Source organism: Ambystoma mexicanum, chromosome 10 (genome assembly GCF_040938575.1).
Source record: "Ambystoma mexicanum isolate Mex_15411 chromosome 10, UKY_AmexF1_1, whole genome shotgun sequence".
NCBI lineage: Eukaryota > Metazoa > Chordata > Amphibia > Caudata > Ambystomatidae > Ambystoma > Ambystoma mexicanum.
This window is the reverse complement of record NC_090932.1, coordinates 1,393,927,279-1,393,999,367: the sequence shown is the minus strand read 5'-3', so window position 1 is coordinate 1,393,999,367 and position 72,089 is coordinate 1,393,927,279.

The following is a 72,089-nucleotide window of genomic DNA, read 5'->3' as shown; positions in this document are numbered from 1 at the left end:
CAAGACTCGCACGCTGCCGCTGAGCTATCCTCCTGGGGCAATGTTGATATCCATGTCTAATACCTGAATGACCACATCAGCAAATCAAGTCACTCAAGGCGAAGGGGGAGAGACCTGGGCACGTTTAGTGGCATGGTTTAGATCTAGCACAGCGGTGGGGGTCATGAACATCAACAGAGCCTCCTAGGCTAGCCAAGGGAGGGTTTGGAAATAGATCAACGTTTAAAAGAAGCAGGTAACATAACCTAAGAAATAAATAAAAGAGATTGGTTGCAAAAGAAACATGGGCATCAGACATTGTAAGACACAATATGAGACACGAAACAGTTTCATGGAACACTGTCCTCGAAAAGAAGGAAGATGTGGTGGAAGTGGCAAATGTCCACCACAATCAAAGGTGTCGACGAAGTGTCCACACCACACACCTAAACACACACACACACGTTGCACTTAATCCAAAGAAGACATCACAGACGGGGACATCATAAAGCATTTAACGCCAGCGCCAGGCCACTGTATGTGTTTTAAACGCATTTTATTGATAGATCGAGGGTGACGAGTTTTCAAATAAAGCCTCTGACCACAGGAATCAACTCTATCAAAAACGTTAACACAATTACTTTGAAAATAGTCAATAATCAGAAGCTACGTATCAGAGGTAGCGTGAGAAGCTGCCAAGAAAGGTTGGCATAGTCAGCAATATAAGGGTAGCAATCGCTACCCATAGGGGTCTAGTATGTTGCTCCTGCTGCGTGATAGAGCGATCAAACATGCTTGTCCTTGATCAACAGAAGCCAGTGAGGTCCCCAAGGTAGTTTATACCGCATTAATGTCAGTCATCCGACATGTATTTGGAGATTACATACTACTAAACTTTTATTTGTTTAAGGCTAAAGAAATAAAGTGGGATCTTGTATCGGGATAACGCGTGCCACAACCTAAACCCTTGTTTGAAATCTCAGAATGTTCAAAGACCTACTGAAATGGTAAATAAAAGACATCTCTTCACACATTGCTTCTTTAAATTCCTCTGGGAGTCGGGCCTCTGATAGCAAACATCTCCAGTCACTCCGCCCATCACCAAAAGAACATTAAAACAACCTTAGAATGAACACTCTCAAAGAGAAGAAAAACAAAAATAAACAGCGTGGGGCGCCGGCTCGTTTGAACGTGACAACAGGACGATACGATCCTCCAGATTCTAGAAGCATTCTCCCTCCTTCGAAATGGCATTGACTGATCACAGAGTAACAAGAGAGTGCCCTTTAAAACCTTGAGCGACTGGGTACTGGCGACCTTTGTCTCCTTACTTGCCAAGTGCCATCTCATCGTCTCCCGTTCCCCTTCTATATTTCTTATTAAATGAGCCGCGCCGTTTCCCAGCCTGTCTCCCAGCGCTGCACTGAAAAGGCTAAATGATATGCTGACACCTTAATTATACCCCATTGTCACCGTGCAGGCTGGAAATTGTGTGAGTGATATCAGAAGAATGGGACGTTGCGCGCTCGTCAGCTCCTTTGATTCACAGTGGCAGATTGGAAGTGACACAAATGGTGGCTTGCTCGCGCAGCACCCCCGTGCGCGTGACATCTGCATTCCAAATGTCCTGACACAAAAAGGATGCGGGCACTGTAAACTGACATCCAGTTGTTTGTGAAAGAAAGAGTCGAGAGGCAATTGGTTGAGTTGCTGGAGCTTCAAGGGGCAGGCCTTAGCATGGCGGCCAGACCAGAGGATGACATTTCAACCTCTGACCTTTGACCAACGATACTAGATTTCTGAGTTAAATGTATGGGCACCTGGTTCACTGAAGAAAGTTGATGGGGTTCCGACCTTTCCTTGGTCGTGAAAGTAGCAGTGCTGTCAGGCGCTTTTATTGTACTCATTTCACTGTGTTTTCAGAAGGCAGTTTCATAGTACAGATTATATGCATAGTCTGTGAACATGTTTTAATTAAGTGACAGTTAAGGAGAATAATTTCAGTGCAACAAAACCCTTGAAATTCAGTAAAAACATCCTTAGTTGAAGTGCCTTTAAGGTGCCAACTTAATGCAACAAAACCCCTGAAATTCGGCAATTATTCAAAGCTATGGCACGTTCACTATCAGAACCCCATCACACAGCCCCTGAGTACACTGAAGACATCACAAATGACACAACTGGTGACATCACAGCTGACATCACTTTGAACATGTCAGATGACATCCGTGCTGACATCATATCAGAAATCACTTAGGACACTGCCTATGGACACCTCAATAGCCACAGGGAAACTTTTGTATGTGTATTTGAAGATACTGTATTTGAACTAAGAGGAATGTGAGTGTAATGATAGTGATAGCTAATGGGGTACTGTGATGAGGAAGAGTGAGGTGTGTGAAGTGGGAGACTGTGACGAGGAAGAGTGAGGTGGGGTAGTGGGGGACTGTAACAGGGAAGAGGCAGATAGAAATAGTGGCAGACTGTGATGAGGAACAGTACGGTGGGGTAGTGGCGCTGTGATGAGAGATTGAGGTGAGGCTAGTGGGCCTTTTACAAAGAAGAGAGAGGTGGGGTGGTGGGGGACTGTGATGAGAGAGTGAGCTGGGGCAATGTAGAAATTGACGAGTAAGAGTGAGGTGTGGTAGAGGGGCACTGTGATGAGGAAAAGTGATGTGAGGGAAATGGGGGACTGTGACAAGGAAGATTGAAGTGGGGGACTGTGATGAGGAAGATGGAAGTGGGGGTGATTGTGGACCCTGATGAGGAAGAGTAGTTAGGGTTAATAGGGGACTGTGGGAGGAAGAGGGAGGCGGAGGTAATGGAGGACTGTAACGAAGAAGAGTGAGGTGGGGTAGTTGAGGTCTGTGATGAGGAAATTGAGATGGAGTAGTTGGGGACGCTGACAAGAAAGTGTGAGCTGGGATAGTGGAAGACTGTGATGGTAAGACTGTTATGCTGCACATATATTCTAATGCACTGATTTACTTTTAAGCAATATAAATAAAGGAAGCCACCTACCTAAAGCGGAGTTCGAAGGGATAGAAGCTAGAAGAATCCCCCTGGTCACCCTCTGTCTACCTGCCGAATGCCTAGCAAGTTGGAAGAGGGGTTCCAGGGAAAGGCTCTGGGGAATAAAACCATGTTGGTCGGACGTCACTGCGTGATGTTTCTTCTACAGGACGTTTAGAGAGCGTGGCTTTCCTTACTTTGTAGTGAAGTCTGGAGCTGAGATGCAAGAAGAGTGCTTAGATCAAGTATTAACAGCAGGACAGAAAGAACAGTGAGAGCAGAAAGAATCCTGCTTACCCAAGTAGTAACTCGAGGTGGAGTGGGAAATGAAGAATGCAGCCGTTCCGTTTAGTGAAGCAGTCCTGAGGAAACCAGGCAGCGCTTTCAAGGAGAGGGATAAGAACGTGTAAACGATAATACAGGCAATCTCCTAAAGTCTTATTATACTGAAAGGCCACTTGTACTTTCCTTCCGGCATCAGGTTCGGCAGCTGGCTGTCCTGATATTGGGTTCGTAGTTGCGCGATCGCAGACTTCCGGGTCTGCAGAACGCCAGGCTGGTTGTCGGGGCAACATAATGGCGTTGACTGCGGTAACTGAAGGATACTGTGAAACAAGCTGGAATAAGTGTGTGTGGTATGCAATTTCTGTTTCTATAAAGGATCGCTGTCCTACATCTATCTACTTGTGTTAACTGGATAGATGATACGTCAGTAAGAAGGCTTAGGTGATCGTGGGAGCCGGGATCGTGATTGTTCATTTTGGTGGCTAATCAGAATGGTAGACATGACAGGGTTAGAGTAAAGAACAGGAACAGAAAGGAAAGTATCAGATAGTAGATCATTTTGGACAGACTCACAGGATGTAGCTTTGGGGAGCGTAGCAATACACTGCAGCTCCGACTCAGCAGTCAGATAAGCAGTCTGTGACTAAAGGGGCAGAGTCAGGCAGGAAGAAGCAAGGCAGGAAGATGGAACGAGACATTGCTTCCACAACGCCATCTTAGGGGAACCCACAGAAATCAGCCCAATTTGCTTCAAACGGTGCCACACAGATCATCTGCGTCCTCGGCCCAAACAGTATGCCCCCTCACAAGGGCGGATCTGCCGGGTTTGCCAGGGTGTAAGCAGTGGAAGAGATGGACTGAACAGGGTGCATGGACAGCTGAAGCATGTTCCCAAGAATGGTCAGCAGCAGAATACCCCTTGCAATCCCCCAAATTCTGCAAGGTGCCCCTGCAATACCGAGAATAACATATTCCGCAGACTTCAAATTCAGCGCCGGAGGGAGTAGGCACCGGGAGAGGTCAGGCCGGAAACCCAGAGATTAGCGGTCGGTGACCTCCAACTGAAGCTGGAATACATGGAAGACAGGATGGATCCGTGCCCAAGAAGGAGGGATCTGCAAACGGAAGGTCGTCTTGCACCACAAAGCCAGCACGCGAAAGGGCCCAAAATAGCGTGCTTTGAAGGAACTAGGTGGCGAGGCAGATACCGGGAAGAAAGCCAAACCATATCACCAACCCTGATCCTGGGGGTCCGAGATCAAAGGCAATCAGCAAAGTGCTTGGAGCGGTCCTGGGCGGCCTCGGTCCGCGGTTCCAGGGAAACCCTCTGGGGAAGAAAACCCTGTTGGTCGGACCTCACCCCCTGACGTTTCTTCTACAGGATGTCAGATGTTTAGAGAGAGTGGCTCTCCTTACTTTGTAGTGAAGTCTCGAGCTGAGATGCAAGAAGATTGCTTAGATCAAGTATTAACAGCAGGACAGAAAGAGCAGTGAGAGTGGAAAGAATCCTGCTTACCCAAGTAGTAACTCGAGGTGGAGCGGAAAATGAAGAATGCAGCTGTTCCGTTTATTGAAGATGTCCCGGGGGAAAGAGGCAGCGCTTTCAAGGAGAGGGATAAGAACATGTAAAAGATAATACAGGCAATCTCCTAAAGTCTTAATATACTGAAAGGTCACTTGTACTTTCCTACCGGCATCAGCTACGGCAGCTGGCCGTACTGATGTTGGGTTCGTAGTTGCGCGATCGCAGACTTCCGGGTCTGCAGAACGCCAAGCTGGTTGTCGGGGCAACATAATGGCGTCAGCTGCGGTAACCAAAGGATCCTGCGGAACAAGCTGGAATAAGTGTATGTCGTATGCAATTTCTGTTTCTATAAAGGAACGCTGTCCTACGGCTACCTACCTGTATTTGTATTTGTCTTTGTATTTTTTTTATTTGTATAGCGCCCCTGACCCAAAGGCATCTGGGCGCATATCTTAAGTTACAGAGACAGGCAATTTACAAACAAAGAATAATTACAGAGACGGGTAATTTACACACATAGAATAGAAAAAGTACAGTAAGGTATGTACAGGTATGATGAATATTACACAGGTACAACGACATGTGTGTGATCTAAATACAATGAAGTAACACATTACATACAAGTAAAATACAGAGTGCAGTTGCGATAAAGGTCAGGCATGGTGAGCATCAGGATGTAACAACAAGGTGTCTCAAATGTCTTGAGCTGAGAGTCACAATTTGGTTTTAATCTTGAAAGATTGTAAGGAGGGCTCAGCTCTGATCAAGTTGGGCAGGGTATTCCATAATTTAGTCGCTAGGACTGGGAAGCTCACCCCGCCAACTTTCTGGAGCTTGAATCTAGGAAGGGAGAAGCTATGGGCTTGGGTAGCTCTCAAAGGCCGAGTAGCAGTGTGAGGGGTAAGTCGGTTAGCCAAGTAAGGAGGGGCCTGGTTCGTCAAGCACTTGTGTTTGAGGGCAAGCATTTCCAGGGAGATTCTTTGTGCAACAGGCAGCAAACATAGATTATGTCTGTGGTTGTAGATGTGCTGATTTCTGGGAATATTTAAGGCAGCTCTAATGGCCTTATTCTGTTTAACTTGCAGTTTATTTAATTTGCATTGGCTGGTCCCTAGATACAGGGCACTCCAGTAGTCAATCTTAGACACGATAAGGGTTCTGGCCAGAGTGGTTCAATTAGCAGTAGTCAAGAAGGGTCTGCAGGCTGTAATGAGTTTGCAGGTGTAAGCAGATCTGAACTGACAATGATAGAGTAGAATCGAGGTAAAGTCTTAAAGTTTTAGTATCCTTGAGACCTTGATGGCGTTGCTGTCAATGGTGAACGACTTGAAAGATGGGTCAAGTTTTTTAAGACGTTGATGGGATCCTAAGATAAGGAGTTCCATCTTATCATCGTTGAGGCAAACTTTGTGTTGAGCCATCGATGCTTGAATAACAGTACAGACATTGTTCAGGGATTTGGAGTCCACTGCACGGTCACCCGAGTTAGGGATGAGTATCAGGGTGTTGCCAGCATAATTAGTGTACGTGACACCCAGATAGTCAAGGATATCAAAAAGTGGTTTGATGAACACGTTATAGAGTGTCATTGACACACATGATCTTTGAGGGACACCACAGTGAATGGGAGAAGGCTCGGCAGATGCTGACTGGGAGAATACCCGCATAGATCTGATATCTTAGAAGGATCTGATCCAGGAGGTGGCAGAGTCAGAGAAGTGGGAAGCTGATTTGAGGTGATGGCAGAGAATTTGGTGGTTTACCAAATTAAAGGCTGCTGAGAGATCTAGTAGGAGTAGGAGGGCCAGTTTCCCATTATCTTTAAGCACCTCAATCTGAGTTTTTAGGTCAATGAGGGCAGTTTCAGTCCCATGCCTCAGTCGGAAAAAAGGATTGCCTAGGGCCAAGGAGTTTGTTAACTTCAGGTAGTCCCGAATCTGCAAATAAGCAGCTCGGTCCAGTATTTTGAGCATATAAGGGACCATGGTGATAGGCCTGTAATTAGTTGGTATGCTAGGATCGAGTGACGTTTTTTTGAGCGAAGGGATGACCCAAGCATCTTTTACGTTGTCCAGGACTATGCCAGATGTAAAGGACGACTTTAGAAAGGCAGTAATGAATGGGCTTAGATCGTGAGCGGCCTCCTTAATAATAGGGGCTGCACAGGTGTCACCTTGGCAGTTGGATGGTTTGAGCTTGTTGATGATGCTTTCGACTTCAGCAATGGTAAGTGGAGAGAAGCTGAATGGTTTGGGTTTGGGAATGGCCAGGGAGTTTGCACTAGTGGGGGGAATTTGGTTGCTGGTCGATCTGCAGGCAGTTTTGCCTAACTTTGATTTTACTTTGAAGGGTGTCAATTTTGTCTAAAAGTGCTTTTTGTATGTTCGAGCACCATGTGCTATCTTTAATGCAAGAGTTGGATGGGGTTGCAGGGGATTCAAGTTCTTTCAAGTTCTTAAACAATTCATTGGTGTTAGAGTCCGCCTGCATAATACGCATGTTGTAGGTATCTTTTTGTGCTTGGAAGATAGCCTCTTTGTAGTTGAGAGATGCTATGAAAAGGCTATCCTTGTGGACATCAGAAGGATGACTTTTCCATCAGGCTTCAGCATTACGTTTTTCTTTATGTAGCCCTCTCAAGTGTGGTGTAAACCAGGAGTTGAGATGTGCAGGTGGTTTAGATTTCCTAAGTTTAATAGGGGCAATGGAGTCTAATGCTGTGAGTATTGTATGGTTGTAGGTATCAATTAGAGCAGTGGGGTCAGAGCAAGATACAGAGGCTTTGTTGAGGATGGGACGGATAAGTGCAAGTAATTTATCACTTGTAATGTCCCTTTTGTTTCTAGTGTGTAGGGCAGGGAGGTAGTCTGTTTGGGGCGTTGGTTAGCTTTTATGGTGAAGGTAATAATGTGGTGGTCTGACCAGGCGCAAGGTGAATTGGACTGTAGGCTAATGTTGTAATTAGAGTCATCTAACCAGTCAAGTGTTCTCCCCTTAGTGTGGGTTGGTTCATGAATGTGGTGAGTGAAACCCAAGTCTGTTAAAGTGTTGGCAATGTCAGCTGCAGTGGGGTCGTTAGGGTCTTGGAAACCCAAGTTGTGATCCCCAAGTAAGATAAATTTGCGATTTAGTTTTGGATGTAACCACTAATAGGGATGTAATGTCATCCGGGAAGGTGGCGATAGGGTCGGGTGGTCTTGTGGGATGTTTTTACCCATGCATACAAGCCCTACCATAAAACTGTGCAGTACTGGTATGGAAAACATGATGATGGCCAGAACTCCCCAGAGAGTGCACAGGGAAAACATGAAGAATAGGCTGCCACCCATTTTTGCCTATGTTGTGAGCACATGAGGGCACTGCCTTAAACCACCATTGGGCTACACACACAGTAGCCTGAAACCATTAGGAATGGCAATGCTGATTGCCAAAAAAGCAACTCAGAACTGTGGGGAATTCATTTTCTTAATCCCAAAAATGGTTGCATTACCAGTACTCACCAGTATCAGAAAGCCGGCGTTTTAAAACCACCAGACATTTGTGTAAAACTGCACAAATGAAACAAAACCAGACCAAGGAAAGACTTGCTAAGAGTTGGAAGAATGTAAAACCATATTCTGAAATGACTTGAAGGAAGTAATTATTTAATGTATAGGTACAAATTGTCAGTTTGATTTGAATGTAGAAAACTGGGAACAAAAAGTGACATTTAGCTGAAACCTGGCTTAGTGAAACTGGATTCTGCCTGACAACTATCTCCGACAGGAGAAACCTGTTCAGCCACTCTTCACAGGCCTAGCTGCATCCTGCTGCCCCTTGCCAAAAGGAGTTGTCACCTCTCTGATTAGATTAGGGGTGGAGCACCTGGGAACTGGAAGGAACAGAACAATGCAACTCCCTTGACTCAGGCAAATGTTATATTGGGGGCGTCGTAAAGTGGCTTCCTCTTAGGGGAAATTGGGAGGGGCAGTGCCTCTGCTAGCAGCTGAGCTTGGGGGAAGTGGATAAACCAGTTATTCCACCCTGTGATGTGGGAAGCCACACCCCTTTTTGACCAGGGCATGATTTTAAAAAGATGGATAACTCATAGTGTGGACTTGTCAGAATTATATAAGTAATATCATTATTTTTGTGATTTTTCTGTGAACATTTTGAGAGCCGTTAGGACCCTGTGGTATATTCTGGGGGGTTGCGAGCAGAAAATAGGGTCTCACTCCAAATGTCTGCATGTTAAAGATCTGACACTTCATCAATTAATGTCCATACTCCTTGCGCACATGTGTGTAATTTTGGGTAAATGTCCGATATTGCAAAAACAGTTAAAAAGCGCAAAATGTTGTCATTTTTGAATGCAAGCCCCCAGGAAGATCAGAGGCGGACAAGCATGGACCATAAGGAATATATAATGTGCACATGTAATTTCAACAAATTGTATATCTGGGAAAGATGTATTTGAATCAAATATAGATTTGTGGGCAAACTGACCAGGGGAGTATCCCCTGACCCATAAACAGACCTCATCATGATGACAATCTATTTCCTTCCCCCAATCATGGGAGAGGGGAGAATTGGGCCAATGACAAGTAGAGAGGGGCGGCTTAGCTAGGCCCAGGCACACACCCATTTTCAAAACACATAAAAAGAGACTGCTGGGAAAGGTAGAGACAGTCAATTCCATTTGCTGCGGAGCATGCTGACTGGTGACTTCACATCCAGAGATCCAACACTTAGACTTCCAAGCTAAACAGAGACTATAGAACTTTGAACCAAGAAGGCCCACTGCAAGCAAAAGTATTTGTCAGCAGGCCTCAAAATCATTTGCAAACTATTCCACAGCCGGGCGAGCTGTCTGAATTCTTTTGCCAAGAACTCTTGCCAGTACCCAGAAAGCAGTGTTACATCCAGAATCCACTTGATCCGGACCGGAAAGCAGAGCAGTATCCAGAACCAGAGGCCGCTGAATCCAGAGAGGCTAGACCAGCAGAGCAGAGCTGACCCAGATCGCTGTGAGCAGAACCGGTGCCTGAATGACCCGCCGAGCAGACAGAACCGCAGCCGGACGTGTTGACCAGATCCGTGACGAGGCCTAGTTCAAATTTATATTGTGAGTAACTAGCAGAACTGTGCAGAACCAATCTCTTAGTTAAAATAATCTAATCCAAACTATTTTAACCTAAGTAGAACTGCCTTCTAGAAATCGTGTCATCTGTCATTTTTAAAGCTGCACAACTGTCACCTGTCAATTCTGCAGCTGCAAGCTGTCACCTGTCATTTTGAGTTTACTTTAAATCCGAAAATCTACCTTTATTTAATCGTCCGTATCTCTGGAACCGTGATTTAGAATCTAAGCTTTCCAACAAGCCCAGAACCAACTTACTACTCCTTATACTTTTTCCGCAATCACGATTTACGCACTTGCGAAATTTACTGCGATTTGCGATTGTGGCTCAATTTCTCCGCTTGTCAAAATAGCAGCTCCATTCTTTCTTTTGTTAAAATCCGTTTGCAACTTGGTAATAACTCATAGAGCATCGCTAAAGTTAGCCTGAACCAATACCAACACCCATCTCCCACTCATCCTGAATCTCTAGAGGGAATTAAAATCAGTTGCCACATTTTCCCATCCATTGCCAACACATTTAAAAAGCATTTTGGGCCTGTGTTTCAAACTCCTACCTGTTTCCTCTAAGCTTGCTGGGGGGGAACTGAATTTCGTATTGTATTTGATTGCATTCCTGAGAACTGTGTGCTCCTCTTTCCATCTCCTTCCATTTCTTACATTGCATAGGGGAGGGGGTTGAATTGCCAGAGAAAAAGTGATTATCTTATCTTTTGCTAAAATCATATCAAACATTTCTGTACTGCATTTATTCCTCATTGCTTTTCCCTTGAAATCATAAAAGTATTTTTGCTACTTTATCCATCCTATACTAACTCCTCATTGATTGTAAAGAAGTGTGCTAGTGCCAGATTACCCATTGTTGATCAACATCATATGTCTAAGTGTACTATCAGATATTAATTTATTATAAAGTGTGATATATATATATTGTTTAAATTCTCAAATAACCCTTTTAATTTGCAAAACAAACCTACTTCTTGGCTCAGTGGGGCCAGGGGGATTCTAAGTGGGGGGTGTTATACAAGGGTGGTCATCCAGAGTACTGAACTAGACATACAAATACATTAATAAGGGTTTTCCTCAGCATCCCAGACTAGGCATTGACTTGGCTGTAGTGTTGATTGAATATCGCTTACAAAAGTGGGGGCTATTCTGGGATATTCCGGGATATTCTGGGTTAGAATTACCATTTGTGCAGATTAATACAGTGTGCCTACTGACCAGATACAAATATCTGGTTAGATCACCACGCTGTTTTACACTATGAAAGCATCCCTCAAAGGAACGCTCTAAGGAAATGGTCTGTTTTGCAAAATAAAATACAAACTTCTGTAAGTCAGGAAGGAACTCAGATTCCAGAATGACGACCTTGGTAGATATGAAAATAGCCAGAGAGCACTTCTTACATAAGCTATTTGTGAGAGGTGAGTGGACTCATCAGGACCAAACGGTCTGGTTGCAGGCAATCGCGCAACAGGTCACTGAAACAGGGTCAGATATATGGGGAGATCAGGGTCCCCTACATGTGGCCCTGAGTGAACTATATATGGCCCCTAAAGCCAAAGATGAACATAATAAGATTGCCAGGATAGCGGCATATTTGTATCTATATATGGGAGCCATGCAGGACAAATGTGCTGAAGGCCAAGATCTGGAAAAAAGGCAACAGATGGCGTTAGAAAAGGCCCAATCTGACCTGGTCTCTTCTGAGCAGAGGCTGCAGAGGAGCCAGGAGTCAGAAAATGATAGTAGGCAGTATATCATTAAAATAAAAGAGGACATGGATATACTGCAACAGGAAAAGACAGACCAGGATACCAGAATTCTGGCTTTGCAGAAGGAGCACCAAGACAGTTTGGACTCCTTACTGCAGAGCCAGAAGAAGCTGGAGCAACAGATCAATTTCAACAGGGCACGCACAGAGCAGGTAGCCACCCTGCAAATCCAACCAGACAGAGAGAAAGAGGAAAGCTATACATTCATTTGGAAAGACCTGGATACCCAGGCAGAGTTTGATGAAGAACACCAGAAAGCTGGTGCCTTCCGAAGGCAAAGGGACGACCTGGCGGCACAGATGCAGGCTCTTAGTCAGGAAAGGGATGCCTTAGGCCAGGAAGTCTGCCACTTAAAAAGGAAAATGGAAGAAAATCACCTGGCCCTCCAGGGACTGGGTGACCTCCAAAAAGAACACCAGAACTTGTTAGAGCACACCAGGAGGGTGGAGGATGCTCTGGCAAGAAAGGAGCAGGCCAATAGGGACACAGCTCAGGAGGTAACCCTCCTGCAGCAGAGACTGGCCAGTACTCCAGGACCAATCAGGAGGCACAGAGAGAAAATGAGGCTCTCTGTCAGCACAATGATAGGCTCCAGCAACAGGTAGCGATGCAGGAGAGACTGATAGAGTCTAGTAAGGCCTTAACTGAGGAACTGAAAGCGCAGGCTCTTGCTTTGCAACAGGAAGCAGGGGCGGATAGAGATGAGGTTCGCTGGGAAAGAGAAACTCCTGAGCATAACCTCAGGAGCCCTAGTACCAGAGGCCTTCATCTCTCCCAGTCCCTGGACTCTGCCACCCCCATGTCCCCTCACGCACATGAGCCCAGGGCCACAGGGATGGCAGATTACTATCCAGCTAGAAGTATGGGGCTCATAGGCCAGTACCTCACAGGAATGGATGGGCGGGCATCCGGGTATGGGCACCCAAGCACAGTGCAATTTAGTGGGGAACCCCAGGAGAGTAGGCCCACTAAGGGCATTCTGAAAACCTCTGCCCAGTTAGGTCAGTGGGGGGGATACCCAGCAAATCCTAGTAGCAAGGAGGGATCTGGAGACTCCTCTGAGCGTCACAGGACACAGGAGACCAGGTCCCCACATTCTGCCAGCCATTCCCAGGCTCGCAGAATCCGGGAAAACCTGGAAGATCAGACGGGCCCCTCTGGGAGTAGCGCTTCTGAGTCAGAGGATGAATGGACCAGGGTTACCCGAACCAAAAAGGCCAATAAGGCAAAAAGGGCCTTGCTTAAGGACCCATTGAAACAAATAAAGGCAACAAGGAGTGTCATCACGCCTTATCATAAGAACGCCAAGTATTATGTTTGGGAACACTTGGAGCTCTATGAGCAAGTGATGGAGACTTTCCATTTGAAGGACAGCCAAAGCTGTATTCAATATGTAAAGTGGACCTTCTCACCAGAATACTCCAGTTTCTTTGCGGGGCTGGAGGATCAAAACCATTCAAGGTGGTCCACATACAGGGCGGCCATCTTGAAACATTCTTCTGTGCACAGAAATCCTCAAGAGGCTAGCAAGGCAGCCTACAATTTGCAATGTGGGGAGGATCAGGCCCCACAAGAGTTTGTGCAAGAATTAAAGCGTGCTTTTGCGCAGACCACCAGAAGGGTGCGTACGGATAGCAGAGAATTTATCAATACGTTTTTCCATGCCTCACCCAAATACAAAATGACCCAGCTCGTGAGAGATTTTCATGAGAAAAGATCTTTAGACTGGGTCATTGAACAGGCTACCCGGATCTATGAGGTGCAGAAGCCCATCGAAAATAAAAATAACGCGCCGAAAACCCCCAAAACCAACAGCACCCCTGCTGTTGCCAAGGTGGCAGAGATAAAGGTTGCCCCCGTTTTAGATTTGGAGATGGGGGGGCCTAAAAACCTGCTTGCACCAAATAATTCACAGCCCAGAAGGCCCTCGGGCCAGTCACAGACAGGGAGTCGAGGAGGTAGTCCCTCAAATGGGGTCCCCCGCCCCCCTGACTATGTAAGTCCCCGCTACAAGGGAAACCGACCAATCCTGGGTTATGTGTGGACTCCTCCAGCCCAAGGGGGGATCCAGCCAAGCACCTGACCCAGGGAACTTCCCTCCTAACTTCCCCCAGGAGGGCAGAAATTCACCAAATCCTGCGCAGAACTTTTTCCCCAGGTATCCACCCAATTTCCAGCCCCAAAATCATCTATCCTTCTTTCCCCAATTCCCTGTCCAGACAACATAATCCGGGAGAGGGGAGGCCAAGGGTGGAGGGGTACCAAATTCTTCCCAACCAGGGGTACTACGAGAGAAGGGATAGCTACCCTTCCCGGGATCAGCCCAGGGGAGAAAATAGAGCCCCGTATCAGCCTGAGCGGGTTTCACAACTTGAGCGCCAGGTCCAAAATATGGCACGAGATCTGGGTCACATACTGAGGGCTCAAAAGAACCCTCAGATGAGCATGCCACAGCAGAATGCCCCAAACTCTGGACCTAGTGCTCCAGAACAATGACGGGGGCAGCACCCTGATAACCCACCGGTTCCCAGGGAGGAGGCGCAAGGGGAAGGGGGGTGTAAAGCCTTGGAGGAAGCTTCCTTCCCAACTTGTAAGCAGCCCCTGGAAAACCCAGAACCGGAAACAAAATCTCCTGCCCCTGAAAGCCTGCCTCCCAAGGAGCAGAGGGGGGGTAGGAGAAACAAAGGACCCAAACAGACCCACTTTGTGGAGGAGGTACAGGTCTTCCAATTTGAGGGAGAGGGATCCTCAGAAGATCCTGGGATAAGGATCTTCTCCTTCAGAGATGGGGGAACTCCTCCCAAGGAAAAATGGGTCCCAAGGGATTCCAATTCAGACAGGGGAGATGTGGAGACTGAGCTACCGCCGCCCATCATCTCATCCCAGAACCGACAATACCAAAATCCCAAGGTTCAAACCCATCCTGATGACTGCCTCCAAAAAGGGCGGGGCGGCCCAGAACCGGAACCAGGGGAACCCACAATGGCTCTGATCTCCAGTTGCCAACTTTTTCTTTCAGATTCCCAAGGCTCTCCTCAGAATTCTGCCCAAATCTCTTCGCTAGCAATGTCCAAAACCAGAAAGTTAGCCCACCATTTGTCCAAAAATGTGCATTATCTGTGCCCCCTTGAGGAGAAGGAGGGAAGATACTATGCCCCGGTACAAGTACAGGGGCAGGGTACAATTTTGGCACTGGTGGACACTGGATCCCAAGCTACCCTTCTGTCCAAAAGGGCCTTTGAGGAACTAAATGCAGGAAGGGGGGAGAATTACCGAATTCCTCTCACCTCTCTTCCTGGACAACTGCAGAACTTTGACGGGAAGGAAATTCCCGTTGAGGGGACTGCAGACTTGGACATTAAAATTGGGCGACACAAGGTGAAACACCCGGTCATAGTAGTGACTCCAGAGGGCACCCCTTGTTTACTAGGGAATGACCTCCTGAGAAGGTTGTCATCCCCAATAGATTGTGTAAACAAGGTCCTCTGGACCTAGACTAGCCGACCAATAAAATTAAAACAGAGTGTCAACCATGTTAGTTTAAATGGCACCTGCCACATGGTTGATCTGACCAAGTAGAATTTCACTTCCAGAACAACCAAATTCCAGACGTGACAGTAATAGCAGTAGGACAACAGACTGGTGATGGGGGGTCCTCTCTATTTCTGAAAATCAACCTTCCTTCCAGTTTAAGGTGGTATTCCACACTGGAAGGAAACACCCTGAAATTCTTTACTAACCCACAATCAGAAACTCCCACTCCTATAGTCCAGAAAGATGTGAAATCAGCTCAGAGCCTGGCTGATATTCAGCAAATTGGAGAGCAGTTGTTCATCCCTGTTCAGTTAAATGATGGGAAGGACTCTGTTCTCGCTCGAGTGTTTGTGAACAACGGTAAGAGCTTCATCAGCGAAGCCATGTTCCGCCAAATCCCAAAAGATCCAGTCATTCACACATTCAAACTGATAGACAAATGGGAAATGGACCGGGAAGCACCCAGTTCCAAACATCTCCTGCCAAGCAGGTGTATGCTCAAAATCTCCATTGGCAAAAAGAGCATAGTCCATAATTGTTGGGTCGTGCGAGACTTCCCTGCCGCCTTTTACTTAGGCAGTGACATTCTCAATCGCTTTGCCATTAGTTTGGACCTAATAAACTTCAAAACTTGGTCCCGATTAGCGGATAATCCCATGGGCTTTGATGATTCCGACAAAGCATTTAGGTCAGCTCAATTGCTACCTTATGCAGTTAAAATTCAGATTAAAGAGGAAGTCACCATCCCAGAAAGGACCCGACAATTCTCCCTGGGAGTGAAAGTTAAAAGAGGACAAAAATTGAAAAACCCTGAAGCTTATATCCATCTAAATGCTTCTCTCCAACAGCAAGGGTTAGGGGTAAACCCAACACCATTAGTCAACATAGAACATGACACCATTCCAATAGAGGTGGATAACAGCGACTTAAAGAGTATTACTCTAGCCGCAGGCACCGTTATTGGAATGGCGATTGATGACCGACATTTCTCCATTGATTTAGGAAATGAACTGTTAGGACCAATCCCCAAGGACTGTTTTGACAGTGACAGTGAGGACAATACAACACCAGACAGGATTTTCACCCGGCATGGGGGGAACTTCCTGGTGTACACTTCTTGCCCTTATGGTAAGGAAGATGTGACTTGTGACTTCAGGAGGGATGAGGTGATTTTCCAGGTCCATGAGGGCTGCCTTTCCCACCTGAAGCCTCCAGTCCAAATCAGCACTCTGACCAGGGACTTCTCCACCCAGCTGGAGGAGGCCGCTGAGATAGCCAAACCAGAAGTCTTTCCAGGCTTCAGGCAGATGGTGGAAGAGAGAGTCAACCTAGCTGATGCCTGTGTGACTCTGGAACAGAAGCAAAAGTTGAAAAAAGTTTGCTTGGATTTCCAAGATCTCTTTGCGGTAGACTCATATGACTGTGGTCGCACTGACATCCACACCACAACAATTCCCACGGACCCTGGAATGACTCCAGTGTTTGTGAAGCAATATCGCTTGCCTCTCGCATCCATGGAGTCCCTTACTGAAATAATTAAGAACCTTGAGTCCCGGGGAATAATCCGTCCAGTCCACAGCACTTTCAATAATCCGGTGCTGGGAATATTGAAGCCAAACGGCCAGTGGAGACTCTGCACCGACCTTAGGGAGCTCAACAAACGGGTCCATAACTCCCGATGGCCTCTGCCCTACATTGACCAAGGACTGGCCCAGATTCAGGGGTCACAGGTATTCACAGCAATAGACCTGACCAATGGATACTGGACCGTGCCTGTCAGTAGGGAGGACCAATACAAACTGTCTTTTACCTTTGGGGGCCAGCAGTACACATGGACCCGGACTCCCTTCGGATACCTCAACTCCGGCAATGAATTCAACATTTTCCTACATAAGGCCATGCCCGACCTGGGTGCGAGGGGTAACCTGGCTTATGTAGATGATGTCCTCATCAAAAGTTCATCTGTGGAGGAACACATAGCAGAGATCCGTTATGTTCTGACACAGTTGAGGGCCGCCGGAGCAAAACCTTCCTTTCAGAAAGCACAGTGGTGTAGAACCCGTGTTAATTTCTTGGGGCATGAGATTACTCCTCAGCGTCTCTGTCCCCAGGAAAAGAAAGTGGAAGCACTTCAGAAATTGAAAGACCCCACAACTCTGTGGGAACTAAGGAGCCTCCTTGGACTGACTAATTACAGCAGAAAGTTCATTGAAGGCTACGCAGAGATCACTAGACCCCTGATTCATCTCTTGAAGGGGGGGGTCAAGTGGGAATGGGGTCAGAACAATCTGAGGCAGTAGGACAACTCAAGAGAAGCCTCTCACAAGCGCCTTGTCTAGCTTACCCTGTCAGAAACAAGGGGTTCTTCCTGGAGACAGGGTTCTCTAATACGTGCTTGACGGCAGTATTATACCAAAAGCATGACAAGGTCAATAAAGTAATCTCCTATGCGAGCAAAACTTTATCCTCTTTGGAGGAAAAACTCAACGATTGTGAGAAGGCACTCCTGGCAACGGTGTGGGCATTGAAGAATTATTGCCCGTTTATCCAGGGGGAACACATCATAGTGGAGACCCCACACCAGCCTCTGCAATATCTCCAAAGTGACAGAATACGGGCCGGAAATGTGAGTAATTCCCGAATTACTTCCTGGATTCTGTCAATGCAAGGCTTTCCTGTGGAGGTCAGATATGGCCAAAACAAGAAGAGTCCCCTCGCGCAAGGTCTGGCTGACTTGCATGATTGTGCCAGAGAAAACTGTCTCGAGGACGAAAGTCTAAAAATCAAGGACAACATGGAGGCATACCTTAATTCCCCACACACAGTCTTTGAAGAAGACAAGTGTGAGGGAATGCCCACTGTCTATGTGGATGGATGCTCTTACCATGTTGACAACGACGGGGAGAAAGAACTGGTGGCTGGCGTAGGGAATGCATGGGTGAAGGAGTTCCCAGAACCCTCCGCTGGATACAAAATTGGTCCCCGAAGTAGTCAGGTGGCAGAATTGATGGCTGTGCATCAGGCCATCCTCACTGCTGTCCAGCATCAACTCCACAAACTGGTCATAATCACAGAGTCGGATTATGTACGGAACGGGTTCGTGGAGCACCTGGTCAACTGGAAAACCAGAGGCATGTTATGCGCTAATAACAAACCCCTGAAACATGGGAAGTTAATCCAAAATATTGATGATCTGGTCACATCGAATGGGATGACCATCTACTGGAAAAAGATCAAGGGTCATTCCAAAGTAGAGGGACCAGACAAAACTGGAAATGACTTAGCTGATCAGCTGGCCAAAACCGGGGCCATCCAAGGGGATCTCATAGAAATAGAGTCCCTGTTGGGGGAAATCCAGGTCACTGCCATCACTAGGTCCCAGACAAATGCTCACAATGATCTTTCAACTGCACAATGGAGTAAGGAGACCCCTGATGCTGATTTAATTACAGCTCAGAAGGGGGATCCAATTATTGGTAAGTTTTACCAACACCTTGAGGACCCTGAGAACTTTCCCCTGACGGATACCGATTACATTGGGAAAGAGGACCTAAGAGTGTTGATGAAATGTCCAAAAATGTTCCGAATCCAAGACGGTTTGTTGGTAAGGAAATCCCAAGCTGGCCATGATCAGTGGGTGGTTCCTACCTCATTTCGAAGCCTGATGTTAAGTCACGCCCATGAGGTGGCCACCGCCGGTCATAGGGGGTTTCACACAACACTGGAAATCTTAAGAGAGGTTGCATACCGGCCACACATAGGGCAGGACCTCGACCAATACTTGAAGGGGTGTCTTGTGTGTGCACAATTTCAGCCATCATCCCTCACACACCGTGCGCCTCTCCAAAAGAGGGGGATGACACTGCCATGGTCAGATTTGCAAATCGACTTTGTAGGCCCTGTGATTCGCTCATCTAGAGGAAACAAAACATGTTGACCGTTACATGCTTGTTTACCAAGTGGGTGGAATGTCTCCCAGCCCCAAACTGCAAGGCAGAAACAGCAGCTGCCCTGATGATGAACCACATCTTTTCCCGTTTTGGTCTACTTCAAAGGATTGAGTCAGACAGAGGTAGCCACTTCACCAGTGAAGTAATGACAAAGATGTGGGAGATACTAGGGGTTAAGAGGAAGCTACACATTGCTTACAGGCCAGCTTCTTCTGGAGCAGTGGAGAGATATAACCGGACAATTGTGAGCATATTAAAAAAGTTTGTGGCAGATTCTGGGGCAAGTTGGGATATCCGACTACCTCTGGACCTAATGGCCATCAGATCTACCCCTTCATCTGCAACCAAAATGTCACCATTTGAGTTGATGACCGGACGCAAGATGGTGCTTCCCCAGCATTTGCTCTACAGAACCCAAGAGCAAACGTTGATAAATGCCTCCACAACTCATGAGTACGTGGAGAATTTAAGGAAACACCTTCAGCATGCTTTTGCCTATGATCAGCGGAATCTAGAACGATCAGCCGAGAGCATGAAGACCCACTACGACCTGAAGACCACCCGGAAGGAATATAAGGTGGGTGATCGGGTCTATCTATACAATTTCCAAAGGAACCAGGCCAAACAGTGAAAATTCTTGCCTACATGGAAGGGACCGTTTGAAATTATAGACAAAATCTCCCCTGTGGCCTACAAGATCTGCATCCCCAAAGGGGTTTGGCAGAGGGGGAAGACAAGTGGGTCCATATAAATCAGCTAAAGTGTTGCCATCCCAGGCACACTCTGCAACAACTGGAGGAGTCCTCTGCAATACCAGAGGGGGCCGCTCCAGAGTAAGTCAGTTCAAACTCTAAAATATTCCACATACCAAAAATATAGTAACGTAATGCAAATGTGCCCTGTTATATATTGTTTTTAAAATCAGACTGCAAAATGCATTTGGATGTATAAAATGTACATGTTCGCCACACCATTAATAGTGGTGGAAAAAGGTCTAGGAATGTGTATTGCCGCTTTGCTTTATCATCCTAGGAGAGATGAAACCATGGAGACTGACAAAGGAGGACGACCGGGGACCGGGAGCAGAGACCCGAAGGGCCCAGGGTACCGCCCAATCCTCCCATCAGGACCAGCAAGGAGAACTGATTGATCGACTGGAGGGAGGAAAAGATGCTGAACTGTGCCATCCATGGAATTGGAAGAAGAGGAGGCGAACATCCCAGATCTTGCGAGTTCCATCAGCGAAAGGACAGAATGGCCATCGCAAGAGTGGGATGTTTTTACCCATGCATACAAGCCCTACCTTAAAACTGTGCAGTACTGGCATGGAAAACATGATGATGGCCAGAACTCCCCAGAGAGTGCATAGGGAAAACATGAAGAATAGGCTGCCACCCATTTTTGCCTATGTTGTGAGCACAGGAGGGCACTGCGTAAAACCACCATTGGGCTACACACACAGTAGCCTGAACCCATTGGGAATGGCAATGCTGATTGCCAAAAAAGCAACTCAGAATTGTGGGGAATTCATTTTCTTAATCCCCAAAATGGTTGCATTACCAGTACTCACCACTATCAGAAAGCCGGCGTTTTAAAAACACCAGACTTTTGTGTAAAACTGCACAAATGAAACAAAACCAGACCAAGGAAAGACTTGCTAAGAGGTGGAAGAATGTAAAACCATATTCTGAAATGACTTGAAGGAAGTAATTATTTAATGTATAGGTACAAATTGTCAGTTTGATTTGAATGTAGAAAACTGGGAACACAAAGTGACATTTAGCTGAAACCTGGCTTAGTGAAACTGGATTCTGCCTGACAACTACCCCCGACAGGAGAAACCTGTTCAGCCACTCTTCCCAGGTCTAGCTGCATCCTGCTGCCCCTTGCCAAAAGGAGTTGTCACCTCTCTGATTAGATTAGGGGTGGAGCACCTGGGAACTGGAAGGAACAGAACAATGCAACTCCCTTGACTCAGGCAAATGTTATATTGGGGGCGTCGTAAAGTGGCTTCCTCTTAGGGGAAACTGGGAAGAGCAGTGCCTCTGCTAGCAGCTGAGCTTGGGGGAAGTGGATAAACCAGTTATTCCACCCTGTGATGTGGGAAGCCACACCCCTTTTTGACCAGGGCATAATTTTAAAAAGATGGATAACTCATAGTGCGGACTTGTCAGAATTATATAAGTAATATCATTATTTTTGTGATTTTTCTGTGAACATTTTGAGAGGCGTTAGGACCCTGTGGTGTATTCTGGGGGGTTGCTAGCGGAAAACAGGGTCTCACTCCAAATGTCTGCATGTTAAAGATCTGACACTTCATCAATTAATGTCCATACTCCTTGCGCATATGTGTGTAATTTTGGGTAAATGTCCGATATTGCAAAACCAGTTAAAAAGCGCAAAATGTTGTCATTTTTGAATGCAAGCCCCCAGGAAGATCAGAGGCGGACAAACATGGATCATAAGGAATATATAATGTGCACATGTAATTTCAACAAATTGTATATCTGGGAAAGATGTATTTGAATAAAATATAGATTTGTGGGCAAACTGACCAGGGGAGGATCCTCTGACCCATAAACAGACCTCATCATGATGACAATCCATTTCCTTCCCCCAAACATGGGAGAGGGGAGAATTGGGCCAATGACAAGTAGAAAGGGGCAGGCTTAGCTAGGCCCAGGCACACACCCATTTTCAAAACACATAAAAAGAGACTGCTGGGACAGGTAGAGACAGTCAATTCCATTTGCTGCGGAGCATGCTGACCGACGACTTCACATCCAGAGATCCAACACTTAGACTTCCAAGCTAAACAGAGACTACAGAACTTTGAACCAAGAAGGCCCACTGCAAGCAAAAGTATTTGTCAGCAGGCCTCAAAATCATTTGCAAACTATTCCACAGCCGGGCGAGCTGTCTGAATTCGTTTGCCAAGAACTCTTGCCAGTACCCAGAAAGCAGTGTTACATCTAGAATCCACTTGATCCGGACCGGAAAGCAGAGCAGTATCCAGAACCAGAGTCCGCTGAATCCAGAGAGGCAAGACCAGCAGAGCAGAGCTGACCCATATCGCTGTGAGCAGAACCGGTGCCTGATTGACCCGCCGAGCAGACAGAAACGCAGCCGGACGTGTTGACTAGATACGTGACAAGGCCTAGTTCAAATTTATATTGTGAGTACCTAGCAGAACTGTGCAGAACCAATCTCTTAGTTAAAATAATCTAATCCAAACTATTTTAACCTAAGTAGAACTGCCTCCTAGAAATCGTGTCATCTTTCATTTTTAAAGCTGCACAACTGTCACCTGTCAATTCTGCAGCTGCAAGCTGTCACCTGTCATTTTGAGTTTACTTTAAATCCGAAAATCTACCTTTATTTAATCGTCTGTATCTCTGGAACCGTTTGGGCTAGGAACGAGATTTAACTTTCCTCTGAAAGCCTAGAATCTAAACTTTCCAACCAGCCCAGAACCACTTCCTACTCCTTTTTCCGCAATCACGATTTACGAATTAGCGAAATTTTCCGCAATTTGCGATTTTTGGCTCAATTTCTCCGCTTGTCAAAATAGCAACTCCCTTCTTTCTTTTGTTCAAATCCGTTTGCAACTTGGTAATAACTCATAGAGCATCGCTAAAGTGAGCCTGAACTAATACCAACACGCATCTCCCACTCACCCTCAATCTCTAGATGGAATTAAAATCAGTTGGCACATTTTCCCATCCATTGCCAACACATTTAAAAAGCATTTTGGGCCTGTGTTTCAAACTCCTACCTGTTTCCTCTAAGCTTGCTGGGGGGGAACTGAATTTCGTATTGTATTTGATTGCATTACTGAGAACTGTGTGCTGCTCTTTCCATCTCCTTCCATTTCTTACATTGCATAGGGGAGGGGGGTGAATTGCCAGAGAAAAAGTGATTATCTTATCTTTTGCTAAAATCATATCAAGTATTTCTGTACTGCATTTATTCCTCATTGCTTTTCCCTTGAAATCATAAAAGTATTTTTGCTACTTTATCCATCCTATACTAACTCCTCATTGATTGTAAAGAAGTGTGCTAGTGCCAGATTACCCATTGTTGATCAACATCATATGTCTAAGTGTACTATTAGATATTAATTTATTATAAAGTGTGATATATATATATTGTTTAAATTCTCAAATAAGCCTTTTAATTTGCAAAACAAACCTACTTCTTGGCTCAGTGGGGTCAGGGGGATTCTAAGAGGGGGGTGTTATACAAGGGTGGTCAACCAGAGTAATGAACTAGACATAAAAATACATTAATAAGGGTTTTCCTCAGCATCCCAGACTAGGCATTGACTTGGCTGTAGTGTTGATTGAATATCACTTACAGTCTGTATATGAGGTATAAGGTGTTAGTTTGGTTAGGTGAGATGGGAAGTTTGACTGAGAGTAGCTCAGCTGAAGGAATATGTTGGTTGGGCATCGCTCTAAGTCCAAATGAATTTTTGTGGATAAAGGTGACACCACCGCCTCTCGGTTGAGTGGTATTGCGGTCGCATCTAGAGATGGAGTAACCTGTAGGTATGGCGAGGGAGAGAAGTGGTCCAGAGGCTGCATGCAGCCATGTCTCAGATATGGCGAGGAAATCAAGATCTTGAGTGGTGATAAGGTCTGCAATGTCCAACGCGTGGGCAAGGAGTGACCTAGCGTTGACCAGGGCGCTTCTAATCAGCCTGTCTTTGGGTGTGTTGCCAGAGAAGTCATGAGTGGATGTGGGTGTGGGTGGGTACGTGGTGGGCACAGAGTGTCTATGGCTGAGAAGTGGAGATACTTGTGTTAACTAGATAGATGATACGTCAGTAAGAAGGCTTAGGTGATTGTGGGAGCAGGGATTGCGATTGTTCGTGGTGGTGGCTAATCGGAATGGGAGAGATGGCAGGGTTAGAGTAAAGAACAAGTACAGAAAGGAAAGTATCAGATAGTAGATAATTGCAGACAGACTCACAGGATGTAGCTTTGGGGAGCGCGACAACACACTGCAGCTCCGGCTCAGCAGTCAGATAAGCAGTCTGTGACCAAGGGGGTGGAGTCAGGCAGCAAGAAGCAAGGCAGGAAGATGGAACGATACATTGCCTCAACAACACCATCTTAGGGCAACCCACAGAAGCCCAATTTGCTTCCAACGGTGCCACACGGACCATCTGCGTCTGCGGCCCATAACAAAGACTACCAGTAGGTAATTTGACAGGAAAGAAGAATGTGGGTTAAAGGTAAGATTATCATTGGGTACTCGAACAAGGAAGAGGGAGGTGGGGTAAATGTAAAATGTCCTTTTAGTACTGGGACTAAGGAGACAAATGTGAGGGCGATGACATAACTTACTATTGGGTACTGGGATGAGAAAAAGAGAGGTGCTGGTAAAGTTAGGATTACTAATTAGGTACTGGGACAAGAAAGACTGATGTGGGGGTAATGCTATTGATCACAATTGGGGGACTGTGACGAGAAGGAGTGAGGTGGGGTAGTGGGGACTGTGGCAGGGAAGAGGGAAGTGGGAGCAGTGGGGCACTATGACAAGGAAGTGTGAGGTGGATAATGTGGGAATGGGATGAGGAAGATTGAGTTGGGGATAGTGGGGGCCTGTGACAAGGAACAGTGAGGAGGGGTTAGTGGCTGACTATGATGAGGGTGAGTGCAGTGGGGTACTTTGATGGAGAAGAGGATAGCTCAGCGATGGCACGGAGCCACACAATTCCGATCCCCGGGTCCGCATTTAGAAACCTCTGGGTATTAAGCATTTTATAAATAACCTATAATATCATATCATTAGAGGGAGGTGGGAGTAGTGGGGCACTGTGATGAGGAAGAGTAAGTTAGGGGCAGAGGGGACTGTGACAGGAAAGAATGAGTTGTGGTAGTGATGGACTGTGATGAAGAGTGAGGTGAGGTAGTGGGGGACTGTGATGAGGAAGAGTGTGCTGGGGTTAGCTGGAAACTGTGATGACAAAGAGTGGGATGAGAGTAGAGAGGAACTGTGACAACCAAGAGTGAGGTGGAATTAATAGGAAACCGTGAGGAGGAAGAGGGAGGTTTTGAGTTGTGGGGACAGTGGCAAGGAAGAGAGAGGTGAATTAGTGGGGGTCTGTGATGAGTAAGAGTGTGGTGGGGTTAGTGAGGGACTGCAATGAGGAAGACTGAGGTGGGGACTTTGATGAGGAAGAGCGAGGTTGGGAAGAGAGATGTAGGGGTAAAGTTAAGATGACTTTCAGTACTGGGACGATGAAGAAGGGTGTAGGGGTAAAGGTAAGATTGCCATTGGGTACTGGGATGAGGGACAGGGATGTAGGGATTCAGGTAGGATTACTAATTAGGAACTGTTAAGAGGAAGAAGGATGTGGGGGATATAGGCAAGATTACTACTGAGTACTGTGATGAGACAGAGGGATGCAGGGGTTCAGGTAGGAATACTAATTTAGTACTGTGAAGAAGCAGAGGGAGGTGCGATAATGTAGAGAGCTGACATGCTGAAGTCAGGAGAAAATCAAGATCTTCCCTGTTAAGTCACGTGAAAAACCTGTCTAATCCAAAAAAAGGATATAGTTGCACTTTGTTTCGTGTAATTGAATAATTATAAGCCTCTAAAACAAATTTAACACCCCTCAAACACTAATAGCTCCCTAATACTGCCTCCCTATGCATTTACGTTAATTTAGGAAGCAAGCCCTTTAATTTATTTTATATTAAAGACACAGATTGCTTTGTAAATTAGGTTAAATACTTCTCTCCACTTACTAGCAATCACAGAGATTGCCACATCTAAATATTTTATAGTTTTGAAGTATTACTCTTTTTTTGCCACTCAAAAAAAATCAAGATCTCTGCACAGTATTCGAAAAAAAGACAACGCCGTAAAACCTTTGAAATCAATTTATACTCTGTCCACATGCTCTCTAGCCTCAAAACTACTCTACCAACAAAACCTATATAATTTTAGGGCAGTTTAAAAAAAAAACGAATGGAGATCTTGAATCGTAAATTCTGTAATGGGGGATTTCCAGAAAGGCCACATTATAAAAAAACTGGAAGGATTTATGGCAAACCAACAAAGGATTTTCTTTGAGCGCTTCGCTCCTGACTTGTTTCTTATTATCTGTAGATACATCCAGTGGTTTGATTTGTGCATTTTTGGACATGGGAAAATGAGTGAAAACGTGAAAAGTACACCCTTTTTTTAACCTTTATATGTTTTGAACTGTAACATGGATTTGCATGACATTTCTGTCTTGGAGCCTCGGGGCCCAAATTACATTTTCCAAAATTTCTTGCTGATCTATCCTACAGCCCAAAAGTTAATTAACATATCATTTTTCACATTTCCTATGAGTGATAACTTTCACCTTAAGTGTACTGCAAGGACTAACACCCATGACATCGAAGATGACATCACCAATATCATTGATGACATCACTGATGGGCCCAGTAAAGCAGGAGGACTCCTTTTTCCCTTTCCACTCTAGCCATGCATGCAAGCCTCTGGGCCCTCCCCACAGAAACCACACCATAGTACAGGCTATGGTTAAATGCTCATGTCATGTGCACCACACTCCCCATGTGCTATTGAGCCTGCCAGCTTTCACCATGGGCACATATTTGCATGCATGGCTGCATAATATTGCATTGGGTGTGTTGAACTGTATGTAGGAGCCCGTGTACGTTAGCCATAGTTTACACGTGTGCTGCTGAGCACGGCCTTTCATACTGCAATATCTTAAAGCACTTCATAAAGCAAGGGTCCTCTAAGGGCCTAACCATAGCAAACGCAAATGGTGACATGTGGCTCTCTATTGTGCAACAGGGGCAATGATGTGCACTGTATGCTAATGTATGCATAGCAGCCTACTTCTGCTGCTCTACCAAGTCTATAATGACCTCTACAACCATTGTGTATAAGTCACCAACCTGACATGCATGCAGACTGAAAAGTGCATGACTGCATTACATTGTGGTGGTTGTAATGAAGGCTTAGCCTGTTGGGTGCATGGCCATGCACCCAACAGTCTAGGCCTTGCCCACACCCACCACAACATAACAGAGCCATGCAGGGGAGCATGTAGGCATGTGCCACAATTCAGAAAGGCAACATAGGCACCATCACTTCCACCGAACCTCCGCACCCTAAAGCAGGAACGCAAGCACACATGTTCCACTTACCGTATTGCACAAACATAACACAGGGTTTGGCACCACTAGCCACTTCCATTCAGAAACCATTGTAATAATGCCAACCAAACAACACAATCGTCACAACATTGGTCCTGCTCTCCACATTGTACTACATGCATACAAGCAATACTGCATAGTGCACCGCAACACTTACTAATCTGCGCAATGCACACTATGCAAGCACATGTAAGAACCAGTTGCACCGTAACCTCTTCCATATATACACTATTCCATTAGTGCACCCAGTGGACACAGTACACGACTTGTCACTGCAGCATCTCCACCCATACACTGCCAACTAAAGGATGTTCTACCAATCACCACACCCATGCAACCAACAATGTGTGCAATGTAGCCAAACCACACACACATAAAGCGACAATGCAGCACTGACTTTCAACCAGTGGACATACCTTTTCAACCAGTGGACATACTTATTTGCAAGAGCTGCAGCCATGCATTAAAGGGGCTACAGAGTTACCACACACAGCACACCATAGGACAGCCTATATGTAAATGTGCATGTATTGTGGAATGCACTCCCCTTCTGCAAATGTGCCTGCCACCACTCATCACAGAAAGACATCGCCTCTGCATCTGGCATGCCATAACGAAGGCTGACTGCAATGTCCACACAAGATTGTTGCCTGTTGAGGTAACTGCACATTTGCGTAGTATGCACGGATACCGCGGGCACACCACTGTCTTCTTCTAATGAGATGTATCACTTGCAGCACTTCTCACTCCCTCCTTACATCCCTTCTTCCCACCAGCACATGCCGTAAACTGTGTTTTTCAGTCCCTTCTGCCACCGCACTGCCCGCAGAAACAACATGCTACTGTTATCGAAAACTATTCACTCACAACACGTCACCGTACACTGCAGTACAATCACATTTTCGACCGCGCGGAGAACAGGGAAAAGCGATGCCGGAGCGGAGGCAGATATGATTACTTTTAGTGGCCACATAGTTACATACAAGAGGCCCAGCCATGCCATGAACACAATGCATTAGGCACACACATCACAACACTGTCCTCCGATACACCATGGCAGAGTTTCCCAAAATCTTTGATGCACAGCACGCTTCCCTCCAGCCAACCACCAGCGTGTCCAATGTTTGCCGATATCATGGCGTACCGCAGGCCAATGAGATTTCAGTCCGCGTAGTGAACAGGGAAATGGAACCCAGATATCACTAATTTTTTTACACTTACATTTCAGTTATTTGAAACAAAAGTACTGGTCAGATTTCCACAAAACACACAAAAGCATGCTTTCTGACTCAAGCTGCCACTCCTGCCATAAATTTGGTGAAAATCCGTCCAGCCGTTCGGCCTGTAGCCGCGCGCAAAGTTTTTCCCCATTCAGTCTATAGAAACCCCCCCCCCCCTGCACGAAACCTCACCCAACTTGGCGAGCCAATTCAGAGCGGGCCATATACTTTTTTTGCAAAGTTTGTTGAGGATTCCTCCAGGAGGAGCAAAGTTATAAGCTGCTGAAAAAGTGCTCTTCTTATGAGTTTAGCAACGTAACCATAACTACACGTCCGCTACCGCGGGCCGTGTAATATATATATATATATATGTAGATATAGATGCATTACATGGCCTACGGTAGTGGTCCTGTAGTTATGGGTGAGTTGTCCAACCCATGGGAAGAGCAGTTTTTGGGCAGCTTATAACTTTTGTTTGACAAATTTACAAGAAACTTTTCAAAAAAAGCATATGGAAAAAAAGCATATGGAAACTTTGCAAAAAAAAGCATATGCAAAAAAAAGCATACCTAAGCAAGGATTATGCTCGCCCCTGGGTGTACTAAGCTCCATAACTTAGCTTGAGGCCAGCCCCATCCCCCGGCCCTGAAACTAGACAGTCAGGAAAGGGAAGAGAAGACTATACCACCAATGAACTAGCAACAGTAAATAGATAGAAAGGAGCTGGTTAATGATAATATAACACCACTATCGAACTAGGGATAATGCTCACCGAACCTGGGGCACTAAGACAATTAATCTGCTGGAACCAGCCATGGTATCACCACAGACACTAGACAATCAGTAAACCAAGAGAAAGAATATACATACCCAGTATGACAACCTGATACATAAACTAAACTAAAGGGATTATGAGACATACAACCCACTAACCAAAACCTCAAATTTCTGCATACTTAATCCACACAAAACTCACACAACCACCTCTCTCACAGCAAACTGCAGGGACTTCACCACACTGCAACAACAAACAATCAACACATAGATCGCAACAACAGCACGCAAGGACCCGCTTCCATCCTATATGCACACCCAAGCTCAGCGCACAGTGAAAATCGAACTGAAGCTGCCAACAGTATACCACCTCTCACTTTCCTATGCCCTCTTCACCCACTAACCCGCCCCCACCTTTTGTTTACAGATCCGCCTGAGTGCCTGGAGACCAACTCTGTTGGTGACAGTGCGCTATATAAACACATTTAACATTAACATAAACATGTCCATCTCTAAATTATAATGCAAAATAATTTTGTGTGGTTTTGTCAAGGGGGGCAAAGTTATAGGGTGGTCCCAAAACCTTTGATATCCGAACAAGTATGAATGGGAAAACATTTTGCTTGTGCCAACAGCCCAAATCGCTGGACTGATGTGTACCAAACCTGCGCAACAAGCGGTGGCCTGTTCCCGAAAGCGTGTTTTTTTTAAATTTGGTGTTAATCTACCCAGTAGATTTTTGTTAAATGCCCAAAATGTAAGTAAAATAATTAGGGATATCTGCATCGATCCGAAGATTTACTTCGTGATTCGGTGTCTTCAAACACCTCTGAATCAATCGGAGATCCGCATAACGTTCACAGACATCTTAAGCACCTGCTGATTTATCAATTAAGAATGTGAGTTGCATCAAAAACTTTGAAATGGATGCCATGCTGGATTTGCGAACTGAGCCCTTAGTCTGTGGACATCACGGTTAAAACATTGAAAAACACATTACACTTGTCAAACAAATGAAAACTTCTCTGGGGAAGTGAGGGGTGATCAGAATGGGATGGAAAAGTCTGAAATCAGATGTTTTTTGTCACAAATGTCCACAAACATCTAAAATGTTCAGGAAGATTCTGGTGCTATTCACGAACGTGACAGAACTTCGAGGACATCGTGCATATTTCTGCATTACAGGGTCGGTGAAGATAAGCTTTTGGATGGCTTATAACTTTGGCATCACTCAATGAAAGTGGATGCAATCTTGCAATATAATTCTAGACCCAACTACGAATGTTATTACAAAGTTTAGTGCAGTTTTGCCAAGAGGGGGCGATTTAAAGGGGGGGGGCAACATGATTGAATTGCTTATGAATTTGGTGCTGTTTGAAGAATCTGCACAAAAGTTTGCAAACAGATTTTAGACCCAACTTTGAATGTTTTTGCAAAGGTTGATGGGATTTTGTCAAGAGGGGGCAAACTTAGAGAGCGGGTCCTAACATTTTGAGATGGCTTTTAACTTAGTTGCCATTTGACAAATCTGCACAAAACTTTCCAAATAGATTATTGACCCAACTTTAAATGTTTGTGCAAAGTTTGAATATAACTTTAGAGGCTGAGGCACAGCCTGTGGCATTGACTTCGGCCATGCCCCGGACAATCTGACCACTGGCAATGGCCACCTGGGAATGCCAATGGTCCACCAGAGACCGGCTATGTGGTAATATTTGTATGATCAGGATAGACTTGAATGGGAAATACATTTCTTGAAATGGCAATGTGGTTAAACTGGGCATGACCACTATTTGGTAACATTTTCAAAATCGGGATAGGCTTGAATCGGAAAAAGCAATGGGGTTGTCTACTCTGATTTGCTCATTGGGGCATGTGGCATGGCTGAAGCCCATGCCCCATAGATAATGGAGACCAGCCATGGCTGCAAGCCATGAACAGTAGCCATTGGTCACATTATGGGGTATAGTGGACACTGGACCAGGATGCATGCTAGGTGCAGTGGATAACAGGGGTGCTATGGTGGGACTGGGGTCATTGTCGAGCCTATGTAATTGAACCATGACTTGCAGTCCCAGCATGCACTGCTGAAAATGACACACATCACTATGTGTTGCAAAAATGATGTTTGCTAAAGGACGTTTATAGTCCTTTCATATATGTTAAAAGAGGAATTATTAATAACTCATATACAGGGCTGTAACATCAAGAAATATTTCTACTTATAAAAACCTTTGAAATTCAGTGAACATACATTGTTAAATGGTTGTCATGGTTAGGTTGCACTAATAAAAATGTATGAAATTCACAGAAAAAGATTTGTTAAAGAGCCGTTATGGTTAAGTTGCATTAATAACCTTTGACATTCATGGAACAAAAACGTTGTTAAAGGGATGCTTATGGTAAAATTGAAAAACCCAAGAGATACAGCAGCTTTGGTTTGCTATGCAACCATAACTAGCGCCAGTGACATCCATTGATAATACTAACAGCTGGAAATCAAATATGACACCACAAATGACATCAATGATGCATCACTGATGATATCACTGATGATATTACTACTGTGTAACAATGCAAACGGAAAGTCTGTATAAAGGGTACCGGTTAGAGTCTCATTTACAACATATGAAAGGTGATCAGTAGACCTCTAACAGAGCACTCCATGTCACATAAAAATTGCTTATTGTAAAAGAAACTTTGTACTGAAGTTTTGTTAATAAAGCAACCATATAATACATAAAGAGAAACAAGGAATGCAGTATGGATCATAGAGCTAAAGTATTCTTAAGATGGCACGTTTAGGTAGTACAATGATAAGTCGAAGCATATCAGATTCTTGAAAAATGTATTATCTGTCTGGGACCTGATTCTTCTTCCATGTATGTGCATTATGACCACAGGGCAAACCCTAGGGAAAGAACTTTAGAATATAGCACAAAGTCAAGCTCTATATCCAGAGCACATTTACAGTATGTGTATCATGGTTTCAATGTAGTATAACTACATGATGTCCTCAGCTTATAATTAATATGGTAACTGAACAAAAACAACCACCCCTGATATGTGATGTCATCAATTATGTCATTTGTGATGTCACCTTTGATGTCCTGTGTGTTAGTATTTGCAGTGCATGGCGGTGGCGCTTGTTATGATTGCATAGCAAATCATAACTGGGGGATTTGTTGGGTTTTAACATCCTTTTAACAAAATATTTTTCACTGAATTTCAAGGGTTTTTATTAAAAGAACGTAACCATAACATACCTTTATCAGCATTTTCCAGTGGATTTCCTAGGTTGTTATTAGTGCAACTTAACCATAACATCCATGTAACAAAATGTTGTTCTGTGAATATATTTATTCAGTGAAAAAACTTTGTTAAAGGGATGTTGTGGAAAAACGTTGTTAATTTTGGAGTGTTCTTATTAATATAATAACCTAATAGTACATACACATAGGCAATGGGTGCAGCATGCAGTGCAGAAATACAGGATTTGTAATCTGGTAATATTGGTCAGTAAAATAATTAATGCAAGGCTATCACATTCTTGGCTAATGTAGCACTTGGAATTAATAGCTAACACGGCAAGACTTACTGCAAACTTGTGTTAGTACAAACAATACATATGAAGAGCCACAATGCATAGGCATCTGATGAACATACATGGAAAGAACATCACAAAGAAAATAATGACAACTGTGTTTTTGAGGCATGCTTATTTCCCCATGTGTGTGCACCATGAGCTGAGGCCATATCTTAGAGTAAGTACCTTGACAACATAGGACAAAAGCGCCTTTTCAATTATTACATTTTTTATTTTATTGAAGAGAAACAACTGGACTACACATGTCAGTGAAGAAAAACAATTGGCCCACACATGTGATGTCATCAGTGATATCATCAATATAATTTGTGATGTCATCTTTAATGTCCCGAGTGTCAGTCTTAGCAGTGCATGGTGGTGGCGCGAGTCATGGTTGCTTAGCTTAACATAACTGGGTAATTTCTGTTTTTTTCTGTTTTACTTGCAACCAAAACATCCCTTTAACAATGTTTTTTTTTAACTGAATGTCATAGGTTTTTATTAGTGCAACTTAACCATAAAATCCCTTTATGAAAGTTTTTCACTGAATTTCATAGGTTTTTACTAGACCCCCCTTAAGTTGCTACAAGCTCCTTATACCTATTTTTAATGATTATACCTAAAAATCACACTCACCCCAATGTAGCTCCTCTCGAGTCTGCAGACAGTGCGAGCATCTGCGGACATCAGGTAAAGCCCAGAAGCATAGGGGACAACAGAAAATCTTGTACCCTTCACCCAACAAAAACTTATACATAAAACAGCATTACTTATATTTACAACACCCCAATATACCCTTTTGTACAATTCATCATTTGAAAATGTACATTTTTTCATTTAGCACAGAACATAATGGAATGCACCCAGCACAAGCAAAAACTGTACACCTCATATCATCACTTCAGTACAAATCTTCACACACACTGCAAAACAATCTCTAGTTTTGTACACTGTATTTAGTTCTCTATTATTACCAGTCATTATATAAACATTTCTTATAAGCAAATATCACCATTCTTTTTATTTGAACAGAAATGGCAAACACACTTGTGGTTGGAAGAAAACTTTCTAAAAGAAGAAATTAGTGATGATGACATTTCTAATGGTAAACAATACATGTTTCAATATAAACAAATAATGTATATTTTAGAGCTCATTGACATAATCATTTTTTCTTTTCTTATAGTACATACTTTACATGAAGAAACAACACCCCAATTTAATTATGAAGAATCCCAAGAATCACAAAGACAATCTCTATCCTCAACTGTACAAAATTAAATCATGATCCTGTCTGCAAAATTGGATGAATGTGTTAATGAATTTAAGGAACTTTTAAACTATGTTACAAATCATGTTATTAGAAATACTGATAATCACTGTCCTTCTTGTACCTGTCCCTTTTGCCCCCACCAATCACCCTCATCAAATTCCCAAAATATAAATGAAAGATGCTTTGATGAAGCAGACTATTATAGACGCTTGTATGGAGACGAAACGGGAAGCAAAAGACGGGAGATAGGAGACATACTGGAAGACATTGGGCTACCCCAAATCAGTGTGGAAGAAAGGGAGGAGATAGATGCCCCGATCACTTTAGAAGAGCTAGAAGAAGTGGTGAGGCAGCTGTCCACGTGTAAAACCCCGGGAACTGATGGACTCCCAAGCGAATTCTATAAGGCATATAAAGCTGAGATTCTCCCCCCACTGCTGGAAATGCTTAACGAAGCATATGAAGTTGGGAGATTACCGGAATCACTGCGCGAAGTGGTCATTATTCCACTCCCCAAGCCCAACAGGCCTGGTAGTGACTGCGGTTCCTATAGGCCCCTATCGATGTTAAACCAAGATAGTAAGATTTTAACAGCGTTTCTAGCAAACAGATTAAAGAAGGTCATAAACAAACTAATTCATCCTGATCAAACAGGATATGTCCCAAATAGGAATATCTCAAATAATTTTAGGCAACTCCATCGAGTGATCGAACATACTGAAGGGAACACTAGCGAAATGGCGATAGTGTCGCTGGATGTGATCAAGGCATTTGACTTGGTCAGATGGCCCTAGCTGCAGGTAGCCCTAGCCAACTATGGTATGGGACCAGGATATCTTCACGGGGTAGAACTCCTATACAGTGAGCCATTAGCGAGAGTGAAGACAGGAACTGTGATCTCTGAAAGGTGGCAACTTGGGAGAGGGACCAGACAGGGACGCCCCTGGTCCCCCATGTTGTACATTCTGGCCTTGGAGCCTCTGGCGATTTATTTAAGGCAGCAATATGATGCAATAGGCATTGTCGTTGGGGAAACATCACATTTAATTTCACTATACGCAGACGATATGCTATTGTATCTGTGCTACCCAGAGGAGAATCTGCAGTATGTATTGCTAGTGGTGGGGAGGTTTGCTGAACTCTCAGGTATAGCCGTGAACCCAAGTAAATCCTGTGTGTTCCCGCTGGGCAGATATAGAGGTCTCTTGGCGGAGAATTTGCCGGTACTCCAGATACCGTGGGAGGCCACAACCTTTAGGTACCTTGGGATAGACATATATCATACAGCAGAAGCCGAACATATGCATAATACATAAAGAATGGTTCAGAAACTGGAGAACAGCATGAAGTTCTGGGCGAAACTCCCCTTAGCAATGATGGGACTTGGGGCGATGCTCAAGATGGTGGCATTGCCCAGACTGTTGCATTGCTTCGTGAACATCCCATACTCTATACCCCCGGCAATTCTTTATTAAGTTGGACAGCGTATGCAGGGAATTCCTATGGCACAGGATGAGGAACAGCGTAGCCCTGTGGAAACTCCAAAACCCGAATGAGAAAGGAGGCATTAAATTACCTAACTGGGAAGTATATTATGTAGCGAGCCAGTTGCAACATGTAGCCAAATGGCTCTCTGCGGAGCCTACCTTAGAGCATAGGCTGCACCAAGGTGATTGCGCCCCATACTTTTTGAGAGAAATTATATGGTTACCCATGCGGGAGCTAAGCGGTCGTCCGGGGATGCTGGGCCTTGGTTGGGGGATGTGGCAGAGGGCGTGCCAGTTGATGGACAAGCCAGCCCTGTGCTCTCCGCAAATCCCACTGGTCACAATGATGGGGACGGAAAAGCAACTAACGTTAATGATTAGGAAGTATTGGGAACCGGTAGGAATAGCAACATTGGGAGATGTGTGGCAAGAGGGGAAAATATTGGAATTTGAGGAGCTGGTGCAACAAACGGGGTTGAGTGCTGGCCAATATATTACGTATCATGGGATGGTGCGAAAAATTAAAGATACCTGGTCCAAGGTGGAACTTGCACAGGAACCGGACACTACATTAGATGTGATATATGATATAGCAGAAGGAGGGCATGAAACTTCTAGAGTGTACGAGATGATGATGACTCAAGTGGGAAAGGAAGTGGTGCAACTTAGACTGGACTGGGAGGAGGAAGTAGGGGATATGATGAGTGATGGGATGTGGGGAAAGGGCTCAAGGGTATCATAAAAAAGTATCGAGAAATGCTAGGCTGCAACAAATACAGTTGTATATAACTTACAGAGCATATCTGACACCACTTAAGATAGCCAAGTTTAAGAACGCCGGAAGCCAAGTGTGTCCCAAATGCAATGAGGAAAACGCAGGAATGGTGCATATGTTCTAGGCATGTCCACTGATAGCGAAATATTGGAGAGATATAGCACAGAAAATGCAGGACAAGGGAATCCGCATGAAGGTGGATACGGTGTGGCCTTGCCTGCTGGGAGGGTTCCCCAGACCGCGGAAGCTTAAACATGTGAGTAAATTGAAAGATCTGGCATATGTACTGGCGAAGACAAGGATTGCAATGGGATGGAAAGCGTGCCACAAGCCCAATGTGGAGACGTGGTGGAGGGACTTGCAGAAAGGGCGGAGGCAGAAACGGCGGCATGGCAGGAAGTGTGTAAAGGGGACATAGAGGGTGAAGCCGGAGCCCTAGCGGGTTGGAGACAGTTAATAGCAGAGCTATTTGGGCCTTTGTATGATGGACCAAGTGATGATGATTCAATAAGCGTGGCTGAAGAGGTCTCCCCACCACAAGAGGTGGAGACTGACAATGGTAGAAAGTAGGCTTGGGAGGGGGGTGGGACGGGAAATACAGTGGGAGAAAAGGTAACAATGTATGTGCATTTATGAGCAAGATATGTAACCACTGTAAGTTGGGTTGGGTTTGTTATTTGTTGTTTGAATAAAATTAATAAAATTGTTTAAAAAAAAAATGCCTTGATGAAACTTCATTCCCTCCCTCCTCTGATGATCAGTGTATAGAAATTCCAAATTCTCCCATTCATGTTTCCCATTCCGATACCCCATCCCTTTCATGAATATTTTCTTTTCTTTCATAAATGTCTTGCATAGTATTCTGTAATCATTGTTTTTTTAAAAGCCCAATTACAACACTGTTCAAGTTGGCCGTTTTCAAAAAGGGGCATCCGCGGACAGCACGCTGTGTCCCTACATGTGCGTTCTTGCATGACACACTTTTTAAAAACATTTTTTATTGTGGTATAGTTTATTTAAGCTTTTCACAACAGCCTAGAAAAACAAAGTCCAAACCTTCAAAATCAAAATGAATTGTTGACTTGCATGACTTCACGCACACGGCACACCGAAATAAACAGGGAATAGATTAAAAACACGAGGAGAATCCTGTTCTCTTTGCCCTGTCAATGTGTCAAGGTACTTTCACCATCACTTCATTGCCATGCTGCACTTCATCAGCAATTAAACTATCACTCCACTCGGAGAAGTGGAACACTTCTTTGGGAGAAAAGATTATCAATCCAGAGGAGCACCACACATACACATGCTTTTATAGATAAAAGATGCTCCCGAATTTGGCCAGAACAGTGATGACACTGTTTTACAGTTTATTCAAAAATACATTACCTACCAAATCCTTTCAGAAACCATACATAGTGACCAACAGACTCAAATCCTATGCTTCTAAAAACATAAGTGTGGCAAAAACTACAAACACAGATATAAAAACAAAGAAAAATACTATACCAAATAACGCTTTGGCTTCCCTAGACCATTTTCTACAAAAGGACAAGTAAATAGCATAATGTCTTCTGTTAGACACAGTGTAAAAGGCAAATCCCTTAAAAACACATACAACATTAAAAGTGATGAAGCATACAAGTACATGAATGATTACAATGCAATCATTGCCCTCTTGTGGAATTCTAATATAGACGCACAATACATTGCAGACAATTCCACTTCAGTTGCAAGACATGTCACCAAAGCTGAGGAAACAGAGCTAAAAGCCCACTGGGATGACATATCATCTGACAAAACACTGTCACAAAAATTGTACAGCTTCGGTATAAAAATGCTCTCCCATAGAGTATGCGGATGCAACAAAACTGCAGACCATTTAACAGGTACAGCTTTAAATGTCAAATCTGAACCCATTGTCTGGCTAAACCTTGGTCCAGCTTCATCCCGAAAAAGAGTACTAAAATCCTACCAAGAGATAGAAACAATAGCCACAAATAATCCCAACAGTTGGGACATTTAAACAAAAAAACGATTTATTTCACACATACTACTCAAACAGAAGTACTGCTCTGTAAAACATGTGCCTGTATGACATAGCCCCAAACTACTCCTAGAAAAACAATGTCACACCAGATTAAACAACTGGCAAATGTTCAGTCTCAACTTGTGAAGGAAGCCTAGTAAAAAATGCCAAACCCAGCCTAACAAATTATATTAAGTTATCACTTAAATCTCTGCAACATAGATAACTTTATTACATTGCCCTTCTGCAACTTTTTAAACCTTGGAGGAAAGAAGGAAAATTATTAGGTGACCATGACTCATTTGAAGCTACATCAAAGCAAAGGAAAGCAGTATAACACATGTACATTTCAAACAATACAAGCAAAGTTGGACAATGAACACCAACACCATTTATGTACTTGGATGCCTTCCTACTCAAGCTCTTTGTCCTCCAAATCCAACTCCCTTAGGGTCAGTCGCTTCTCCAAGCAATGAGTTGGTGTAGATCTCTTTCTCCGGCTGTGGCCTACCTCTGGAACACCAGACTAGCCTCTCTGAAACTTGAGGAGAACCATCTCCGGTTCCGGTAGCACCTCTATTCCTTCCTATTTGCTTCCTCCTTCTCTTTTCCTCTCCCCTGCTGATTTCCTGTCTCATAGTGCACTGGTCACCTGGCTACCCTCTGATTTCATGCCCAGGTCCCTGCCTGCCCAGTTGCACACCCGCACTGCCTCCCTGCAACTCGTTCACTTGGGTCTGTATCTGTAACCCTACAGTTCCCCTACATGCACTTTTGCACTTATCCTTGCACCTGCCACCTGCTGGCTGCACTTCTTGTTATTGTTTTGATCCCATGTACAGAATTGCCCCCTCCCCTTTCCCCTGGCACTTTTCCCCTTCCTTCTCCCCTCCCATGCACTTGCGCGATCTCAATTTCACTTGGCCTAGTAGGATCGTTGTCTCTGTCCTCCCTCTGTTCCCCCCTGTTTGCCTCATTGCGCCTTGAAAAACTTGTGTATAGGTGAGTTACAAATGCCATATCATATCATATATCATCATAACAAGAGGAAGAAATTGTAGTTCTACTAGATAAAGACACTCCTGAGGGCAGTCAACCTTACTGTAGAGGAAGCCAAGAATCACTTGGAGAATCACTCATTCTAAATGAAGCAGACATATCCATGACATAGGTAGAAAATACTATGTATCAATATAAACAATCTGAAGAAAACTTTTTAGTGCTCAAATCACAGCTAAAAAATGAACAACCCACCATGTATATCGAAGTCACTGAAGAAATTGAACATAGTTTTAAACGTGAAACTAAAACTTGTAGCTGTAAAAATGATAAACCTGTCCTCCTGCATGTAAGTGGTGAAGCTGGTTCTGGTAAAATGTTTTGAAATAAAATAATTAGCAAATGCCTACAAGACTTAACAAACAACATATTGGCTGTTGCAACAGGTCCCACAGGTTTAGTTGCCTACAAAATACGAGGTGTAACTTTACACCGAATTCTGCTCCTCCCAGTAGAACACCACAACAAATTAGAATACTACAAATTATAAGCAGAAGCTGCTAGTGAAGTACACAGAATTCTGAAACAAATGAAAGTGCTCCTGATAGATGAATTAAGCATGGTTTCCAACCTCATGTTGGATATAATCCATCTCAGAATGCAAGAAGTCCTAAAAAACTGACTAAGAAGAACTGTTTGCAGGAAAACTTCTTATTGCTTTTGGAGACCTCCTACAGTTAACACCAGTAAATCCTATTTTCAAAACATTAGGACACAAACAATGTCATAACACACTCGGCAACAGTGGAAATGCAAACCTCAACCAACAATTTGGTACAGAGAGCTAACTCAACACAGGCGTCAGTCTGCAGAGCTCACCTATGCTAACATTTTAAAAAGCATTAGAACTTCCGTGCTTACTAGAGAATTGAGATCCATGTTAAATACTAGACTAATCCATGAGCTATATGGGCAAAACACACCTGCTACTGATGTCATGGAACAATTAAAGGCATGTCCTTAATGCCAACCCTCGAAAGCTGTAGTCAATTCAATGATACAATGTTGAAAAAAGAAATGCAATCCATACTGCATATCAGCTCTTCAGACAAACTACATGTGCACATCATGTTACTCCCTGTGCATCAACAAGCAACAGCATGACTAAATAGCCTTGAAAAATGTATGCCCAACACAGCTGGATTAGAAAAATTACTAACTCTGTGTCTAAACTGCAGAGTAATTTTAAAACATAACCTTGATGTAGAATAAGGTTTAGTGAATCGAGAAATTGGTACAGTTGTTGGCTTCCAAACATATCCACATGACAACATTCAGTTTGTCAATATTCACCTTGACAAACTTGCAGAAGTAAAAGAAATAGGCTGCACAGTAGCATGTTTCCTTCTTTTCAAAGACATCTATGTGAACGGAGAACAATTCTCTCTATCTCTTGCATATGCTGTCACTATTCACAAATCACAAGGTCTAACCCTAGATGATGCATTAATTGACATTGGCAGCACAGTCTTTAAAAAAGTTATGAGTTATGTAACACTTCCATGCTTGCATACAATCGATGGTCTATTCCTAGTTACCATTGATGCAAACAAAATCAATGCTGACATTCTTTGCATCCTAGAATACAACAGGCTATGTGCATTGTTCAACCCATCTAGATATGTACCCTGTAACTCCAACAATTAAACCTTTAAAAAGAAAACTAATACAAACAGAACCTATAACAGATCTCCCAGCAATACCTCTAAAGAAACAAAGAACAACTTCTGCACCATTAAATAATAGAACCACAAAACTGTCTACTCCAAAAACAACTGCACGTCTATCAGAGATAAAGACACACATGTATCGTCTCAAAAAACTGCTGCAAGCCCATGAAAGGATGCAGATGCACAACTCTCTGGTCTCTTTAAATTCAGCATCACAACTGGAGTAAATTGACATACAAATGTAGCAATCAATCTTCTCTTCCAATTGCCACCAATTGTTCACAACATTTACTTAAATGGCTCAGACCAGTTGTGTTTGCAAATGGTCACCCTTCACAGGAATGCCACAAATAATCCTGACAGCACTTACAGTGGCTCAGGTATAAGGGAAGAATTGGACTACCATACAGGAATGGTACAATTCACAATAAACACACAGGAAGATCGACTATAATTCCTTATGTACTTACTACATATACTAGAAACCAAAATCATTCCTATGAACGAAATCTTCCATATTTCATACACGTGGAAACATACATGCACTCTCTTCAACCATGTTTCACAAGAGCACATACCTAATGAACGATTTGTGTATGTATCCATACCAAATTGTGTATCCATTCCATTTCACCAGCTTCTGCAGAATGGAAATCATAGCAGATTATGCCCTTTTCGTAATTCAGACAATCTTTCCAGCATACAAATAAACCCACATGGCCAATATGTGATACTAATGCTTCTAAGGTACAATGCAGATAGTACCAAAAACAACTGTAAGCTTGCTAGCTTGACACACGGCCAAGTATCTTTTGGCAAGAAAACCTTCAAAACAGTGGGCACAATCTACCACACTGGTGCCACAACCGCTTCAGGCTACTATATTGCATATGACAAAAAAAGTAATAGTTGGTTTGCATGTAACAACATTTCCATTACTCCAAAACATAGGTTACCAGCACATTTAACAAATGCCTACTTAATATTCTTCAACCCAAATGTAGCCACTAAAGTATAGCACAATAAACAGTCAAAATACACCAGTGGGTATTTAACTACATCCATAATACTACAATAGTACTTTTAACACCCAAGACAGTTAGAATACGCCAACAGGTATTCTCATATACTCATTAAACATACCCTTCAGTGCAATACACTTCAAATGTGCCATTACAGTTCTTGATACTGCAATACATCTTTTAAAATCCAATATAATTACAGCACGAAACGTTACGCCAAATCTAACAAATGTCAACTTAATATTCCTTCACCCCAAAATGAATCACTAAAGTATAGTACAATAAACAGTCAGAATATGCCAATTGGTATCTAACTACATCTAAAACACCCTTCATTGAAATACACTTCAAATGCCATCAAAGTAATTCTTACTGCAAGACATCTTATAAAATCCATTCTTTCACACACAACTATTCTATAACATGAACAATCTTTAAAACTACTAACGTTTTTTTAAAAATCCACTATGGATTATTTTCCCAATGACCCAATTATTATTTAATGTCAATACAACAACAATGTAGCACACACTAATGTTGTACCAAACATTGTACGTGGAATGTACTTTTTATGAGGGTCAAAGAATTAAATCTATATGTAACAACAATTAAAGGTTTAAACTATCTTGCTTAACAAATGATACTGTTTATTTTTGCAGAAAAAGAACCACAGATTCCAGCTTTATTATCATATGCAACTATGTAACCATACAACATATTATTTTATTTTTTATATTCACAAGGAAAAAAATACATATTCCATCAGCACTATCTTCTATTGTACTACAGTCATAAATACCATATACACTTTAATTATATCATTCTACGATATTACAAATACTTTATACCCCCCTACAGTACCTATAATTACTATATACATCTTAGTATAGTGTGTGTGGCTAGTGGCCTTTGGCCATGCCCCCAAGAATCTGGCCACTGGCCGTATCCACCACAATATGATTAAACTATCCAAATGATGCTTGCGGACATGCACTTGCGTGATCTGAACAACACCTGGCATAGTAGGATCATTGTCTCTGTCTTCCCTCTGTTTCCCCTCCCTTGCCTCATCACGCATTGAAACACTTGTGTATAGGCGTGTCATAAATGCCATATCATATCATATCATAATATTGAAGGTGTACACGGCGGCACAGGCACACCCATTTTCCACCTATAAAAACAGCTCTATGTCAACTTAATTCCACTCCCCCACCCTTTCCTGGTCCTCTTTGGCCACCAAAAAACCCAAATGTGTTTTCCAGAACTTTTTCTCACTGTGTTCACCGCAGTCAGCTGAGATGTCCGTGGATTTGGCGGCACCTGCAAACCTGATTTCTACCTATAAAAACAGCTCCATGTCAACTTTATTTCACTCCCCACCCTTTCCAGGTGCTCTTTCAGCCACCAAATAACCCCAAATATGTTTGCCAGACTCTTTGCTCACTTCACTGTCCATGGTCAGTGTGGCCTGTCCGCCAAGCCAACCTGGCAAACACTTCAAAAAACATGATACACCTCATGTTTTCAATTGACCAATTGAGGGGCACATACAATGTCCTGGGACATCACGCCGCCAACTGATTAGCCCAGCCGTGTCCTTGGACCCTGAATCAGGAAGTGAGTCCACGGACCAGACCCAGATATCAGTCATTATTTTTTACCTACTTTTGTGCCATTTTTAAAAAAGACAACTGGACAGATTTATACCATATTTACAAACCAATTTTGTACCAAACCTCCACTACTGGCATGAGTTTGGTGAAAATCCGTCCAGAAGTTTGGACTGAAGGTGCGAGGAAAACATTTTTTACATTGCGTCTATGAGGATTTCAAACATTTTGAGACGCCCATATAACATTGTCGCCCTGGACAAAAAAGCATCAAACTTCACAAAATCATTCCGAGGGGGCCATATACCTTTTTTTGCAAAGGTATGTCAGGATTCATCCAGGGGGGAAAAGTTATAAGCCACCCAAAAAGTGCTTTCTATGAGTTGAGCAACTGAACCATAACTACAGGGCTGCTACCGCAGGTCCTGTAATATAATATGTATATATACAAATGTATATATGCATATGTATATTCACTGAAAAACTCTAGTTGAGGTGCAGTTACATTGAGGAGATTTGATGCAGCAAAACCCTTGAGATTAAGCAGATTTGGAAAGTTATGACCAGCTTCACTCAGTGCTCTCCCATTGATGTCCCTCGTAATGCCATTTTGTAGGTCATTATTAATCCATTCTCTTATAATATATATGTGTTCATGGGCTTGGCAACGGCAACGTGTGGCGTTAAGCTGGTCATGACTTTCCAAATACGCTTAATTTCAAGGGTTTTGTTGTGTTAAATCTCCTCAATTTAAGTTCACCGTAACTAAAGTTTTTTCAGTGAATTTCAAAGGTTTTGTTATACCAATTTATTTTTAGGGGCCAAATTGCCATGGCAATTGTACACTGAATAGACAAAATACAACCCAGGGACATGAACCTTCTAAAACACCAAAAATGTAGTCTAGTTTTGTAGAGGGTCTAGGGTCTGATGCCAGTTTGACATGCAACCGATAGTTCCAAGGGGCGAAGTTGAGCTTCATCTGCCCAAAGATATGAGAAAACACATGTTCAGGTCAGTAGCCCAGGAAGAAGGTTGAAGAGGTTGTATTGCAGAATATGACAACAGGGCTGGCCAGGCCTCGTCAAAGATCTTGGGAACAGAAATATGCTATTTTATAGAGCTAATGTTATACATATGATTAAGAGGATACCATGGGCGTCATCATAGTTCAACCTTAAACTGGGGAACCATGTCAGATATAAATATGGTAGCTTTCTGAAAACACACACACACACAGAGCTATCTGCTGACAGCAATTCCCTCACTATTCCATCCTGGGAACCAAAGTTATGTTATAAGGCAAAATATGATTGCAGGGTCACAGAATAAGTAGCAGATGAGAAAGCCATGTATCTGGTGCTTATGGAATCAAATTCCTTTCTGGAAAATATCATGATCTGAACATTAATTTGTAGTTCACGCAGGCAAAACCCTGCCAATACTAGACACACTTCATTGCAATCAGTATGCTCAAATCAATTTAGAAATATATGGGTTGTGCCCATTAGTTGCAAATTGGAGAAAAGTGGCATGTTGAAGATTTTCTAATTTCATATTTGAGTTGTTCAAAAATGTAGTTTCAGATGGGTGGAGCAAGAACTCCCAGAAATTGGGCCTGGGGACCAGATGACTAATCATTAGGAAGCTGTGAGGCCTTGTTGAGGTAGAAGAACAATAGATGTCCAATCAGAATAATTAGCCCATAAGCCAGTAGAAACCTAATTTAGAAATGTTGGGGGGTGGCTAAGAAGTTTTAAAAGTGGACACTCAGTAGGAACTGGGGACAAGAGAGAAGAGCAGGAACTAAAATTGGAGGAGAAAGGTGGAACTCAAATCTGGAGAGAAAAACAAGAGCAGGGCTGAAGCTGGAGTCTATCCATAAAAGAGACCAGGAGAGGCAGTCAGTAGAGCTGAAGCTGGAGCCTATCTATAATAGAGGCCAGACAGGAAGGCAGTGCAACTAGGTTGCATTGCTTCTAATGAGATGACCAGGATGACTTCCTGTTGACTGCACATGTGCAGAGCCCAGAGAGATTCAAAGTAAGTGCATGATGCCAACAGAACAAACACAAACCATTGATTGGGATCTATCTGAATTCATATCTTCCTATATAGACATTAATGGGGAGGGCATTCGGAAGTAGATCCCTTGTATGACCTTATTAATTAATAATGTAATTAATTCCCACATAGCCAACAGGACAATTGGGTGATCTTGGGTAAATTCGAAGTCTCCTGCAACCCTCCACGTGCTAATAATGATATTGGGCCTCATTACACGGTAGGCAGTAAGGGTTTACCGGTACTGGTAAGGGCACCGGTACCGGTAAACCCTTACCGCCTTACTACGAGTTCCCTTTGCGGAACCCAACCTTAATGGCTGGTTTTACCAGCTGTTAAAGTAGGGTGCCGCAAAGGGACCTTGGTACTAATTACAGTACCGCAATTTGCGGTACCGTAATTAGCGCCTTCCCCATTCCCATTGAGCCCTATGGGGGCAAAAATGGGAATGGGGAAGTGCCTTGGTGAATGGGGAATTACCGCCCCTGCTCACCTTGGAGTAGGGCGGTAATTCCGCCATCCACCAAGGCGGACTCGGTAAAATACCGGCGCTAATAGTGCCATGGTTACCGCCTACCGTGTAATGAGGCCCATTGTCTGTTAAAGTCATTTTGGATCACCTATGTCCTTTTTGCCAACTCCAAAATCCCATAAAGTGGAGGGGTGAATTCAAAAAACGAAATTCCAAACTGTTCAACACTCCTCAGGCCCTGCATTAAAGCAGAAATGTTCCAAATAGCAATTTGAATCTATGGGTCTTTGCCGTGCAGAAAAGGGCATTCATTATTAAGCAAAAGGGAAGGCAGCTGACTTAAAAGCAGCCTTCACTATATAGAGTGAATGAGGAACTCCAAACTGAATGGTGACATTTTCACTATATAGTGGCAAGGGAAAGATTTTTCATTATCTGCTGGGAGGAATATTTCATTAAATGTTTGTCTTGCTAGTATATTACTAGAAATAGAAAATGCATAGGGATGTCAGAGAGAAAGAGAGCTGCACTTATAAAATTCATTTGGTTCAATAGAAGGGCGTTACATAGAATTCAGCGCACAAGTAGCGCACGCGGCTGGCGCACAGCGTGCGCGTGCGATAGTCTGCGCCAGCCGCGTGCGCCAAAACCGAATCCGGCGCACAGCGTATTCATGGATTTTAGCTTCCCCAGGCAGCCGTGGCGCACAGTGGCGCAGCGACTCGCTGCAGCGCCAGTTACGCCCCCAGGAACGCCCCTTGCGCTGGGAAATCTCATAAAAATCACAAACCAGCGCAAGGGGCTGCGCTAACCCTGGACCATCACGGCAAGCGGCCCATGCGATTTTCAAGGGTGCGCGTGAAGTTTCACACATCAAATCCCAGGCTACGTCCATTTCAGGGGTGCGCGGGAAGTTTCACACGCGAAAGCTAGGCTACGGGAATTGCAGGGGTGCGCGGGAAGTCCCACACGCGAAAAGCCAGGGTACGTCCATTACAGGGGTGCGCGGGAAGTTTCACACGCGAAAAGCTAGGCTACGGGAATTGCAGGGGTGCGCGGGAAGTCCCACACGCGACCGTCCATTACAGGGGTGCGCGGGAAGTTTCACACGCGAAAAGCTAGGCTACGGGAATTCCAGGGGTGCGCGGGAAGTCCCACACGCGAAAAGCCAGGGTACGTCCATTACAGGGGTGCGCGGGAAGTTTCACACGCGAATAGCCTGGCCGCGTGTATTTCAGGGGTGCGCGGGAAGTCCCACATGCGATTACAGCAGGGTACGTGTATTTCAGGGGTGCGCGGGAAGTTCCACACGCGAATAGCCTGGCCGCGTGTATTTCAGGGGTGCGCGGGAAGTCCCACACGCGATTACAGCAGGGTACGTGTATTTCAGGGGTGCGCGGGAAGTTCCACACGCGAATAGCCTGGCCGCGTGTATTTCAGGGGTGCACGGGAAGTTCCACACGCGAATAGCCTGGGCGCGTGTATTGCAGGGGTGCGCGGGAATTTCCACACGCGAATAGGCTGGGCGCGTGTATTACAGGGGTGCGCGGGAAGTCCCACACGCGATTACAGCAGGGTACGTGTATTTCAGGGGTGCGTGGGAATTTCCACACGCGAATAGCCTGGGCGCGTGTATTTCAGGGGTGCGCGGGAATTTCCACACGCGAATAGCCTGGGCGCGTGTATTTCAGGGGTGCGCGGGAATTATCACACGCGATTTGGCTTGGTACGTGTATTACAGGGGTGCGTGCGAAGTTACACACGCGATTAGGCTGGGTGGGTCCTGTCACCCTCGACGGCCCCTGCAGGCAGCCCACAAAACAGGGGACTACCCTGCACACCTGCTCATGTCTCCCACCACCCCCACCCCCCCAGTCACCAGGGGTACCCTCCACCAGGCCCCCACTCATGTCTCCCACCACCCCCACCCCCCAGTCACCAGGGGCACCCTCCACCAGGCCCCCAACCATGTCTCCCACCACCCCCACCCCCCACCATCCAGGGGCAGCCTCCACCAGGCCCCCACTCATGTCTCCCACCACCCCCACCCCCCACCATCCAGGGGCAGCCTCCACCAGGCCCCCACTCATGTCTCCCACCACCCCCACCCCCCAGCAGTGCAGGGGCAGCCTCCACCAGGCCCCCACTCATGTCTCCCACCACCCCCACCCCCACCATCCAGGGGCACCCTCCACCAGGCCCCCACTCATGCCTCCCACCACCCCCACCCCCCAGCAGTGCAGGGGCAGCCTCCACCAGGCCCCCACCCATGTCTCCCACCATCCCTACCCCCCAGCAGTGCAGGGGCAGCCTCCACCAGGCCCCCACTCATGTCTCCCACCACCCCCACCCCCCACCATCCAGGGGCACCCTCCACCAGGCCCCCACTCATGTCACCCACCACCCCCACCCCCCACCATCCAGGGGCACCCTCCACCAGGCCCCCAACCATGTCTCCCACCACCCCCACCCCCCCAGTCACCAGGGGCACCCTCCACCAGGCCCCCAACCATGTCTCCCACCACCCCCAGCCCCCACCATCCAGGGGCAGCCTCCACCAGGCCCCCACTCATGTCTCCCACCACCCCACCCCCCACCATCCAGGGGCAGCCTCCACCAGGCCCCCACTCATGTCTCCCACCACCCCCACCCCCCAGCAGTGCAGGGGCAGCCTCCACCAGGCCCCCACTCATGTCTCCCACCACCCCCACCCCCCACCATCCAGGGGCACCCTCCACCAGGCCCCCACTCATGTCTCCCACCACCCCCACCCCCCAGCAGTGCAGGGGCAGCCTCCACCAGGCCCCCACTCATGTCTCCCACCGCCCCCACCCCCCACCATCCAGGGGCACCCTCCACCAGGCCCCCACTCATGTCTCCCACCACCCCACCCCCCAGCAGTGCAGGGGCAGCCTCCACCAGGCCCCCACCCATGTCTCCCACCACCCCTACCCCCCAGCAGTGCAGGGGCAGCCTCCACCAGGCCCCCACTCATGCCTCCCACCACCCCCACCCCCCAGCAGTGCAGGGGCAGCCTCCACCAGGCCCCCACCCATGTCTCCCACCATCCCTACCCCCCAGCAGTGCAGGGGCAGCCTCCACCAGGCCCCCACTCATGTCTCCCACCACCCCCACCCCCCACCATCCAGGGGCACCCTCCACCAGGCCCCCACTCATGTCACCCACCACCCCCACCCCCCACCATCCAGGGGCACCCTCCACCAGGCCCCCAACCATGTCTCCCACCACCCCCACCCCCCCAGTCACCAGGGGCACCCTCCACCAGGCCCCCAACCATGTCTCCCACCACCCCCAGCCCCCACCATCCAGGGGCAGCCTCCACCAGGCCCCCACTCATGTCTCCCACCACCCCACCCCCCACCATCCAGGGGCAGCCTCCACCAGGCCCCCACTCATGTCTCCCACCACCCCCACCCCCCAGCAGTGCAGGGGCAGCCTCCACCAGGCCCCCACTCATGTCTCCCACCACCCCCACCCCCCACCATCCAGGGGCACCCTCCACCAGGCCCCCACTCATGTCTCCCACCACCCCCACCCCCCAGCAGTGCAGGGGCAGCCTCCACCAGGCCCCCACTCATGTCTCCCACCGCCCCCACCCCCCACCATCCAGGGGCACCCTCCACCAGGCCCCCACTCATGTCTCCCACCACCCCACCCCCCAGCAGTGCAGGGGCAGCCTCCACCAGGCCCCCACCCATGTCTCCCACCACCCCTACCCCCCAGCAGTGCAGGGGCAGCCTCCACCAGGCCCCCACTCATGTCTCCCACCACCCCCACCCCCCACCATCCAGGGGCACCCTCCACCAGGCCCCCACTCATGTCACCCACCACCCCCACCCCCCACCATCCAGGGGCACCCTCCACCAGGCCCCCAACCATGTCTCCCACCACCCCCACCCCCCAGCAGTGCAGGGGCAGCCTCCACCAGGCCCCCACTCATGTCTCCCACCACCCCCACCCCCCACCATCCAGGGGCACCCTCCACCAGGCCCCCACTCATGTCTCCCACCACCCCCACCCCCCAGCAGTGCAGGGGCAGCCTCCACCAGGCCCCCACCCATGTCTCCCACCACCCCTACCCCCCAGCAGTGCAGGGGCAGCCTCCACCAGGCCCCCACTCATGTCTCCCACCACCCCCACCCCCCACCATCCAGGGGCACCCTCCACCAGGCCCCCACTCATGTCACCCACCACCCCCACCCCCACCATCCAGGGGCACCCTCCACCAGGCCCCCAACCATGTCTCCCACCACCCCCACCCCCCCAGTCACCAGGGGCACCCTCCACCAGGCCCCCAACCATGTCTCCCACCACCCCCACCCCCCACCATCCAGGGGCAGCCTCCACCAGGCCCCCACTCATGTCTCCCACCACCCCCACCCCCCACCATCCAGGGGCAGCCTCCACCAGGCCCCCACTCATGTCTCCCACCACCCCCACCCCCCAGCAGTGCAGGGTCAGCCTCCACCAGGCCACCACTCATGTCTCCCACCACCCCCACCCCCCAGCAGTGCAGGGGCAGCCTCCACCAGGCCCCCACTCATGTCTCCCACCACCCCCACCCCCCACCATCCAGGGGCACCCTCCACCAGGCCCCCACTCATGTCTCCCACCACCCCCACCCCCCAGCAGTGCAGGGGCAGCCTCCACCAGGCCCCCACTCATGTCTCCCACCACCCCCACCCCCCACCATCCAGGGGCACCCTCCACCAGGCCCCCACTCATGTCTCCCACCACCCCCACCCCCCAGCAGTGCAGGGGCAGCCTCCACCAGGCCCCCACCCATGTCTCCCACCACCCCTACCCCCCAGCAGTGCAGGGGCAGCCTCCACCAGGCCCCCACTCATGTCTCCCACCACCCCCACCCCCCACCATCCAGGGGCACCCTCCACCAGGCCCCCACTCATGTCACCCACCACCCCCACCCCCCACCATCCAGGGGCACCCTCCACCAGGCCCCCAACCATGTCTCCCACCACCCCCACCCCCCAGCAGTGCAGGGGCAGCCTCCACCAGGCCCCCACTCATGTCTCCCACCACCCCCACCCCCCACCATCCAGGGGCACCCTCCACCAGGCCCCCACTCATGTCTCCCACCACCCCCACCCCCCAGCAGTGCAGGGGCAGCCTCCACCAGGCCCCCACCCATGTCTCCCACCACCCCTACCCCCCAGCAGTGCAGGGGCAGCCTCCACCAGGCCCCCACTCATGTCTCCCACCACCCCCACCCCCACCATCCAGGGGCACCCTCCACCAGGCCCCCACTCATGTCACCCACCACCCCCACCCCCCACCATCCAGGGGCACCCTCCACCAGGCCCCCAACCATGTCTCCCACCACCCCCACCCCCCCAGTCACCAGGGGCACCCTCCACCAGGCCCCCAACCATGTCTCCCACCACCCCCACCCCCCACCATCCAGGGGCAGCCTCCACCAGGCCCCCACTCATGTCTCCCACCACCCCCACCCCCCACCATCCAGGGGCAGCCTCCACCAGGCCCCCACTCATGTCTCCCACCACCCCCACCCCCCAGCAGTGCAGGGGCAGCCTCCACCAGGCCCCCACTCATGTCACCCACCACCCCCACCCCCCACCATCCAGGGGTACCCTCCACCAGGCCCCCACTCATGTCTCCCACCACCCCCACCCCCCCAGTCACCAGGGGCACCCTCCACCAGGCCCCCAACCATGTCTCCCACCACCCCCACCCCCCACCATCCAGGGGCAGCCTCCACCAGGCCCCCACTCATGTCTCCCACCACCCCCACCCCCCACCATCCAGGGGCAGCCTCCACCAGGCCCCCACTCATGTCTCCCACCACCCCCACCCCCCAGCAGTGCAGGGGCAGCCTCCACCAGGCCCCCACTCATGTCTCCCACCACCCCCACCCCCCACCATCCAGGGGCACCCTCCACCAGGCCCCCACTCATGTCTCCCACCACCCCCACCCCCCAGCAGTGCAGGGGCAGCCTCCACCAGGCCCCCACCCATGTCTCCCACCACCCCTACCCCCCACCATCCATGGGCACCCTCCACCAGGCCCCCAACCATGTCTCCCACCACCCCCACCCCCCCAGTCACCAGGGGCACCCTCCACCAGGCCCCCACTCATGTCACCCACCACCCCCACCCCCCCAGCAGTCAGGGGCACCTTCCAGCAGGCCCCCACTCATGTCTCCCACCACCCCCACCCTCCCGCCACCAGGGGCAGCCTCCACCAGGCCCCCACCCATGCCTCCCACCACCCCCACCCCCCAGCAGTGCAGGGGCAGCCTCCACCAGGCCCCCACCCATGCCTCCCACCACCCCCAACCCCCAGCAGTGCAGGGGCAGCCTCCACCAGGCCCCCATCCATGTCTCCCACCACCCCTACCCCCCAGCAGTGCAGGGGCAGCCTCCACCAGGCCCCCACTCATGTCTCCCACCACCCCCACCCCCCACCATCCAGGGGCACCCTCCACCAGGCCCCCACTCATGTCACCCACCACCCCCACCCCCCACCATCCAGGGGCACCCTCCACCAGGCCCCCACTCATGTCTCCCACCACCCCCACCCCCCACCATCCAGGGGCACCCTCCACCAGGCCCCCACTCATGTCTCCCACCACCCCCACCCCCCAGCAGTGCAGGGGCAGCCTCCACCAGGCCCCCACTCATGTCTCCCACCGCCCCCACCCCCCACCATCCAGGGGCACCCTCCACCAGGCCCCCACTCATGTCTCCCACCACCCCACCCCCCAGCAGTGCAGGGGCAGCCTCCACCAGGCCCCCACCCATGTCTCCCACCACCCCTACCCCCCAGCAGTGCAGGGGCAGCCTCCACCAGGCCCCCACTCATGTCTCCCACCACCCCCACCCCCCACCATCCAGGGGCACCCTCCACCAGGCCCCCACTCATGTCACCCACCACCCCCACCCCCCACCATCCAGGGGCACCCTCCACCAGGCCCCCAACCATGTCTCCCACCACCCCCACCCCCCAGCAGTGCAGGGGCAGCCTCCACCAGGCCCCCACTCATGTCTCCCACCACCCCCACCCCCCACCATCCAGGGGCACCCTCCACCAGGCCCCCACTCATGTCTCCCACCACCCCCACCCCCCAGCAGTGCAGGGGCAGCCTCCACCAGGCCCCCACCCATGTCTCCCACCACCCCTACCCCCCAGCAGTGCAGGGGCAGCCTCCACCAGGCCCCCACTCATGTCTCCCACCACCCCCACCCCCCACCATCCAGGGGCACCCTCCACCAGGCCCCCACTCATGTCACCCACCACCCCCACCCCCACCATCCAGGGGCACCCTCCACCAGGCCCCCAACCATGTCTCCCACCACCCCCACCCCCCCAGTCACCAGGGGCACCCTCCACCAGGCCCCCAACCATGTCTCCCACCACCCCCACCCCCCACCATCCAGGGGCAGCCTCCACCAGGCCCCCACTCATGTCTCCCACCACCCCCACCCCCCACCATCCAGGGGCAGCCTCCACCAGGCCCCCACTCATGTCTCCCACCACCCCCACCCCCCAGCAGTGCAGGGTCAGCCTCCACCAGGCCACCACTCATGTCTCCCACCACCCCCACCCCCCAGCAGTGCAGGGGCAGCCTCCATCAGGCCCCCACTCATGTCTCCCACCACCCCCACCCCCCACCATCCAGGGGCACCCTCCACCAGGCCCCCACTCATGTCTCCCACCACCCCCACCCCCCAGCAGTGCAGGGGCAGCCTCCACCAGGCCCCCACTCATGTCTCCCACCACCCCCACCCCCCACCATCCAGGGGCACCCTCCACCAGGCCCCCACTCATGTCTCCCACCACCCCCACCCCCCAGCAGTGCAGGGGCAGCCTCCACCAGGCCCCCACCCATGTCTCCCACCACCCCTACCCCCCAGCAGTGCAGGGGCAGCCTCCACCAGGCCCCCACTCATGTCTCCCACCACCCCCACCCCCCACCATCCAGGGGCACCCTCCACCAGGCCCCCACTCATGTCACCCACCACCCCCACCCCCCACCATCCAGGGGCACCCTCCACCAGGCCCCCAACCATGTCTCCCACCACCCCCACCCCCCAGCAGTGCAGGGGCAGCCTCCACCAGGCCCCCACTCATGTCTCCCACCACCCCCACCCCCCACCATCCAGGGGCACCCTCCACCAGGCCCCCAACCATGTCTCCCACCACCCCCACCCCCCAGCAGTGCAGGGGCAGCCTCCACCAGGCCCCCACTCATGTCTCCCACCACCCCCACCCCCCACCATCCAGGGGCACCCTCCACCAGGCCCCCAACCATGTCTCCCACCACCCCCACCCCCCAGCAGTGCAGGGGCAGCCTCCACCAGGCCCCCACTCATGTCTCCCACCACCCCCACCCCCCACCATCCAGGGGCACCCTCCACCAGGCCCCCAACCATGTCTCCCACCACCCCCACCCCCCAGCAGTGCAGGGGCAGCCTCCACCAGGCCCCCACTCATGTCTCCCACCACCCCCACCCCCCACCATCCAGGGGCACCCTCCACCAGGCCCCCACTCATGTCTCCCACCACCCCCACCCCCCAGCAGTGCAGGGGCAGCCTCCACCAGGCCCCCACCCATGTCTCCCACCACCCCTACCCCCCAGCAGTGCAGGGGCAGCCTCCACCAGGCCCCCACTCATGTCTCCCACCACCCCCACCCCCACCATCCAGGGGCACCCTCCACCAGGCCCCCACTCATGTCACCCACCACCCCCACCATCCAGGGGCACCCTCCACCAGGCCCCCAACCATGTCTCCCACCACCCCCACCCCCCCAGTCACCAGGGGCACCCTCCACCAGGCCCCCAACCATGTCTCCCACCACCCCCACCCCCCACCATCCAGGGGCAGCCTCCACCAGGCCCCCACTCATGTCTCCCACCACCCCCACCCCCCACCATCCAGGGGCAGCCTCCACCAGGCCCCCACTCATGTCTCCCACCACCCCCACCCCCCAGCAGTGCAGGGGCAGCCTCCACCAGGCCCCCACTCATGTCACCCACCACCCCCACCCCCCACCATCCAGGGGTACCCTCCACCAGGCCCCCACTCATGTCTCCCACCACCCCCACCCCCCCAGTCACCAGGGGCACCCTCCACCAGGCCCCCAACCATGTCTCCCACCACCCCCACCCCCCACCATCCAGGGGCAGCCTCCACCAGGCCCCCACTCATGTCTCCCACCACCCCCACCCCCCACCATCCAGGGGCAGCCTCCACCAGGCCCCCACTCATGTCTCCCACCACCCCCACCCCCCAGCAGTGCAGGGGCAGCCTCCACCAGGCCCCCACTCATGTCTCCCACCACCCCCACCCCCCACCATCCAGGGGCACCCTCCACCAGGCCCCCACTCATGTCTCCCACCACCCCCACCCCCCAGCAGTGCAGGGGCAGCCTCCACCAGGCCCCCACCCATGTCTCCCACCACCCCTACCCCCCACCATCCATGGGCACCCTCCACCAGGCCCCCAACCATGTCTCCCACCACCCCCACCCCCCCAGTCACCAGGGGCACCCTCCACCAGGCCCCCACTCATGTCACCCACCACCCCCACCCCCCCAGCAGTCAGGGGCACCTTCCAGCAGGCCCCCACTCATGTCTCCCACCACCCCCACCCTCCCGCCACCAGGGGCAGCCTCCACCAGGCCCCCACCCATGCCTCCCACCACCCCCACCCCCCAGCAGTGCAGGGGCAGCCTCCACCAGGCCCCCACCCATGCCTCCCACCACCCCCAACCCCCAGCAGTGCAGGGGCAGCCTCCACCAGGCCCCCATCCATGTCTCCCACCACCCCTACCCCCCAGCAGTGCAGGGGCAGCCTCCACCAGGCCCCCACTCATGTCTCCCACCACCCCCACCCCCCACCATCCAGGGGCACCCTCCACCAGGCCCCCACTCATGTCAATCCACCACCCCCACCCCCCACCATCCAGGGGCACCCTCCACCAGGCCCCCAACCATGTCTCCCACCACCCCCACCCCCCCAGTCACCAGGGGCACCCTCCACCAGGCCCCCAACCATGTCTCCCACCACCCCCACCCCCCACCATCCAGGGGCAGCCTCCACCAGGCCCCCACTCATGTCTCCCACCACCCCCACCCCCCACCATCCAGGGGCAGCCTCCACCAGGCCCCCACTCATGTCACCCACCACCCCCACCCCCCACCATCCAGGGGTACCCTCCACCAGGCCCCCACTCATGTCTCCCACCACCCCCACCCCCCCAGTCACCAGGGGCACCCTCCACCAGGCCCCCAACCATGTCTCCCACCACCCCCACCCCCCACCATCCAGGGGCAGCCTCCACCAGGCCCCCACTCATGTCTCCCACCACCCCCCCACCATCCAGGGGCACCCTCCACCAGGCCCCCACTCATGTCACCCACCACCCCCACCATCCAGGGGCACCCTCCACCAGGCCCCCAACCATGTCTCCCACCACCCCCACCCCCCAGCAGTGCAGGGGCAGCCTCCACCAGGCCCCCACTCATGTCTCCCACCACCCCCACCCCCCACCATCCAGGGGCACCCTCCACTAGGCCCCCACTCATGTCTCCCACCACCCCCACCCCCCAGCAGTGCAGGGGCAGCCTCCACCAGGCCCCCACCCATGTCTCCCACCACCCCTACCCCCCAGCAGTGCAGGGGCAGCCTCCACCAGGCCCCCACTCATGTCTCCCACCACCCCCACCCCCCACCATCCAGGGGCACCCTCCACCAGGCCCCCACTCATGTCACCCACCACCCCCACCCCCCACCATCCAGGGGCACCCTCCACCAGGCCCCCAACCATGTCTCCCACCACCCCCACCCCCCCAGTCACCAGGGGCACCCTCCACCAGGCCCCCAACCATGTCTCCCACCACCCCCACCCCCCACCATCCAGGGGCAGCCTCCACCAGGCCCCCACTCATGTCTCCCACCACCCCCACCCCCCACCATCCAGGGGCAGCCTCCACCAGGCCCCCACTCATGTCTCCCACCACCCCCACCCCCCCAGTGCAGGGGCAGCCTCCACCAGGCCCCCACTCATGTCACCCACCACCCCCACCCCCCACCATCCAGGGGTACCCTCCACCAGGCCCCCACTCATGTCTCCCACCACCCCCACCCCCCCAGTCACCAGGGGCACCCTCCACCAGGCCCCCAACCATGTCTCCCACCACCCCCACCCCCCACCATCCAGGGGCAGCCTCCACCAGGCCCCCACTCATGTCTCCCACCACCCCCACCCCCCACCATCCAGGGGCAGCCTCCACCAGGCCCCCACTCATGTCTCCCACCACCCCCACCCCCCAGCAGTGCAGGGGCAGCCTCCACCAGGCCCCCACTCATGTCTCCCACCACCCCCACCCCCCACCATCCAGGGGCACCCTCCACCAGGCCCCCACTCATGTCTCCCACCACCCCCACCCCCCAGCAGTGCAGGGGCAGCCTCCACCAGGCCCCCACCCATGTCTCCCACCACCCCTACCCCCCACCATCCAGGGCACCCTCCACCAGGCCCCCAACCATGTCTCCCACCACCCCCACCCCCCCAGTCACCAGGGGCACCCTCCACCAGGCCCCCACTCATGTCACCCACCACCCCCACCCCCCCAGCAGTCAGGGGCACCTTCCAGCAGGCCCCCACTCATGTCTCCCACCACCCCCACCCTCCCGCCACCAGGGGCAGCCTCCACCAGGCCCCCACCCATGCCTCCCACCACCCCCACCCCCCAGCAGTGCAGGGGCAGCCTCCACCAGGCCCCCACCCATGCCTCCCACCACCCCCAACCCCCAGCAGTGCAGGGGCAGCCTCCACCAGGCCCCCACCCATGTCTCCCACCACCCCTACCCCCCAGCAGTGCAGGGGCAGCCTCCACCAGGCCCCCACTCATGTCTCCCACCACCCCCACCCCCCACCATCCAGGGGCACCCTCCACCAGGCCCCCACTCATGTCACCCACCACCCCCACCCCCCACCATCCAGGGGCACCCTCCACCAGGCCCCCAACCATGTCTCCCACCACCCCCACCCCCCCAGTCACCAGGGGCACCCTCCACCAGGCCCCCAACCATGTCTCCCACCACCCCCACCCCCCACCATCCAGGGGCAGCCTCCACCAGGCCCCCACTCATGTCTCCCACCACCCCCACCCCCCACCATCCAGGGGCAGCCTCCACCAGGCCCCCACTCATGTCTCCCACCACCCCCACCCCCCAGCAGTGCAGGGGCAGCCTCCACCAGGCCCCCACTCATGTCACCCACCACCCCCACCCCCCACCATCCAGGGGTACCCTCCACCAGGCTCCCACTCATGTCTCCCACCACCCCCACCCCCCCTGTCACCAGGGGCATCCTCCACCAGGCCCCCAACCATGTCTCCCACCACCCCCACCCCCCACCATCCAGGGGCAGCCTCCACCAGGCCCCCACTCATGTCTCCCACCACCCCCACCCCCCACCATCCAGGGGCACCCTCCACCAGGCCCCCACTCATGTCACCCACCACCCCCACCCCCCACCATCCAGGGGCACCCTCCACCAGGCCCCCAACCATGTCTCCCACCACCCCCACCCCCCCAGTCACCAGGGGCACCCTCCACCAGGCCCCCACTCATGTCTCCCACCACCCCCACCCTCCCGCCACCAGGGGCAGCCTCCACCAGGCCCCCACCCATGCCTCCCACCACCCCCACCCCCCAGCACTGTGGGGAACCTGCCAGCAGGCCCCCACACATGTCCCCCTGGCCCCAGGTCCTGACGATACACAATCATGGCAGTAATGGCCAGCATACCCAGCACAAACACCCAGGCAAGGATTGCATCCACCCACATAGTGAATGCAATCACATGACACAACCCCAATGCCAAGTATGCAAAAGAACACATGTCCGTCACACACACATACACAATGGTTGCAAGTGAATGTCAAAACCCATATCATGACATGTAACAAAACAATGAGAAAATAACACAAGTGTAAGAAAATATAAAAAATGTATTAAATACCAAAAATAAGTGAACTTTTCAAACATACAACGATGTGGCTAAGTAAATAAATGGTCCATGTCCGAGAACAAAAGTGATAAACAAAAAATCAAAGGAATAAAAAATTAAAATGAATTTGTCCAAAGCAATATCATGTCATAGGAAATTAATGAAAAACCATTACGTCATGGTGAAAACAATAAGAAATTAAAAAAATGTATCTCCCAAAAAAACAAACTATATACAGGAATGTTCCAGGGTCCATGAGCCCAACACCAAAAATGAAACCTACCACTAACTAATGAAAAATATATGCACAAAAAAGTGGCCATTGTCCGAGCGGTCCAAAATAATAAAAATAAATAAAGGAAATCTAGCACTAACTAACTAAATAACTATATACAAAGGCAGCGGGCAAGTCCTGCGGCTCACTTGGTGATGTTGCTGGCCAGGGCATCATCGAACTCCATGTCGATGTCCTGGAGGCGGGACTCTGTCCTGGCCCCGAGGTCTCGCAGGGACAACCCCATGTCCACCTCAAACTCCCTGCGAGCTTCCTCGAGGCACTCAGCCCGCCTCAATGCCCGACGCATGGAGAACTCCGCCCTGACCATGGCGAGCCGCTCCTCTTCCGCCCGCTGCCGCTCTGCACCTATCCGCTGGCCAAACTCCTCCCACACGGAACACACCACCATCCCAGGGTTGCCCTGCCCTCCGGCCGATGCCTGCCCCTCTGATCTTGATGGCCCCGAGCCATGATGCCTCCCACGTCGAGCCCGCTGCTGCCTCCGACGCCACTGCCTCTGCCAGCACGACGGCATCCAGGCTGATGGAAACCACCGACGCCGTCGTGCACGTGCCCTGCCCGATGATGCCGTCACATCTTCCATCTGCTGGGGTCCACTTGCTGTGTTGTCCATCCCTGCTGGACCTCCGACTCCCAACTCTGGCAGGGATGGGATCCCCACCGAGCTGGCTGCATTGGTCGGGGCAGGTCCACAGGGGGCCCTGGTGGCATCTGGGCCGGAAGACGGCAAGGAGAACGACCGGTGGATAGCCTGCACAGAGGAGGAGAGGGCCGTCAGATTGGCCAACACATGCAGGAAACCCCCGAACATGGCCGATCCCAATTGGGCCACGTCGGCACGGTGCACTTCGTGATGACGTGCGTGCTCCTCCCGGGAAGCACGCACGTCATCACGAATCACAGCCGTGCGCATCGCGACCCCAATCAGGACCTTCTCCACGCGGCCAGGGGTTACCACGTCCGCAGGTGGAGGGGAGTCAGGTGACATGGACATCCCCTCTACCTGCGGACGGGCCTGGGACGGGGCATCCCTGCTGGTGCATGGTGGTGCACTCACAGGGTCAGGGACAGTGACATGCACAGGCCCCTCCACGGTGACCTGTGCTGCCTCCTGCCCCTGGCCCTGGACTGCACCACTTGCACCAGCAGGGATGCTCCCACCAGGCCCCATGTGTGCACCAGTGTCGGCCTCCTCCTCCTCTGTGCAAACCACCAACCTGGATGGCTCCTCACCGTCTCCCGCCGTAGCAGGCCCCTGTGGGGGCTCACCCACCCCTTCCGCTGCAGCCGTGGGGGCATCCCCGCCGCCTTGCTCCACAGCGCCGTCTCCGCCCTCTTCTTCACTAGCCGCTGCGTAGAGGGAGACAAAGGACACAAGCATCAGGCTACTGTACAATGGTCCCCTAGACAGGAAGCAATAGCAGATGAGCACCACTGTCAAAGTACACTTCCATCATGTCCCTCCACAACACATGGGTCAGTCCAGGCAAAACACACACAGTAACAGGCATGGTGCATGCCATGGAAATTTCCATGCATGTCCAATGGACTCTAGAAACATTCAATGATATGTAACTCACATGCATCATGGCTCATGCATATCACATGCACACACTTCACCTCAGTCACATCCATCTGGCCCCAAACACACCGAACACAGGCGAAACAAGGGTAAGTTGGGTGCGTCACTGAATCTGTGCATTGTCACACACATGTGTCATGCATCCATGGCATGCACAAGTCACAGGCACGCAGGTCAGGCACACAGACATGGCTACCATATATGTACCTGGCATCAGCACCCATCCTTCACCCCCATCCATGTCCAGGTACAGAGACTGGCATGCTCTCATGTCCAAAATCTGCATAGGGCTCCCCATGCCGCATTTCAACACATGCAACAACCATGTGGGTCACACATCACTGGTCGCACATGCATTACCATGATGTCCCTGCACACATACATGCATACATGGCCCATGGCACACATACAGGCAAGTATCATAGAACCAGCACACCGCAACATGCCCTGTCTCACACAGTAATGCTTGGACACATACCGCTCAACTCCAGACGGGCCTCCCTCTCAAGGACCTGGGCGTGGAGCGCTGGGCGTACGCGTTCCAGGACCCTCTTCTGGATGGAACTCATGCGGCCCCGGCCCCCCTCCACGAGGCGCCGGGCCTTCACAAGGGTCCTGGACCTCAAGTCCTCCCAGCGCTTCTTGATCTTCTGGACGTTGCGGGTTGCCACCCCCTCCGCGTTGATGGCAACCACACAGTCGGCCCAGATCCTCTCCCGTCCTTCCTTGCTGGCGCGGGACGATCCAAAGAGGGCATCATACTGCCCCAGGACATGCTCCACCAGGACACCAACTTCGGTGGCAGTGAAGCTGGTGCCCCTCTGCCCCTCTGGCCTGGGGTTGCCACTGGTGCCAGATGTGGAAGTGCCCGACATGGCAACCCCAGAGGCAGGTGTGGGTGGGCAACTGGGTCCTGGGGCTGGGCTGTGGAGCGATGTAATCCCAGTTGGGAGTCTTCAGTTCCAGCAGGGGTGGACACAGCAACTGGACCCCTGCAGATGGCTGATGTGCAGGCACCAAATGGCAGGGCACGGTGGCAGCAGGCAGGCAGGCAGGCAGACAGCAGCAGATAGCACGTGGGAGGCTGCTTGGGGCACTGGGGGGCAGTAACTCGGCCTTCTGGGCAGGAGCGTGGTGTTCCGTGTGTTTTCGGGTGGCCAGCTTGATACGGAGTGATTTGGCACGTGAAAATCCTGCACGTCAGCGTGAAATCCGAGGAAAGGCCCTTAGCGCGTAAGCGCGTCAGCACGCATACGCGATTCTATTGGACCAGAGTCCCTCAGCGCGTAAGCGCGTCTGACGTGACCCGCACGGGCTTTCCCCACTCAGCACGTGATGACGGAACACACGTGGAAATACTGCACGTCAGAGTGTCATCGCGTGATTGGCCTATGTACGTGTATTTCAGGGGTGCGCGGGCACTTACACACGCAAGTATGTCAGCGCACCTGTATGGCTGCTGCGTGGGAATTTCCACACGCTATTGGAGTGGGAACTAGATTCCAGGGGTGCGCGGGTCACACGCTCGCCTAGAACACGCGCAAAGCATTAATTTGCGCACTTTTCAAATAACAAGCCAGATGCCAGGATGAACATACCGTTCCTAGCAGCAGTGGCAGTGGGCTACCAAAGGAGGAGGAGGAGGAGAGTCAGGGCCAGAATATTCACACCCAGAACCAGCCTTTTCGGGATGCCTCATGACCAGGTGTATGGAAGGTACAGGTTTCCACCACACATAATACTGGACCTGGTGAGTGAGTGGGAGGATGACCTCACATCACCCACCCTGTGCTCTCAAGCACTCAGCCCCCTGGAGAAGGTCCTCAATGTACTGCACTTCTTAGCCACATGTAGTGGGAGTCCAATGTCACCATGTACTTCAATGTCACTTGGGCACACCCTTTGCAAGCCCATGGAAACGGGAAGCTGGAGGGGTGTGTGTGACTCAAACCCAGGCATCTGAACCTAATACATGACAAGCCTGCATGTGCCCAGCCACAATGCAGCGTATGCCCACAGGAACCACGGAAGCCAACAATGTGTCCCCAAAAAATTGGGAAAAATATAAAAATAAAAAGAAAATCAAAAATGGCCATTAAAGGGCCCGGGGGGGTTGGGGAGGCCACCCAGGAGGTCCAAGGTCAGGGTGCACACCAGAAACCACCTGTGTGGATCCTGGGAAAAAAAACACCTCCATGGGCTCATGGCCCACACGGCTACCCTATTGTGGGAGTATCACTGCTGTCGCTATTATCACCCTGTGCAGCTGCATCCGGAGGTGGTTGCACTATGGGAGGCAGCCCATGCAAGGCCCTACTCTGTTCCTCCATGGCTGCAAGCATGCGGGTGTGGTAGGTCTCGTTCTGGAGGATGAGGGTGCGGAGGTCCCCATGCAACAACTCACGGGATGCCCGGACCTCCGCCCTCGTTGCTTGCATCTCAGCTGAGAGCGTACAGGTGAAACGCTCCAGCTGCTGTTCTGTCCTTTGGTGTGTTGAAGCCTCTAGCTCAACAAGAGTCGTCCTGAGTTGATGTAGCTCCTGCCTCAGGGCTTCCCTGTGGCCCTGGGACTCTATGGAGATGGCCTCCTGCAGAGTCGCCAGTGCCGCCCGCCTGTCCCTGTTGGACGCCAACATGTCCTCCCTGTGTGACTGGCAGATGGAGTCGGTTGCCTGCTCTAGTCGCTCCATCAGCCTTTCAGGGGGGACAATGGAAGTGGCCACCCTATCCATGGCCTGAGCCATCATCTCGGATGATGCTGCCTGTTGGGTAGCCATACCGTAAATGGATTGCTCCCATACGGTATTGCCAGGTGGCGTACGGCCACCACGTCGGCGGGCACCACACCTGTCTGGGGCAAGGCGGACTGCGCCTTGCTGTGCCGGCACTGCCTGAGGCTGCAGGACTGCATTCCCCCTCTGATCTGCTGGCCCAGGAACAGGATCAGATGTCGCGGAGTGTGACCCTGCATCCGTAACCACCAAAGGCCTAGCTGCCAACACTGACATCCCCATTGAGGGTTCTGACCCTGGTGCAGGTGGGTGGGACAGAACAGATTCCCTCCCTGGAACACTCACCTGGGACGGCACGTAGGTCTCATCATCCGAGTCAACAGCTGAGTACAGCTCGGGGGAGGTGCAGCAAGAGACACCCCTTGAGAGCACGACCTGCAGCACTTGTGGGTTTTCACCCACCAGCACACCACGTCCCTCACTGGTGGTTGGTCGGCCCTCGGACCCCTCCTGGCTCTGCACCATCTCCACAACCCCAGCAGTATCAGGTTCGTCTTCCCCTGCAATGATATAATGACAAAGAAATGGAAACCCGCATTAGCACCATGGCACGCAATGAGGGCTGTGAAACAAGAGAACCAGTACTTGATTGACACATGTCCCACATGACTAAGACCCTCCCATGCATGCACCCTCACTGCGTATGAAGGGCAGGCAAATGGCACACACTCATTACACAAAGATGGAAGATGAACACATTTCATGCATGCTGCCTGGCAGTGGCATCACACATTGCCCTGTGATTGCCAGGTGACACACACATGCCATCACACAGATGGCATGTGCCATTGCTATTGAGTGTAGATGGAGAGGAGGGCAGCACTTATTCATTCTGTCCAGTTCCCACATGCAATAGCTTTTCTAATTCTGACATGTCTGCTTTATCACCTGGAGCTGCCAGTCCAATATGGTCCAATTGCACAGGGACATGTGTGAACATATGATATCCAGGTAACAAAGTAACTCCACTTTACCATGGCCATGCCATACATGTGAATAGAGGACTGAGGAATGCCTAGTATAAGTGGTGGAATGCATACAATCTGTCTGATTGAACATAGGAAAATAATCAACAATGTAGTGGCAAGGTGACACTTCAAGGCCAACTTGGGTGCTGTTGGGCTAGATGTCTACTGTTGGCAGAAGGGATACTGCAATGGCGAAATGCAGCTGCCCAGGATGTCTTGCATGAAGCACATGGCTGACCCATTCGACTCAGGCGCACACACTCTCACCTGGCACACAAACAGATGCCCTCACACACACACCATGCACATGGATGACACACACATGCATGTGCACTCACCGGACAATGCCTCGTAATCAGGCAGATCTCCCACGCCTTGGATCTGTTCCTCCGTGACGTAGGTCCCAGCGACTGACTCATGTGGAGTGAGTTCCATGTCTTCTACTGGAGACCCACCTCCAGTCACTAGAGTTGCGGCATAACTTGAGGCCAGCTTCTTCTTTGCCCTGCGCTTTAGGTCATTCCAGCGCTTGTAGCAATCATTGGCTGTGCGCCTCACGATTCCAAGGGCACTTACGATGTCCGCAATGGTCTGCCAGTGTGCCTGGCGTTGTGCAGGTGTGGTCTTGGATCCTGCAACAATGACCATCTCGTTATCATGTCCGGACACATACTCGACAAGTGCATTCAGTTCCACATCCGTGAAGCTGGGCTTCCTCGACGGACCGGACTGTGTAGCCGTGTCGGGGGCATCAGCCTGTGCCGGACGAGCACTCTTCCTCTTCCGCTTGGAAGGTGGTGGTGATCCTGAGTGTCCTGCGCCGCTCTGGACACTAGGGGCAGGAGCCCTGGTGGGCTCTGTATCAGGTGTGTGGGATTGCACACTCAGCATGGGAGTTGGTGCAGGCATTGGCTCAAGTGTAATGGTGTCATGGGGAATGTCAGCAGAATGGACTAGGACGGACACTGTCCTGGCTGGGTGTGTGAGAGCTGGGGTGGATGGAGCTGCAGCTGCCCCTGCAGCCTCTCCGCCCTGCCTACTTGGGGCAGCAGATGACCTTGCTGCCCCAGATCCACGTGGCATGATAGCATCAACGTGCACCAGCGCACGTGTCGTAGCCCTGCTGACCTGGAAGTCAGCCATGGAGTCAGCCAGGTCTGGTGCCACAATGGGCTGGTCCAACAAGGGCTGAGCATGGATGGTGTCAGCCACTTCAGCCTCAACGGGGGGGGGGAGGGGGGGAGGGGGGGATGATGGGTGCCCTTGACTGGTCCTCCACACATGGGGGGACAGGCTCACCCTGCAAGTTACGACCACGTCCCCTACCGGATCCACCACGGCCACCACTTGTGGCTCTTCCACCTTTGCCACCCTTACGGAATCCTCGCCTCCCAGCCATGGCACTGATATTAATGTGCGTATGGGAGTGGCTGTAGACAATTGTCCTGGGCAATTGGGGGTCAAAGGGGTTGGGTACCAGATGGTAATTGTACCCTAGTGCTCTAGCACGGCTGATTGTAACCCCTGGGGAAAGATGACGGGTCACGCAACGCACAGGAGGCCCAAAAAAGGGAGATGACGTGCACGCAACCCCTCCTAGACCACGTGTGCAGAAAGAAAAACCTGCACTACGCTGTGGCACCCAGTAACACAAGAATGAACGTATGCGTGTCACACGCAGCCTAGAATGACCTCTGAAGGGGTAGGCTACACACGGGGCAAGCACAGAAGTTGGATACGTGCGTGACTCACCGTCTGCCAGGTAAAAGAGCGTGAAAAATGAGCGCGTTTGGCTGGCTAAACCCCGCCAAAAGAAGATGTGTACGCTGTCTGAGAAGACAGGACAACAGTAGAAGGGGACACTGTTTGAGGGAACAGGCCCAGGTAAACCAGTACAAGAGGAAAAATAGAGAAAAAGCTGTCAGAGGTAACAGGGAGTACGAACTGGAAACGCTGTGAAGTAAATCGCGTGTGAAACGACAAGAAGTACAGAATTCACCCACTCGCTCTCCACGAAAAGCACGTACACGGAAATGGTGTTCTACATGTACCTTATATACAGGCCCACATGTACAGCGTCACTTACGCGGCGTGTACGTTCACCAATCACACGCTTTGTCACTCCTGCGTGTAGATCCATTTTCACCAATCACACGCTTTGACACTGGGACGTGTCACGCAACAATTTCCTGCACGTGCAGGTGACTATAGGCGCGCATATGCTGTTGACGGGTTTACGCGCTAAGGGCCTTTCCTCGATTCACACGCTGACGTGTGGGATTTCACTCCCTATCAGGCTGTCCACGCGTTCACACACGAGAGACCACGGTCCTGGCCAGGAGGCCAAATTACTGCCCCCCAGAGCCCTGAGCACGCTCCCACCTGCCATCTGCTGCTGCCTGACTGCCTGCTGGCCACGTGCCCCACAGTGCTGGTGGGTGGGGGTGTTGGGAGACATGGGTGGGGGCCTGGTGGAGGGTGCCCCTGGTGGCGGGGGGGTGGGGGTGGTGGGAGACATGGGTGGGGGCCTGGTGGAGGGTGCCCCTGGTGACTGGGGGGGTGGGGGTGGTGGGTGACATGAGTGGGGGCCTGGTGGAGGGTGCCCCTGCACTGCTGGGGGTTGGGGGTGGTGGGAGGCATGGGTGGGGGCCTGGTGGAGGCTGCCCCTGCACTGCTGGGGGTTGGGGGTGGTGGGAGGCATGGGTGGGGGCCTGGTGGAGGCTGCCCCTGGTGGCGGGGGGTTGGGGGTGGTGGGAGACATGGGTGGGGGCCTGGTGGAGGCTGCCCCTGCACTGCTGGAGGTTGGGGGTGGTGGGAGGCATGGGTGGGGGCCTGGTGGAGGCTGCCCCTGCACTGCTGGGGGTTGGGGGTGGTGGGAGGCATGGGTGGGGGCCTGGTGGAGGCTGCCCCTGCACTGCTGGGGGGTGGGGGTGGTGGGAGACATGAGTGGGGGCCTGGTGGAGGGTGCCCCTGGTGACTGGGGGGTGGGGGTGGTGGGTGACATGAGTGGGGGCCTGGTGGAGGGTGCCCCTGGTGACTGGGGGGGTGGGGTGGTGGGTGACATGAGTGGGGGCCTGGTGGAGGGTGCCCCTGGTGACTGGGGGGGTGGGGGTGGTGGGAGACATGGTTGGGGGCCTGGTGGAGGCTGCCCCTGGTGGCGGGAGGGTGGGGGTGGTGGGAGACATGAGTGGGGGCCTGCTGGAAGGTGCCCCTGACTGCTGGGGGGGTGGGGGTGGTGGTAGACATGGGTGGGGGCCTGCTGGAAGGTGCCCCTGACTGCGGGGGGGGTGGGGGTGGTGGTAGACATGGGTGGGGGCCTTCTGGCAGGTGCCCCTGACTGCAGGGGGGGTGGGGGTGGTGGGAGGCATGAGCAGGTGTGCAGGGTAGTCCCCTGTGGTGTGGGTTGCATGCAGGGGACGTGGAGGGTGTGAATGGAACACCTGTGAGGACCCACCCAGCAGAGCCGCGTGTGAAACTTCCCGCGCACCCCTGTAAATGACGTACCCTAGTTTTTCGCATGTAGGATTTCACGCGCACCCCTGGAATTCCCGTAGCCTAGCTTTTGGCGTGTGAAACTTCCCGCGCACCCCTGTAATTGACGTACCCTGGCTTTTCGCGTGTGGAACTTCACACGCACCCCTGATATCGACGTGGCCAGGGCAATCGCGTGTGGGACTTCCCCGCACCCCGGGATACACGTACCCAGGGCAATCGCGCAAGTGACTTCTCGCGCAACCCGTTGTACACACACGCGCGAATTTTTGAACAGTGGGTGTCCGTGTTAATGGCGTACACCTTTGCACCTCATTTGTCCTTTGGGGTCACGGTATGGCCCATTGCTGTATGTGGGTGGTATTTGTTGGCGCAGGTTTTGGCGCACTTTCGTTAAGTGCGTCGGGACGCTACCGCCTGCTTACTTGTGGCGTACGTTTTTGGGCCTGTACGCTGGTTTGATCGAGCGCTGTTTTGCCCTGTTCGAATCCATGAATACGTGTTGCCGGAGAGCGTGTGGGCGTTCCGCGCACTTGCCTCCTGTACTTCCCCATGCCGCCCACATTCTTCCCCATTCCGAGTGTTGTGCCCCATTTTATTCCCCATTCCGAGTGTCCCGCCCTGTGTTCCGCCTACTTTAGAGCTGTGCGCTGCGCTCGGAGTGATAGCGCAGTGGCCGTGGCGCACGCCGTTGGTTGACCTGTGCGCCGGCGTGCGCCGCGCACTTTTTCAGCGCACGTCCTATGCTTTTCTTACGCACGGACTTCCATGAATCGACGTGCGCTGGTTTCCCTGCGCTTTTCGCTATTTTTCGGCGCAGCGCACGCATAGGCCCCTCTGCGCCGGAATTTTCGGCGCACATTTATTCCATGAATCGGCCTGAAGCTAGGCCATATAGCAAGCACACTAGTTAGCAAAATTGTCCCGTCACATTTTAGGATGCTGGAGTAATTCTCTTCACATTAGGGTATTCCTTTGAGCGACTCATTTATCTGAGCACTCATTAGACCTATGTTCTCTTTTACATGTGACCAGGGGAGAATAGATATCAGAAACAAAAAACTGTACATGTTGTGTCATTTATGTTCTGTGACTCTAAAAACCATTTGTGGTTTTAACTTGTTCATAGCGAGAAATATTGTCAGGAAGGAAAAGCTTTGTGCCACGGAGTGAAGTGGTGTGTCTCTTGATCAGCATTGTGTGAATAAGGATTTTGACTATTAATTAAAGAAAAACATATATTATTTAAGCACACCAGCCTGGTTCTTGGCTTGCATATTGTAAAAGGGTTAGGGAGTGGTTTTATATGCATCAAAGGCAGAGTTATTCAGGAATATGATTAAATTCTCAATTGGTGTGGTGCTCTTGATTGAAGGGGATGAAACTCCCCAAATTAATTGTTGCCCCATAAATATAGTCTACACACTAGCCAGGGTCTTCGAGCCACTGGCCACAGCACTGTTCATATTCCCTCAATATTGAACATTTAAAAACTTTTTTTTTCCACATCCGTGATTATATTAGCAATGTACTTCATATATCTGCGGCTATATGGAAACCTCTGCAAATAACCACTGCTATTTTTGTGAGATTTTCCTAATAGTACAGCCACATATATCTCTCAAATCCAACAAAATAAATGTGGTTTTCATTTCTGAAAAGCCTCTCTCCTGCAAAGCACCATCGGATGCAAACTGTGTTTTTATTTTTTCTTAATAACGTTTTTATTTTTTGATGAATTGTTCTCAAAATATCCAGTTTGGGGCAGGGGGGTCTTGACAAACCCTTGGTTTAAAAAAATATCATCCAAATCCATCCAGCAAGTCAAAATATATAAGCCTCTCTCAGCCTTTCTGCTGTAAAGTAACCGCTGCTATTTTTGTGTGACTTTCCTGATGGTGTAGCTACAGATAAATCTCACATCAAACATAAAAAATGGCGGTTTTCATTTCTGAAAAGGTTCTCTCCTGCAAAAGCACAATGGGATGAAACTGTGTTTTTATCCATTCTTAATAACGTTTTCATTTTTTGATGAATTGTTCCCAAAATTTCCAGTTTGGGGGGGGCGGTCATGACAAACCATTGGTTTAAAAAAATATCATCCAAATCCATCCAGCAAGTCAAACTATATAAGCCTCTCTCAGCCTTTCTGCTGCAAAGTACAAAGACTGATAATAATGGTTTTAAGGCGCAGGGGACACCCCATTCTTTTTTGAATATTTTAAAAACTACTCAATGGATTTATCCCAATCCAGTTAAGGAAATTAAGTCAACTCTTTGTGCCCAAATTGTTTATCATATGGTCCAAATCTCTAAGGGAAAATTAGTGCGAGTGGGATGAAAACAGCAGTTTTAAGTTTTCTTAATAGCATTTAACTTTTCTAATGCCTTGTTCCCAACATTTCCATTTCAGTGGGGCTCTTGACAAACTGTTTGGAAAATGTCATCCAAATCCATTCAGCAAGCCAAAGGTTAGCCTTGCTCGGCCTCTCCCTGTAAAAAGCACTAAGGCCGAGATATAGGTTTTAAGGAGCAGGGGGCACCCCATTCTCTGTCAAATAGTTTAGAAACTACTGGACAGATTTACCCCTAAACTAGTCAAGAAAGTTAATGCAACGCTTTTTGCCCAAGTTGTGTCTTATTTGGGCCAAATTTGCCCATCGGTTTTCGTGCTATGGCTGTTAAAGAAACAGCACTTTTTCTCTAGGGGAAACGGAATGGGCTGAAAATTGTGAAACTGGTGTTTTGTTTTCTTAATAACATTTTCATTTTAAGAAGTCAAATGTTATTAGCAATAGAATTTTGGGAGAAAATGGCTGCTTTTTCATTTCTGAAAAGTCTGTCAGCCTGTCTGCTGCAAAGCACCATGGGAGATATATCTATAATTTTGGGAGAATCGGCACCCCCTTCTCTATCAAATATTTTAACAACTACTGGATGGAATAACCCCAGAACCCTCCCGGAAATCGAGTCAATGCTTCGTGCCCAAATTCAATCCAGTGATTTTGGCTATGCACTTGAGCAAATATTAAACTTTTTATCTATGGGAAAATTAATGGGTACTAAGCAGAAACAGCGTTTTTTTACTTTCTTAATATTTCATTTTTATTTTTTAACAGATCTTTTGTTGTGAAGGAGAGAGGGTTTTCCCACCCCGCTAAGCGGACGGATACAAACAAGAAGGCTGGGACCATTGGCCTAGTATCCCCTATGGAGTGGGATTCCCATGTTTATAGTTGTTCCAACCAGCCTCACAGGTTTTTACTGTACGTAGTGATGATCTTGATGACGCCAGGCATCCTTTTAGCTTGCTGCACATCACCAATTTAGCAGAATGTTCGGCGGCAGCAGTGTTCTTTGCTGATGCATTTGTATTTTGTAGAAAAAATACTTGTTATCCTTGCAAGTGGTGTTTTGGGCCTTTTCTCCTGGCAGATTGCATTTTTTCTGGTGTGAGCATGCAGGGGCGTGCCTTCATTTGGTGACCCTGATGTGATCCCATTGACCGCCGCGCCGATAG